This window comes from Peromyscus maniculatus, chromosome 21, assembly GCF_049852395.1.
Source record: "Peromyscus maniculatus bairdii isolate BWxNUB_F1_BW_parent chromosome 21, HU_Pman_BW_mat_3.1, whole genome shotgun sequence".
NCBI classification, from domain to species: domain Eukaryota; kingdom Metazoa; phylum Chordata; class Mammalia; order Rodentia; family Cricetidae; genus Peromyscus; species Peromyscus maniculatus.
This window is the reverse complement of record NC_134872.1, coordinates 37,532,402-37,604,490: the sequence shown is the minus strand read 5'-3', so window position 1 is coordinate 37,604,490 and position 72,089 is coordinate 37,532,402. Positions and strand designations below refer to the sequence as shown.

At 42.3% G+C, this 72,089-nt stretch overlaps 1 protein-coding gene across 1 annotated transcript; it reads left to right on the top strand.

Annotated features, from left to right (window-relative positions):
- The first annotated feature begins 19,537 nt into the window (after window positions 1-19,537).
- Nms (neuromedin S) lies at window positions 19,538-29,292 on the top strand. The gene is made up of 7 exons (XM_042266085.2): window positions 19,538-21,163; window positions 23,470-23,525; window positions 23,834-23,884; window positions 26,076-26,099; window positions 26,189-26,242; window positions 27,670-27,744; window positions 29,158-29,292. Exons 1-7 carry the CDS (start codon window positions 20,983-20,985, stop codon window positions 29,290-29,292), a joined length of 576 nt encoding a protein of 191 aa, XP_042122019.1. The 5' UTR covers window positions 19,538-20,982.
- Window positions 29,293-72,089: the final 42,797 nt, after the last annotated feature.

The following is a 72,089-nucleotide window of genomic DNA, read 5'->3' as shown; positions in this document are numbered from 1 at the left end:
AAACATTAGGTGGATCTTAGGAATCCCTCAGAACGGGGGATGGGGAGAAAGGGTTGTAAGAGCTGAAAGAGTCAAGGACACCACAGAAAACTCACAGGATCAACTAAGCAGGGCTCACCGGGGCTCACAGAGACTGAAGTGACCACCAACATGAATCCTGTACGGATCTGAGCGAAGTCTTCATGGTGTAGCTTGGTGTTCATATGGGTGGAGCCTTGCAGGTGGAGCCTCCTGAATATCGTAGATGCCAGTGATGTGGGACTGTCAGCAGTGGCATGGAGAGGCAGCTTGAGGAATGCTGTCCCCCAATATGTATTAGGGGATCTCCATTTAAGATGCCTGCTCAGGAAATCTGTAAGCGCTGAGTAAAGCTGGCCCAAGATAGAAGTCAAATGTGCTTTGTGTAAGAGTTAGAGGGACAGACTCCCCATTTCCAGGGAACTAAGCAGATCCTGGTAAAATACACTGATTTCCTCCTTCCTGTGGACTCCCTCAGCCCCCCTTCTAGCTCATCCCCATTCCTAAGTATCAGCTCCCAATACCTAGAACACTGTACCTGGAATCCCCAGAGGTCTCACCTGGCAGGATCTCAGAAGCATTCCCTACCAGGCAACATACAGTCACCACAGCCTCCTAAGAACCAGAGAAGACAGCAGTAAGCAAAGAACAAAACATCCTCTCAACAAAGACAAGGCCAGGTATCAGCACCTATGTTGTTATTTGTTTTTACTCCTTGGCTCTTTTCTCTTTTGGGGGGCCCATCTCCCAAATAAGTCACACACAGAGGCTTATTATAACTTATAAATGCTCGGCCTTAGCTTGGTTTATTTCTAGCGAGCTTTTCTTAACTTAAATTATCCCATCTACTTTTTGCCTCTGGTATCTTATCTTTCTCTGTTTCTGTACATCTTTTCTTTCCTTCTTATTCTGTGTCTGGCTGTGTGGCTGGCCTCTTCTTTTCTTGCTCCTCCATCCTCTCTTCCCCGATTTCTCCTTCTATTTATTCTCTCCACCTGCCAGCCCCACTGATCCTTTTTCTTGCCTTGCTATTGGCCATTCAGCTCTTTATTAGACCAATCAGGTGTTTCAGACAGGCAAAATAACACAGCTTCACAGAGTTAAACAAATGCAATATAAAAGAATGCAGCACATCTTTGCAGCATAAACAAATGTAACCCATCTTAACATAATATTTAACAGCACACCTAGAATTACAATTTTCCCAAACCCAGATGCCTGGACATCAGCTAAAAATACAATCAAAACAGCCAGAACAATACGTCCTCACTAGAGGCCAGCAACCCTGTTACAGTAGATTGCGAGAAATGAAATATGATTAAAGACAAAACAAGAAACTTAAAATAACCTTTATGAATATGATATAGGTCTTTAAAGAGAAAATGAGTAAATTAAAGAAATATATGCAAAAAACCAGTGGAGAGAAATTAATAAAACAGTTCAAGACCTGAAAAGTGGAAATAGAATCAATTAAAAAAAAAACCCAAACTGCAGTAAATCTGGAAATGAAAAATTTAGGAACTCAAGCAAGAACCTCAGAGGCAAGCCTCATCAACAAAATACAAAAGATGGGAGACAGAATCTCAGGTGTTGAAAATAATATAGAACAAACTGTACATCAGTCAAAGAAAATGTTAAATCTAAAAAAAACTTCAGGCACAAAACATCTAGGAAATCAGGAACACTATGAAAAGATCAAGTCTAAGAATAATGGGAAGAGAGCAAGGAGAAGAAACCCAGGTCAAAGGCACAGAAAATATTTTCAGCAAAATCATAGAAGAAATTTTCACTAACCTAAAGAAGGAGATGCCTATCAAGGTACAAGAAGCATACAGAACACCAAATAGATTGGATCAGAAAAGACAGTCCTGCTGGCACAAAATAATCAATATGATTATTGTACAGAACAAACACAAAGTATTAAAAGCTGCAAGGGGAAAAAGATCAAGTAACATATAAAGGTAGATCTATTATTCTAATATCTGACTTCTCAATGGTAACTGAAAAGGCCAGAAAGCCTGGACAGATATTCCAGAAATTCTAAGAGACAGCAGATACCAGCCTAAGCTACTATACATAGCAAAACTTTTGATCAGAATAGATGGAGAAAGAAAGACATTTCAAGATAAAACCAAATTTAAGCAGTCTTTGTTTACAAATTCAGCCCCACAGAAGACACCAGGAGAAAATTTCAACCTGGAGAGGTTAACCACACCCAAGAAAACACAATAATCCCAGGCTAACCAATGAAAAGAAGGGGCCAAAAACTCCCAAACACCACAAGAAAAAAATAACAGGGTTCAACAAACACTGCTCATTGATATCTCTCAACATCAATGGTCTCAATTCCTCAATAAAAAGACATGGACTAACAGAATGGATGAGAAACCAAAACCATTCTTCCTCCGAATCCAAGAAACACACCTTAACATAAAAGACAGACACCAGCTCCAGGTAAAAGGATGGAAAAGGGTATTTCAAGCAAATGAACCCAAGAAGTAAGCTGGCAGAGCCATTTTAATACCTGACAAAATAGACTTCAAACAAAAAGCTGATCAGAAGAAACAGGGAAGGATACTACATAGTCATCAAAGGAAAAATGCACCAAAAAGACATTGTAATTCTTAACATCTATGACTCAAACACAAGGGAACCTAAGTTCATAAAAGAAATATTCCTATAACTTAAAACACATATTGACCCTCACGCACCAATAATGGGTGACTTCAATACCCCACGCTCATCAATAGACAGGTCATCTAGATACAAACTAAACAGAGAAATGCTGAAGCTAACTGATGTCATAAACCAAATGGACCTAACAGATATTTATGGAACATTTCACCCAAACACAAAAGAATGTGCCTTCTTCTTGACACCTCGTGGAACTTTCTCCAAAACTGACCATATACTCAGACACAAAAAACAAGTCTTAACAGATACAAGAAAATTGAAAAAATATCCTGCATCCTATCAGACTATCACAGATTAAAGCTAGATATCAACAACAATGGAGACAACAGAAAGCTTACAAATCCTTGGAAACTGAACAACTCCACTGAATAAATGGATCAAGACAAAAATTGAGAAAGAAATTTAAAACTTTCTAGAATTGAATGAAAATGAAAATGCAACATACCAAAAATTATGGGACATAATGAAGGGAATTCTAAGGGGCAAGTTCATAGCAATAAGTACCTACATAAAGAAATTAGAGAGATTTCATACTAGTAACTTACCAGCACACCGGAAAACTCTACAACAACAACAAAAAAAAAAAAAAAGAAAGAAAGAAAGAAAGAAAAAAGAAAAAGAAAAAAATCACACCCAAAGGGAGTATATAGCAAGAAAAAAATCAATCTTGGGGCTGAAATCAATAAAATAGAAACAAAAACAATATATAGAATCAATGAAACAAAGAGTTAGTTCTTTGAGAAAATTAGTAAGATTGATAAACTCATATTCAAATTAACTAAAAAACAGAGAGAAAAGATCCAAATTCACAAAACTAAGGATGAAAATGGGGACATAACAGACATAAAGGAAATCCTAAGGACTTACTTTAAAAACTTATACTCCCCTAAATTGGAAAATGTAGAAGAAATAGGTAAGTTTCTTAGCACATACTAACTACCAAAGTTAAAACAAGATCAGATAAGCAATTTAAACAGACCTATAACCCCTACTGAAATAGAAACAATTATTAAACGTCTCCCCCACCCTCCAAAAAAGCCCAGGGCCGGATGGTTTTAGCACAGAATTCTACTAGACATTTAAAAGAAACTGAATGCCAACACTCCTAAAATTATTTAAAAAAAAAGAAGTAATATTGCCCAATTTGTTTTATGAGACTATAGTTACCTGACACTTTAGCCACATTAAGTTACAACAAAGAAAGAAAGTTACATGTGAACATAGATGCAAAAATTCTCAATAAAATACTTGCAAACCGAATCCAAGAATGCACCGGGAAAAAAAATTATCGATAATCAAGCAGGCTTCATTTCAGAAATGTAGGCATGGTTCAATATGTAAATTGATAAATGTAAGCCACCATATAAACAAACTGAAAGACAAAGATCACATGATCATCTCTTTGGATGCAGAAAAGGCCTTTGACAAAATCACCCACTCATGATAGAAGTCCTGGAGAGATTGGGAATACGAGGAACATATGTCAACATGATAAGGACAGTTTACAGCAAGCCTATAGCCAATATCAGTTTATGCGGAAAGCAACTCAAAGCAATTCCACTAAATCTGGACAAGACAAGGTTGCCCACTGTCTCCAAGCCTAGTCAATATAGTATGTAAGTCTTAGCTAGAGTCACAAGACAACCGAGGGAGATCAAGGAGATGCAAATTGGAAGAAATCAAAGCACCTTTATCTGCAAATGATTTGATAGTATACATAAGTGTAGTAAAATTTATAGTTGACTTTTTTTTTTTTTAACTATTTACTCTTTTGGCTCTTTGTGGGGGGGGGCAGCCACCAAACCACACAGCCAGACATGGAGTAAGAAGTAAAAAAAAAAAAAAAAAAAAAAAAAAATACAGAAATAGAAAAAATAAAATAAAATAAAAGGCCAGAGACAAAAGATAGACAGGATAATTTAAGTTAAGAAAAGCTGGCTAGAAATAAGCCAAGCTAAGGTTGGGCATTTGTAAGTAAGAATAAGACTGTGTGATTATTTGGGAGCTCGGTCCCTGAAAGAGCAAAGAGTGAAAAAAAAAACAAAAACCAACAACATTTTGGCATACCAATGTGAGGCTTGAATATCCCTAGGGCCTAAGAAAGCTGAAAAAAATGCAAAAAAGCTAAAAACAAATTTTTAAAAACTGGGTATGGCTCCTTTAAGAAACTCTGCATTACAGCAGAGCACTTAAACAGCCTTTTTCACACTAAATAGAAACAAAATCTAGGTAAAAAACCAAAACCAAAACAAAACAAAAACACACCTGCTACAGTGCAGGGCACTGGCATTCCAGAGTTGGGGGGGGGGGGTTGAATGCAGTTCCTAGTCAAACATACCTCCAACCAGGCTGCGATCTTTAGGCTTGACTTTCACTAGTGGAGAAGCAGACAGAGACAGCCACCAAAGCTGTGCACAGAGGTCCTGGCCATGTTGCCTAGCAATTTTTGCTCCTGCAGACAAAAAAAAAAAAAAAAAGAAAAAAAAAAAGACTAGAGATATGCAGTAAAGACAGATCCAGATGGAAAAAATCCTCCAAATGGATTCCAGTGTGTTTTACAATGTGCTAGGCTTAAGAAAGAAAGAAAAAAGAGTATAGACAGTCACAGAAAAAAATAGTTTAAAAGTAATAAAATCTTTAAAGAGAGAAATATAATAGAAAAATTTCATGAAGAGATGGGAAGTACACAGGGAGTCTGGATCCTATATGTTTTTGTATTGATTTTGAATTTTTTGATTGCTGATAAGCAAAGGACAGCTGCTAAGAGACCTGGAACTGAAAGAGGGACTATTGAAATAAGCCAGCCTATATACTTTGGGAGTGCCTAAACTTTAAAATGGAAGAAAAAATGCATTGCTTTCGAGAAAAGGTTTTACTTTTATTTCCACAGGAGAAGAGAGACTGTGGATTCCTTCAGGATTGATACAGATCAGGTTTGATTGGGGAAGACCTCCTAAATCTTGACAAGTGATATATATATATCAACAAAGGTTACAGCTGGTCTTCCCAGGACTTGGTCATTATCTCAGTTTTATTAGGGACCCCCAGAAATACCTTCACCCACAGACAACAGGAAGCAGTCTGGAGAACATCACACCCACATTGCCAAGAGATGGGGTGGGTGGTCTTTGGTTATTTGGTGGGTTGTGGATGTTTGTTGTCATTTAGGGGAATGTAAGAATATAAGATAAAAAAGACAACTATTAATCTCAGATATTTTGCATTGGCATGGATTTTGGTATATTGATACAAATTTAAAGCTATTTTTGTTACGCTGTTTCTACTCTTGTTTGGGGGTATTGTGTTTATGCAGTTCATTTAAAAATGTACTGTATAATTAAGAAATGAGGTTAGTAATTAATCTGATAAACTTGTAGTCACATTAGGTATGTTTTCAAGGTTAAACAGGTATATTTTAGACAGATGGTTTTCAAACACTCCAAAGACCTACAGAATATGGCATTTAAGGTGTTTAAAAACCTAAGGTTTTTCATGGCAGTGAGACACAGCTGTTCCTGGCAGCACCAATTTACTTCATAAAAGGATGATAGAGTTGAAGAAACTCCATATGGCAAGGACACAGGAAAAAGACTGTTGAACTTTGCCAAGACAAGGCAGGACAGTCCTTCAAGATTCCTGCTTCACTGAAAAGTCTGTCAGATAGTCTATCTAGGCCTTTAGGCTGAAGATGGATGCCCCAATGTTGCAGAGGAACTTTGAGTGACTGTCCAGGCAGCCAGATGTCTCTGTTGTTAGGTAATACTATATCCTTCTGTGGTCTCTGATGGAGTTAAAGGCTAAATAATTGGAGTTATAGTTTTCCTTAGTTATAATGAAAAGTAAACTGGGTATAAAACTCAAAATCACCAAGATAAGATAGATAATAGAGTTTTTCCTCTAAATTTGCTCAGTATAAATAGACTGAATATTGTAAATGTATTTCTTACTTGGTTACTGTTTTTGTTGTATAGAGTTTTACTATGTTAAAGTTAAAACCTTTCATTTTTACTTAGACAAAAAGGGGGAAATTTTGTGGAATTAAATTAGTTGAAGATGTGTTACATTTGCTTATGCTGTGGAATATTTGTTTACTGATGCAAAGATGTGTTGCAGTCTTTTATGTTGCATGTGTTTAACTCAGGGAAGCTGTGTTACTTTGCCTATCTAAAACACCTGATTGGTCTAAAAAAGAGATGAATGGTCAATAGCTAGGCAGGAGAAAGGATGGGTGGGGCTGCCAGGCAGAGAAAATAAATAGGAGGAGAAATCTGGGGTGAAGGATCTAGAAGCATGAAAAGGAGGAGAGGAAGACATCAGGGGCCAGCCATCCAGCCACCCAGCCACCCAGCCACCCAGCAACCCAGCCACCCAGCCACCCAGCCACCCAGCTACACAGCAAGCCATAGGGTAAGAAGTAAAGAAAGGTATGTAGAACAGAGAAAGATAAAAGCTCAGAGTCAAAAGGTAGATGGGATAATTTAAGAAAAGTTGGCAAGAAACAAGCCAACCTAAGGCCAGGCATTCATAAATGAGAATAAGACTTTTTGTAATTATTTGGGAGATAGGTGGTGGGCCCATCAAAGAGTAAAGAGTTAAGAACAACAACAACAACAACAAAAATTCCATTGGGAAACTCCTACACCTGATAACAATTTCAGCAAAGTAACTGGATATATAATTAATTCACAAAATCATTAGCTTCCTATATGCAAACGACAAACAGACTGAGAAAGAAACTCAGGAAATAACACCCTTCACAATAGCTCTAAAAAATTAAAAAATATCTTGGGTTAACTCCAATTAAGGAAATGAAATATTTGTGTAATTAAAAACTTTAAGATATTGAAGAAATAAATTGGAGAAGATATCAAAAGATGGGAAGATCTCCCATGCTCATGGTTCAGTAGAATTAGTTAGTAAAAACAGCTATCCTGCCAAAAACAGTCTACAGATTCAAAGCAATCCCCATCAAAATTCCAACACAATTCTTCACAAATCTTGAAAAGACAGATTTCAGCTTCATATGGAAACAAACAAAAATTCAGGACAACTAAAATAATTCTGAATAATAAAAGAACTATTGTAGGGATCACCATCCCTGACCTCAAATTGTACTACAGAGTTATAGTAATGAAGACCACATAGCATTAGTATAAAAACAGACACATCAATCAACTCAATCCAATTGAGACCCAGACACAAATTCACACACCTATAGACACCTGACTTTTTTATGACGAAGCCAGAAATACACATTGGAAAAAAGACATTATCTTCAACAAATGGTGCTTATGAAACTGGACATCTGCTAGTAGAAGAATCCAAACAGATTCATATCTCCCTGCACAAAACTTAACTCCAAATGGATCAAGACATCAATATAAAATCAGATACACTGAACCTGATAGAAGAGAAATTGGGGAACAGTCTTGAACTCATTGGCACAGAAAAGACTTTCTCAACAGAACACCATTAGTACAGGAACTCAGATCAATAATCAATAAATGGACCCTCATGAAACTGAGAAGCTTCTTCATGACAAAGGACACTGTCATTTGGACAAAGTGGCAGCCTACAGAATGGGAAAATATTTTTTAACAACTCCTAATCTGATAGAGAGCTAATCTCCAAAATAAATAAAGAACTAAAAAACCTGGATATCAAGAAAACAAATAACCCAATTAAAAACTGAGGTACAGATTTAAATAGAGAATTCTCAAAAGATGAAATTCAAATGCCTGAGAAGCACTTTAAGAAATGTTCATTATCAACATCCTTAGTCATCAGGGAAATGCAAATCAAAACTACTTTGAGAGTCCATCTTACACCTGTCAGATGGCCAAGATCAATAAAATAAATGGCAGCTCATGCTGGCAAGTATGTAGAGTAAGGGGAACACTCCTCCATTACTGGGGGAGTGCAAACTTGTACAGCCACTATGGAAATCAGATGGTCTACCTCAAGATCTAGCTATACCACTCTTGGGCATATACCTAAGGGATGCTTCATCCTACCACAAGAACACTTGCTCAACCATGTTCATTGCTGTTCTATTCATAATAGCCAGAAATTGAAAACCTAAATGTCTGACATCAGAAAGATGAATAAAGAAAATTTAGTACATTTATACAATGGAATATTACTCTTTCATTTAAAAAATGAAATGAAATTTGCAGATAAATGGACGGAACTAGAAAAAAAATCATCCTGAGTGATGTAACTCAGACCCTGAAAGACAAATATGGTATGTATTTGATAATATGTGGATGTTAGCTGTAAGGTAAGCAGTCTACAATGCATAAAATCACAGAGATTAGGTATAGAGTAAGGGACTAGGGAAAAGGGACAAATCTCTTGAAGAAGGATAAGGGAGGGGACTGGAACATAAAGGTCAAACAGGGAGGGGGAAGGGAGGAGAGAGTGAGGGAGGAGATATGGGGAGGGACAGCTAAATTTAAGGGTCATTTGAGGGAGTGTATAGAAACCTAATACAGGAGAAACTTCCTAGATTATATACATATATGAAAGTGATCTAAGTGAAATCACCAAATAATGGGAGATGTAGCCTCAACTGGGCATCTCTCATCACCAAATGAAGCTTCAGCACCAAGAATGGCTTACATCTAGTTGAGTTGCAATAAAATGTAGCAATAAAATGACTCCCGGTGACAGTCTGCTACACTCATAGATCAGTGCCTTGCTCAGCCATCATCAGAGGAGCTTCCTCCTGCAGCAGATGGGAACAAACACAGAGACCCACAGCCAGACAAAACACAGAAGTGAGACCTTGGAACACTCAGCCTAAATGGGATGTCTTCATCAAATTCCTCCCCTCAGGGCTCGGGGAACCCTGTGGAAGAGGATGTAGAAAGAGACTAAGAGTCACAGGGGATGGAAGACACCAAGGAAAAAAGGCTTTCTAAACACAGCAGGACTGTCACATATATGAACTCACAGAGACAGAGGCAGCATGCACAGGGCCTGCACAGGTCTGCACCAGATGGTGCCCTACAGCTGAAAGAAGTAGACACATGCCCTCATCACTAACCCAGAACCACTGGCTGTAGCTAGAGTTTTCCTGCCTTGCCCAGAGTCAGGACAAATCTCTGTCACCTGCCAGTCCCACAGCCGCTCAGACCCAACCAAGTAAACACAGAGACTTATATTGCTTACAAACTGTATGGCTGTGGCAGGCTTTTTGCTTACTGTTCTTATAACTTAAATTAATCCATTTCCATAAATCTATACCTTGCCACTTGGCTCGTGGTTTGCCAGCATCTTCACATGCTGCTTGTCATGGTGGCGGCTGGCAGTGACTCCTTCTGCCTTCCTGTTCTTTCTTTTCTCCTCTCTGTTAGTCCCGCCTATACTTCCTGCCTAGCCACTGGCCAATCAGTGTTTTATTTATTGACCAATCAGAGTAATTTGACATACAAACCATGCCACAGCAACTGGCAAATGAAAAATTAGTTTTCTCCAAGGAAGTCCCACTGGGGAAACAAACTACTCTTCAGTGTAGGCTGCATGCCCAGCATGTGGCCAACAGAAAATGAACACAATAACATCTTTGGAGGTTCCTTGTCTCATAATGTCATGTCAGAAATTTAAAATTTTTATATTATTATTATTATTATTATTATTATTATTATTATTATTATTATTATTACTATTATTATTTTTAACCCTACAGGCTTATGGCTTCCAGTTTTGTGTTTTTATGAGATTCCTGAATATGTGAATGAGTGGGTCTCTGTGTCTATAGGTTTCTGTGCCTTTTCTTGGGCTCTTTTCCTTCTGTTCGTTTGTTTCACCCTACAGTGGTTTATTTGTTTTTATTATCTTATTTTAATTATTATCTCTCAGAAGCCTATTTGTTTTCTAATGAGAGACAGAAGGGGGTGTGGGGGAGGGGAGGGTCTGGGTGGAGTAGAGTGAGGAGAAACTATAACCAGAATATATTGTGTGAAAAAGTATTTTCAATGAAAGGAAAAAAATCAAAGGAACAAATACATTTTGAGATCTTTTAACACGGTTAGTATAAAATTTTTAAAAGTGGATAAGCAAAGATCCATCCATACCGACCTGTTTGTTTTGAGGAGATTGGGACAGAAATTAGCCTGTGTGATCCAGAGCTGTTAGGCTTACAGGCAGATCGCCTACCTTTTTAACATCCCCAGCATGGGAATTTCCAAGTATGAAGTTTCAGGTGAACACTATATAGACAAGATGGGGTTTTTCGTCTGCATATTTTCCATTTTTAGGGGCAAAAACAGAAGCCCTAAGCCCTAGTGTTTAGGGCTGGTGTTTTTTATTTACATGAAACTAAATATCTGTTTATTAAAAATATTTGAGATATTTCAACCTCTTTCTAATGTTACCTGTGTACAAACTATTTCACACAGCCTGACGAATTTAGAGTAGGCATGAGTACTAGACATGTTTTATTAAACAATAAATAAAAATCAGTTTGACTTGGGGATAGCTCATAGTTTTGAGTTCCTTTTGTTTTTATGTCATGGGAAGCAGGCAGTGAAATGTGAAGAGAAAACACATTCTCCTCCACAGTGAACTAGATCAGAAAAGGGGAAACATCACCTGGCTTGAGACAATGGCTGATTGTTAAAGCAGGATCTCTTCACAACATGGAAATTATTTGGGGGCAGTAAACAACAGGTTGTCACGCTGTTAACTGCGGCTAAGGACACAAAGCAGTATAATCATTTGATGGCTTTCTTGTGTTTTGGAATATGACAGCCTTTTTTACATCCCAATAAATATGAAATTACCTAGGGGGAAACGTCCCAGAAAAAAAAGCAGATGAAGAGGTTGAAAGAAGGTCAAGGCTGCACCATCAGGAGGTGAGAAGGGAAGAGAGAGCATTTAGGTGGACAGAGTGTCAGTCAATGGGAGAGGCTGGCTGCTTCTGCCACTAACAGCTTTGTTGGATTTCATGGTCAGATTCTGAAATAAATCTTTCTGAGAATGCCTGCTCTTCAGATAGACGGGAAGTTGCCACCCCGAAACATATGACTGCAGGAGATTACAATATGCTGCTCCAAAATAAGCCTCTTTTGCGTAAAGAATATTTCGAGCTAATTATTCTGGGAAACAGCAATCACAACGGATGTTCTTAAAAGAGAAGTTATCTCTGTGTAAGAGAAAATCACATTTAAAAAGGAAATATCCATGTATAAGACAGTCTCTCTGTCTGCAGCCAGGAGAAAGAATGAGTAAAATAACCAGCCGGAAACTCTTAGCAACTGAAGCCCAACAAGATTTACTACGTTTCTTGGACTGCTCCCCATAACCAAGCCCTCACCATAACCAGCCTTCTTGGAATTTAAACTCTCTGTTTGAGATTTATTCATTTTCCCTGGTACCTCCCTTGTACACAAGAGGTATACGTATTAGTGTGTTTGTGGTAGTATAACAAAATGCTCGGGAAAAGGCAATTAATAAAGAATAGAAATGTATTTCATACAGTTATGGAAGCTGAGAAGTCTAATATCAACATGCTGGCACTGTATGGTGAGGCCGCTCTCTGCATCCAAGATGGTGCCTTTATTCTGGAGGGGAGGACCACTGCATGGTTGAACGGTCAGGAAAGGGCTCCCCATCACCCAGGAGCCCTTTAGTCAAGATGCTAATCCCACTTATAAGGACTCAACTCTCATAATTTAATCATCGCCCAAGTCCATCCTTGGATAGTTTTGTCACATGCGTTTTGTTTCAACATGAACTAAAGCTGTTTCAATCCAAATCTGAGAAGGAACACTGCCATTAGTAGCATAATGCCATTTCATGAAACTTCAACTTGCTTTTCATTTGTTAATTTATCTTTCTTCACAGGGGTCTGCCCCACCTAGGAAAGCATATTTTTCCTTTCCCTGTTTTAATTTACATTGTACAAAAGGTGTTCCTGAAGGCTGTCAGGTGCTGCTAGGGAACTTAGCAAGTTATGCTTTGAACACACAAACTTATCATTGATTTACAAGTTAAACATTTTACATCCTGCAGACTAAAGTTCAATTCCTTAATAGCCTGCTGAGTTTTAATATTACAAACATTTACAAAGGGAATCTAGTTTAACGTGAGGAGAAAGTATTTTTAGTTTGGTTCTCTGGCATATGTATGATTCAGACAGTTGATACTCTGTGTGATAAGGTCATTTATTTAGAAAAGTTACATCTTAGCCAGATGGTGATGGCACACACCTTTAATCCCAGTACTTGGGAGGCAGAGGCAGGCAAATCTCTGTGAGTTTGGGGCCAGCCTGGTCTACAAACTGAGTTCCGGGACAACCAGGACTGTTATACAGAGAAACCCTGTCTCAAAAAACAAAATGAAACAAAAAAAAAAAAAAGAAAGAAAGAAAAGTTACATCTTAGTAATACCTAATGAATGAAATATCAGGGAAAAACAAATGAAATAGAGGAGTTGATCTTTTCTGTAGGTAAGTTCAGCTCTTTGAATATTAACCCCTATACTTGGAGTGTGTTTAGAGTTAATTACATTAAAATTTTACATTTACACATGTATATATAGGCAACTCATAAATTTTATCAGTGTAAAAATTTAAAAGCATAATTAATAGAAGAGATTGTAATGACCTCTCACAATAGTACCTTAGCTTGAGAATCACTGCTATTTGTGTGTGTGTGTGTGTGGCATTGCCCACTTGTCTAATATATGTATTATTATTTTTTTTGTTTTGTTTTTCAGGACAGGGTTTCTCCGTATAGTGTAGTTGTATATTAATTAAAAATACTTGGCCATTAGCTCAGGCCTACCACTGACTAGCTCTTACATTTAAACTAACCCATAATTCTTATTTATGTTTAGCCATGTGGCTTGGTACTTTTCTCAGTTCTGCCTTCACATCTTGCTTCCTCTGTGTCTGGCTGGCGACTCCTGATTCAGCCTTTCTGTTCCCAGAATTCTTTTCTCTGCTTGTCCTGCCTATACTTCCTGCCTGGCTACTGGCCAGTCAGCATTTTATTTATTAACCAATCAGAGCAACACATTCACAGTATACAGAGTGATATCCACCGCACTTCCCCTTTTTAGTGCCTGTCCTGGATCTCGCTCTGTAGACCAGGCTGGCCTAGAACTCACAGAGATCCTCCTGGCTCTGCCTCCCAAGTGCTGGGACTAAAGACATGCTCCACTGCTGCCTGGCTTAATATATGTATTTTTAATTTATGCTTGTCTAGTATATGTATACATGGCATTACTTGTTCTGTTCTTGAATAAACTCTTATCTGTAAGTGGGGTTTCATGGATTGCAAAATTGGTCCTCACCTGTGGTGATATATTGTATACCCTAATAAACCTGCCTGGGGATCAGAGGACAGAGCCAGCCCCTAGATTAGACATAGAGGTCAGCAGGGGTGGCACACATCCTTAATCCTATCACTCGGGAGGAAGAGATCTGTCTGGATCTCTGTGAGTTCAAGGCCACACTTGAAACAGAGCCAGGCAGTGGTGGCACACACACACCTTTAATTCCAGTACTGGGAAGCACACACACCTTTAATCCCATGAAATGATGTTGGGGCAGAGAAAGGTATATAAGGCGTGAGGAAATAGGAACTCACTCTCTTTAGGCTGAGGATTTCCTAGAGGTAAGAACTAGTGGCTGGTTGTTCTGCTTCTCTGATCTTTCAGCTTTCACCCTGATATCTGGCTCTGTTTTTATTATTATTATTATTATTATTATTATTATTATTAAAAGACCATCTAAGATTCGAACAACACTGACACTTTTGTTCAGTCCATCACACTGACAGACAAAATTTTTTTCCCACCACTGGAATCTGGGCTAGCCCTGTGGCTGGTTTTGACTAATGTGTTAGGTAATTTTGATTGTCAACTTGATTAGATGAAGAAACATCTAGATGGTTAGTGAAGCATGCTGTCTGTGAGTCATCTCTAGAGATGACTAGAACATGGGAGCTCTGGCCGAACGTATGAATGGCTTGATCCCTTGATGGATCTATAATATGACGTCATTATTAGGAGGTGGGGTCTAATACAGGAAGCAGGTCACAGGGGCCGTGTCCCGAAGGGCAATATTTACCTTGGCTCCTTCCCATATTCTCTTCCTCTGCTTGCTGCCTCCGCCCCATGCTTTCACCACTGTGCACAGAACTGAAGTGAGCAGAGCCAAGTGACCAAAATGAATCTTTCTTCCTTTGTTTACATCAGGTATTCTGTCATAGAACCGAGAGAGATGCTAACACAACTAGTGGTGTGCAGTTGGTGAAATTGGGACTCAAGAGGCCTGGTGGCTTCAATCTCATTGTATTAAAATGGCAAACCAAACATGGGATCAAGCCTGGATTAGCGACCTGAAGAATGAGAGACTACGAAGAAAAGGAGCACAGGTACTCTGTGTGTTCAGTAGATGAATACAAATACAGGAACGAGTCCAACTGATGGCAGCCATGCTGTCATGAGTCCATGAGTTAAGACCATGTTGTAAGAACTGCCCCCTGGAGCCCCCGCCCATGCTGTAAGAACTGCCCCCTGGAGCCCCGCCCACGCTGTAAGAACTGCCCCCTGGAGCCCCGCCCACGCTGTAAGAACTGCCCCCTGGAGCCCCGCCCACGCTGTAAGAACTGCCCCCTGGAGCCCCGCCCACGCTGTAAGAACTGCCCCTGGAGCCCCGCCCATGCTGTAAGAACTGGCCCCTGGAGCCCCGTCCACGCTGTAAGAACTGCCCCCGGAGCCCCGCCCATGCTGTAAGAACTGCCCCTGGAGCCCCGCCCAAATTGCTGACCTGATTAGATGACTGTGCTTCAGTTTGTTTCCAGAAACTGACACCAGAGCATGTGGAATGCAGCTTTTCTATATATGATTTTTCTTTATTAATTGTGCTATAAAAATCAATGCATACAGAACCTACTTAATCCTTTAAAGAGCTGCATATGTTTACACGTTAATAGTCAAGTTCATCCACAATTTCGTCTGTGATGTACAGCTTACTCCTCCATCTGATTATAAGCATCTTTATGGAGTTCTAATATATATCTTTTGCCTGTTCATACTGGTTACGGCGCCTTGACAAAATATAGAACTTTTCAAAATGTAATGACGTTTGTCAATCTTTTCCTTTATGACTCCCTTGTTTTAAGTTTGGCTTCAGGGCAATTTTCCGGAGGCAGCACTGGTTTTGCAGAGGACTCAAACTGGGTTCCCAGCAACCATGCCGGGCAGCTCAAACCTGCTTGGAAATCCAAGGGATCCGAAGCCCTCCTCTGGCCTCCTCAGACAACTGCACTTCTGGACACTCTCCCACACGCACGCGAAGAAGTCAAGAGACAATGTCCGGTCATTATTCGCCTTCCACCATGTCTGAGGAAGGGTACCCCCTTTAGTTTGCCGCTGTGTTAAGTGCTCCAGACAGGCTGGAGAATTTTCCAGTCTCCACCTCCCAAACCACTGCAGGAGTGTAGGGATTGCAGGTAGGCATCATGTCTTTTTCTACCTTTCTTTCTTTCTTTCTTTCTTTCTTTCTTTCTTTCTTTCTTTCTTTCTTTCTTTCTTTCTTTCTTTCTTTCTTTCTTTCTTTCTTTCTTTCTTTCTTTCTTTCTTTCTTTCTTCCTTCCTTCCTTCCTTCCTTCCTTCCTTCCTTTCTTTCTTTCTTTCTTTCTCTTTCTCTCTCTTTCTTTTTCTTTCTTCTTTCTTCCTTTCTTCCTTCCTTCTTTCTCTCCCCCCCCGCCCCCCGAAAACAAAAACATGGCTTTGGAATTCAACCCCTCAGCAAGTTCTGTTTACCTGCTAAGCTGTCTCCCTGGCCCCGCTGCCATTTTTCCAACGTAAGACTTTATATATAAATGTCCATACATCTCTGTATTTTATAATTTTCTTATTTTCAGCCCAGGGTTCTGGCATGGTGGGCAAGCGGCCCACCATTGAGACACACTCCCAGCCCTTAGGTTCTTTTAAATGACAGTCAGGCAAGTCTGGCCTCCAGAGGAGACAGGACAAAACGAAGAGTACACCCAGTTTTGGGGGGCAGCAAGATGACTCAGTGGTTGAAGGGGCTTGTGGCCAAGCTTGATAACTTGAGTTTGATCCCTGGGAGCACACAGTTGAAGGACAGAATTCACTTCTGCAAGCTGTCCTTTGATTCTAGACATGCGCATAACACCAGTATCCTCACACACCTAGTTACACATAGACACAGAATCTGTCTCTCTTTCTCTGTCTGTCTCTCTGTCTTTCTTTCTTTCATCTGTCTGTCTGTCTGTCTCTCTCTCTCACATACACACATACACACACAAAGAGGAAAAAGCCAATTTAAACAAAGTTTATTTTTTTGACAATAGCAGATTATGACTTATTTGGTTTATGACCATACGAAAGCAATCCCTACCCAACAGAAACGTATTCATCATTTTAATTGTGATCCTTTCCTGAGCTAGCAGTATGCAGCACAATCCCTGCTTGCAATGCTAGGAAGCACTAGTGAGACGCGACTCCCTGTCAACCTCATAATCACCAGGGGAAAGGGTATGTATGCAGTTGCCAAGCCAGGATGGCTGGAAGGTTGGGTGTACTAAATACATTTTCAACTTAGGCATCTTTTAACTCCACCCTAAGCCAAGGCACATCCGTACTTACATGTCCTAGACACAAGAGACATGCTCTTCCACAAAGGACCATATGGAAAGACACCAGGATGGTCAGGAAGCAGAATGCAGAGGTGAAGCTAAGTCTGAAGATTAAAGCCTTCGTGAGGGCTTCTAAAAAGAGGCAGAACAGGTGTGCAGCTCAGGACTGCCTGTTTGTAATCATTCTCCAGACTTCAGGAAATAGCGGTGCTTCCCACTTGCTTTTCCCATGGCTCTTGGATGGATAAGGCAGATACATTCAATCTGGGTCATTGAGACCAGATAGAGTGAATATAGGCTCTAAACTGTTAGTTTGCATATGAAAGGCTCTGTTAGTCCATTTCCCATACCATGACAAGATAGCTGAGATCAACACCAACAATGAGCGAAGTTGACTTGTACTCCTAAGAAAATGACACCTGAAAATAGCTTTCTCTAAATCTGATCATTTTGGTAAGTGCTCAGTAATTTTCCAATTGATTTTTTTTTCTTGCAGATAGGCATCATTTGAAAGCAGTGTGAGAGTTTCTAACCTTAACTTCTTGATTTTACTTTTTTATTTATTTGACTAGAGAAATCCTTTTGTGTCTGTATCATTCTGTTTGAATTACTGCAATAAAATACCATAGATTGGGGCCTTTGACAGCAGAGATCCACATTTTCACAGCAGCATATGGCTGGTTCCCTTAGTAGCTTTGAAAGAGTCGGTGCCTGAGGGAACAAAATCCCCTCAGGCTGCGGCCCTTGCTGACAAAGCCATTGCTTAAGGGGCAGCCACTGTAGATAATAAAAAACAGTTAACAACAGCTGACTATAGATGGAAGGTCCAAGAATCAAGCAGTTGTTCAGTCCATGAAGTCTGAGGTCTCAGCTGGTCTCCAGTTCTGGATTAGAAGTGGGTCTTCCCCCTTGGCATGATTTAATTTAAAAAAAAGATCCCTCAAAGGTGGGCCCAATCTGTAATGAGATCTGGCGCCCTCTTCTGGCCTGCTGTCATATATGCTGTATACATAATAAATCTTAAAAAAAAAAAAAAAAAGAATAGCCATCACACATCCCTACCTTCTTACCACCCAAACTTTGTGTTTGGATTATTTTTTTTCTTTTTTTATTAAAAATTTTTCTATTTATTTTACATACCAACCACAGATCCCCTCTCCTCCCTTCTCCCACCCCTCAGCCTTCCTCCCCCATCCCAACCCTCATTCCCACCCCCTCCAAGGCAAGGCCTCCCATGGGGAGTCAGCAGAGCCTGGTACACTCAGTTGAGGCAGGTCCAAGCCCCTCCCCCTGGACCAAGGCTGTGTAAGGTGTTCCACCATAGGTAGGGGGCTCCAAAAGGCCCGCTCATGCCCTAGAGATGGATCCTGATCCCACTAACAGGGGGCCCCGGATTCTTTTAAAATAACCTACCCACTCTAATTTGTGCTTTTCACACACTCCAGGGTGTGGGGCCATCCCGGAGCTTGGTCAATCCATCAGGAGCTGAGTCCTTAAAAAATATTGACTGCTCCTCCTCCGGAAGCTGTCAACTCTCCCTGGCTCCTCCCTTCGAGGTGGGGCTTATGAGGTCGAATGCTGATTGGCTTGATCCTCCGCAGGCCCTATGCAGGCCACTACAGCTGGGGTGAGTTCATGAGAGAGGTGGTCCCACCATTCCAGAGGACACTTTTCAGTAGGCTCCTCCCAACCTCTGGCTCTTACCATCTTTCTCCCCTTTCTCTATGATTCCTCAACCTTGTGGGGAGAGTATGATATGGATGTCCCGTTTGTGCCCGAGAACTCCACAGATACTTATTCTCTGCACGTTGACCAGTTGTGAGTCTCTGCATTCACAGCTCTGTGAGCTGCGCTGATCAACATTGTCCCGAAAGAGTTCATTCATTTAAAATTTACTTGACTCGGGGAAATGATGTCCATGTTTAGAGCAATTTTTAAAATTTAGAAAATACATCCAAGAAAAACAAGTTAGCATATTTGAGATACACTGTAAGGCTTCGTTGACTATTAGTTATCTTGTGATCTTTAAAAGGGTAAAATTAATGATATACATAATGAAAAACCTCTAAATATGTATTGCCATGTTGTTATCCTTTTGACAAGGAATAGAAAACTTCATTCATTTACTTTCTGTCTCATAGAAGCCCCAAAGGGCTCCTTTTAGAAAAAGTAACTGGTCAATCCAAATCTCATTGTCTGTAGACACACAGACAGGCTCAGCTGCCCTTGGGGTCAGTTTCTCGCTTTGGCCCTCGGCAACTGAGTAACCTGTGGTGAATTCCTTAATGATTGCCAGATCTAGCTTCTTCATTCATAAAATTAGAATAGCATCAGTGTACTGTGTTTTCCCCCCCGATAATTATAAGCTAACCTACTTGAGATAATGAGAACAGATTCTAGCATGTAGAAGCTTAGCGCATGAAACCAATTCATTTTTGTTATTAATAAACAACCACAGTACCACATTTTTGAAGTTACTGACTTAATTTGAAATATTTAACTAGTCTGTGGAAATGAATCTGAGAAAGTCTTAAAGAGGTAAATTTCCAAACATGATTATTTATGTGCTTATTTAGTTTTGAGACAAGGTTTCACTGTGGCCCTGGCTGGTCTGGAATTCACAAGAGATCCACCTGTCTCTTTTCTCCCAAGTGCTGATATTAAAGGGGTGCTCCATCACACCTGCCTGAGTCTGTAGAAAATGATATTTTGGTTGATGAGTTACTTTTTAAGAAATTATTTTCTTTTTTGAAATCATAATACAATTGCACCATTTCCCTTTTACATTTCCTCCCTCCAAGCTTTCCCACTCACCCCTCCAAGCCCTCTTTCAAATTTTCAAATTCATGGTCTCTTCCTTCATTAATCATTTATACATACATACACATAAGGAAAACCTTCTCAGTCCATATGTTCTTTGTGCGTATGTTTTCAGGGCTAAGCATTTAATACTGAATAACCAGTTGGAGTACTCTTTCCTGGGTAAGACTATTTCTCCCACTCTTGGCCTTCCTTAGTTGCCAATAAGATCCCTGTGTAGGGCTGAGGACTCTGTGAGCTTTCCCCATACATCTTAGCGTATCTATCGGCATCATCTTTGTTCGGTTCATGTTTAGGCAGACATATTGGTTAATTACTTTTTTCTGTAAAAGAGCTCCCTATGGATTAGACATGGAATAGAAAAGAAGGTGAAATAATGAAATCTTCTAATTGAACGTTGGCTTCCTGTAATGTTTATCCAGTCCAGGACTTCAGGATCTGTTCTTAGATGCACCAAAGACTACTAGACAACCTTTGTTATTAAGAGAAGAGAAATGGTTTCTTAGGAAGCACGGCTTCATCATGCAGGAGTTTATGATTTGTGTCCAGCTCGATGATTTAGAAAGGAAGAGGACCAGGCCTTTCCTGAGTCAGAAGTTTTCCTCAAACCATTACAAAATAACAATTATGACTCCCCACTTCTTATTTTTATTGCTGGCTTGAAAAAGATGACTCTACAATGCTTACACCAGGAGGAGATTATTCTACAAATAAGGGCCCAGCATGACATTTATGAGAAAGCCAGGGTCCTCCTGCGCGAAGCTGATTGGTGCTCAGCCAATGGGCTCTAGGATGTTCCAATAAAAGCTGCTTACTGCCCTGGGCTGGACAGATGCAGGGCAGGGGGTCAGCTCTGCCTCTGGACCCTGGGGAAATGCCCACCGCCTCTCTGAACAGCACACATCTGTGGCCTGCAAAGAGAAGTCAGACCTTGAAGATGAAACATCTGCTTCCCCAGTTCCCTTCCATCCTGGCTATCTACTGCTTCTGCATGCTGCAGATTCCCTCCCCAGGTAAGGAGATTGCCATCACATCTGCCTGCCCTGAGTTCTATGGAAGACTGAGAGATCTTTACCCCTCAGGGTCATTCTCAACAGAGTTGAGCTTCCTCCCGTCACCTACCCTCACATCCACCCTCTCGTTTTCAGGTGTGGCGCTTGTGTCTAACCAGAATGATGGACACAGTGAGACGCCACAGCCTTTTGCACAGAGACTTTCTCCAGAGATACTGGGATTAAACAGCCCTTGCCCCAGGGAGTGTCTTGACTTTGTGGTGGTGAAATCGAAGGGTATGGTGTGAGTTGGGGGAAAACCCTGCTTAGTGGTCTGTTTCAGAGAGGCTGGAGATGAGAACACAGGGAGGAAAGCAAGGCTTACAGTCCCCCCAAACTGAAAGCTGATGAGCAGCTGAAAAGAGCAGAGAGCAACTATGTAGACGAACGAAATTGTATGGAGTGAGGGGTAGGGGATGGGAGTAGGTTCTCAGAGAGTTCTGGGGAACCTGAAGGTCCTCCAGTCCAGCATCCTCCAGTCCCTCAGGCGCTGTCCGCGGTGCTGACCGGGTGCTGTATCTCTTCAATTTCTGAGACGCAGTTTGTAAGGGAGCTAGAAGTGGGAAGGGGGTCTGAAGTCCTCAGCCACGATCAGATCACCATCTCCAGGCAGTTTGTCATAGAGTGCAGGAAAGTGGGCCACTGATGAAAATCTGTGATTTGAAACAAGGACTATTACAAAAATGTGGACTTTTCCATTAGAATTAAATTTGATTTACAGGCATAGAGAACCTTGGGAAAATATAGTGCGCTTGTTTTGTCCTCAACAGTAATGGCAACATCTGGGCATTGTGAGGAAGGATATCAGCTTAACATCTCCAGAGTGCCGGGTCTCCTCTGTGGCTTCCCAGTGGGATTCTAGATTCTGCTCGGCAGCTCTGTCTAACCCCAGCACACAGCCAGCCCCGGACAGCTCACAGCCAGCCCCGGACAAGCAGCTGTTGTCCCTCTGGCCTCCAATAGAATCTTGTTCATAGCTTACTTTGGAAAATTTGGCTTGTAATTTGATTGTTTGCCCATTTATATATACCCCTCTATTTTTCCTGTTTGATTTTGTTTGCCGAAGGTAGAGTCCTATGGTCTTCATTTTTGTATTCACACAGACCTCTCAATAAGACCTGGTAGGATTGTTTTGCAGAACTGCATTGTTAAATGATCACAATTATCAAAAATATCTTTACATTAACCTGCGACCTGATCCCGTCTGACTTCCAATCATGGATTTTTGTTAGGGTCTGTGGGGGTATTCAGGTTTAGATGAAGATTTCTTGCTTGTGACAGTTCTCAAAATAATTGAAGGGACTTATAACATCTTAATTTTAGTCTTTCTAGAGAAAACCATACGTACCTTTAACTCTACATTACCTTCTATCATTTCAAGTCAGGTTATTACTCTTCAAGGCTTGAACACCATTGTTTGAATATACAGAAGTATTACCTTAGCTTTCTGTTGTCTCAGACTTCAGGGAACAAATAATCCACACTATATATACACATGTATGTATACACAAGTATGTGGGTACATATGTGTGTGCATGTATGAATACATGTATGTATATTTGTTGTCGCTAGAATAAACTTCTCTTGAGCCATATACCCCCTGTCCCACATCGTAAAATATCCAAATTCAGGACATTCTATGTACTTATTTAATCTTATTTTGTTAGTGCTGACCTACCCTCATGACTCCTACCTGCTGTATAAACCTCTGAGTGTAATATCACGTGTAAATGAGAAGATGTGTTCATCAAAGTCAAAGGGGGGCTAGGAGGATCCAGTTATATGCTAGTAGCAACTCTCCCCAGAAATCTACCCGTGGAGGGGTTGATGGAGTGGAGACAGGTACCTGCATGTCTTCAAAGTCCCGATTAGATGCACATACTTTGTTAATATTACTTTCTGATATTTGATCCTCACATATTCCACAAAAATATAAACTTATTTGCTCCCAAGTATTTTCTCTGTCTTTCTTGATTTGCTAACAGATGGACTAGAAACTCCCATTATGTTGAACACATGCGGTTTTAAAATTATGTTGGTACACATCTTGGATTTGATAGTTTTAGGTAGAAGTGTCTTATCTTTTCAAGTCTTCTTAATTGTGCCTTCTGTTACTTTTCTTAACCGCTACCTTCTCAATGACTTCTTTTGCTCATCTCTATGATGGATTCTATTAAGACCTCTGTATGTTTTTTTATGGCATGGGTGCAGAAGCAAATGATATGACGTCTTTCTGGAATTGATGTTTTGATTATCTTTTGTTATAGGAGTTTCTCAACCCTTAGCTGATTCTCCAGATGGCTTAGATGTTGTGGAGCTTGAGGTATGCTATTATGCAGCCTTGTGAGATTTGTATTTAGTCCCAGCCCTGAAAATATCATGTGGTTAATGTTCACTTTTAAAACTATTTTAAGATCAGATATTTGGCTGCAGCAGAAACTCACTGTGATTGCTGCATGGCCTCATTTAAGACATCCTGAGAGTTGGATTGAAATTCACTGCATTGTGTAAGGAGATAATTCGAGGTTCATAAATGGAACAATTTTAGAATTTTAAACATGCTCTAAGAGAGTCTACTGGCTAAAGAATTTATTCTTGTGTTTTATTTCTTTCCCTCATTTTGTCTTTTAGCGACTGGTATACTGTCTGAACCAGTGGGAAACACTTTCTAGCCAACCTAAGGTAAAAATGCATATACTAGCTCTTGTAGTTATATCAGTATATATGTTTACATAACTGATGCTGAATAAATGGTTCTTTTGATGTCTACTAGAGAATGGTGTATATATGTGTATGTGTGTGTATAAAAATACAGTTCTGGGAAAAATCAAGTTTCTCTCTTTGATATGAATTACCACAAAACAGTACTTCTGTGTATTCTTAAGATTATATTATCTATATAATAAAATTAGTTATATGCCATGACATATATTATATGTTATACACTGATACATTATGGTGTTAACAGCTCTCAACACAGTAGATCTCATGTAAAGGACCATACCAGCAGTAACTATAGTAACTACAACAAAAGTGATTCAGTGGATACAAAGTCAATGCTGATTAATTGAAAATTGAAAGTGTGATCTTAGGATAGTTCACGATTCTCAGCACAGCCTATCAGTTTTCACCTTGAGTAACATTTCTTCTTCTCCACTCACTTCCCCCACCCACAGCATCATGCAGACCAGCCACATCCAACATCTCACCATTGCCCAAATACAGCAGACCCTTGAAATCTTTATACAGCCTTCTCTTTAGCCAGAAATGTCTCTGCTTTCCTCAGAGCCTATCGTGACAGCCCAGGATCTCAACTGGAGCTGTCTCTGTGCCTTAGTTGGCTTGTCTGTTCCATGTGTGGAGTTGCTGTAACGGCTCCAGTCTTCCTGAGGAATGGATGCTCTAACTTCCATAAAGTGCTCTCAACAGCACCCACCGCACAGCAAACGGCAGCCCCTAGCTGCGTCTTGTTGCAGCTACGTTTCATTCACAATCCGAGTACCACCTTCTCTCTCAAACTTCATGAAGATACAGTAGTACTTGCATCTTGTTTTCAGTTTACCACTATGCGCATGTCTGGAGATGATCGTTAAACCATCTTTATAGTCTTAGTGCCTGGATGAAGCCTCAAAACAAGAGCTTGGAGCCTCAAAACGAGAACCTGGAGTCCCCCAACTCTTTTCCACTGCATCCTTACCTTGCACCACAGTGGCTTCCCTGCTTTTCACATGAAGGCTGTGGTGTCTCCCACATGAGCAGAGACAGGAGAAGTGTGGCTGTCCCACTACCTGCTGCAGTATTCAATTGGATTGTGGGGTGTCCAGGCGCAAGGATCCAGCTGGAATGAATTTCCATTTACCCTTTTCATATCCCCAGAGCCTATCACACCCATTATTTTTGGTTGCAAACAAACAAAAGAGTTGTTCAATGCACAAAAATGCCAACACTTTGAAATTATGAATAGAGAGCTAGCGCCTTTTCCCGGCTTCCTTGTTGACCCCCCACTGTCCAGTGTTGGGATGATGTCCAGTGGAGCTCCCAATGCACTGCTTCCCTGTTCCCCACAAACCCAGTCTTTGTCTGCAGGAGACTTCTGTGTTCAAACAACTCAGGAAGTGGTGGTATTCGACAACCAATGTCCTCTGCAGAAACTCTTCAAGCACCGATTTTCTCTTTACCCCATGAGGTCAGAAGGAAGTCAGACAGGAAAAAGTTAACAGGTTCTGTGGATAGAGACCCATTAATTCCTTAGTTCAGGAGAGATGCTTGAGAACATGTCACTGCTAGGTACCAGGGATGGAGTAATGATGCACGCAAAACTATCTGCCCTCATAATGTGTGTAGTATAGTTTGGGAAAATGAATGAAATGTTACATGAGTAAAACTTGATACATGTTTTTCTATGAAAAGAGGAAGGTAAGAAGGATATGTATGAAATCTGGAGACGTTTGATTGGCAGCTGGAAAAGATTGAATAAACAACTGATTTTTATGAAACAGGGAAAGGTTTTCCTCCCTAAGATTGAAAGATAAGAGATAAGTTGTAAAAGGCAACTTTATCTTAAAAGCCTATGTCAACTGCAATCTTTTTTTTTTTTTTTTTTGAGACAGGGTTTTTCTCTGTAGCCCTGGTTGTTTCAGAACTCACTCTGTAGACTAGGCTGACCTAGAACCCACAAAGATCTGCCTCTGCTCCCTGAGTGCTGGGATTAAAGTCATACACTGCCATTTCCCATCTGTCAACTCCAATCTTGACTGTTTCATAATATTTGAGTAAATCCAGCCAGGTTCACAGTGTGACTTACACTGAAAACTTCATCAGATACCTGCTCCAGGAAAACTCCATGTAACTTTCTTCTCAATTCTCTTTCCAGAAAAACCAGGATATATACAAAAGGGTAAGTGCCTTGCAGTGCCTAATACAGACTCTGTACCATGTTTGGAGCAAGTGACACTTGGTGCTAATATCCCTTTCTTATTTATCTAGTTCTTATTTCACTACTCCAGAACACAGAAGCCAAGGCATCCAGTTAACCCTGAGGTCAGTATTTTATTATACCTTCTGTATAAATGATGCTCTTCTGCATACCTTTTATGCCTTCTGAATTTACATACACACACACAGCCAAGTATTAGGCAGGGAACTCTCAGATACCCATGAGTGACAGGTCCCTACACACATTCCCTCTCCCAGGATGGCAAGAATTGTCTTTCTCATCAGGGATGGGAGTGGCGGGTGACTGACAGATCTGAAATATTAGAGAATAAACTGCAGGAAAGAGAAATTAAGTAAGAAACCTGTTCTTGTTATCATGTACTTAAACAGAAGTGCAAGGAGAGCCTGTAAGCACTACACCCATTCCCACGGCTCCTTATTGCTTTCTACCTTTATATTTTGAAAAGTGCTGTGTGGTCCACACAGTGCTGTCTCCCCCAAGGTGACCCACGCATGTCATCTTCTGTGGCTGTCAGGGTGTAGATACACAGTGGGAATAACAACGATCACCTCTAACTTGTGTTTACAGCTCTGGGGCGCGAATTCCAGGCCTTGTGGAATTCTCTATCACTCTATCACTGAGCAACATCCTGACCCCCACTTTTTTTCCTTTTACATAAGTTCTTACTTTGTAGTCCGGGCTGGGCTTCCTCCTGCTTCTGCCGCTAAGATTACAGGTGGGTGCCATCACGCCCAGCTGACTTTCTTAAAACTCTTAGCGACCCTCGGGAGCAGCTTGGGTAGGTTAAATTCTGTAAGGTGGCCTTTGAGAAACACTGGGAAGGTCATAACATCTAGATTTTAGTTTGGGTGCACTGTCACAGCTACTGAAATTCTACTTCGGGAGAGCCACTTATTTATATACGCAGGGCTCCCCAAGTCTTCTTAAAGAATGTCAAATACGTCTAGGAATGGGATGAGATAAGGAGGGGCCAGCTACTGCCGAGCAAAAAGAAGCAAAGGAAAGGGAGAGACCTTGGTTGCTTCAAAAGAAAAGCACCAGGGGAACCATGGAGGCTAGGAAAGGACAGATGCCCTTGCCTGCAGCATGCAGCCAGGCGAAGCCCAGCGGTGTGGGCTCTGACGCTCACCACCCTGGTACCTCCTCCCCAGCACAGCACATCTGAAGAGAGAGGAAGGATCCGGGGCAGCAGCTGCTTTGAGGCCAGGACAGAGTGCGTAGGGTTAACGTCAGTAAGCGACCGATTTATCCTGAGGGAAGATTTCTAAGTGGTGTGTTGGAATTGAAACCTGTATCCAGGCAAGCAAGCTCTTTATTGGAAACATAAATGTTTTGAGCGTAGGCTCCGGAATTGATTTTACTCTGAAAATTAAACCCATTTGTAAGAAAGGCCAGTCAAAAAAGCATGCGCATAGATAGCCCTGGGCTCTCAAATATTCGGCTGGAGTCAACAAGGTTATACAGCTCCTCTCTGAGATGCCCCCGGCCTCACAGCGTTTCTCTATTACAGTTTGCACCCGTGCATCCCTTGATGCGCCTGGCTGCCAAGCTGGCCAGCAGAAGGATGAAAAGATGGCCGCCTCCAGTATGTGTTTGTTTCTTCCCGCCGTAGTACTATGGCTTAATGTGTACACGATGGAAAACGTGTTATATCACCTCGTGTGACTCATTTTTGTCCACTCTTTGAATCCCAGTCTCCAGTTTGGTGTGTGTGTGTTTCGAGGGGGTGGGGGGAGTTGTGGGCAGAAACACTGGTCCCTTACCCTTGACCTTCCGGTCTGTAACCCCGTGTTGTTGTGACTGGAAGGGCCAAGGGAGGGACCCCGTGGCCCCGTCCCATCCCATCCCATCCCTCTCTTCCTTTGCTTGGTTCACTCTAAGTTTTGTTTTGTTTTGTGTTGTTTTTCAATTCCGTCCTTTTGTCACATCGTGAAATTTGCTCTGGTGATAGTTCTCTGCTTCCTGTAGCTTTACCTGCCTGTTTTTAAGGATTTCCCCCCCTTAAGTTCAGTAAAGACAGTTTCCATAATAGCTGATCCCTTTCAAACTATTAATCAAAAAACTATTAATCACAAAGATCCGCCTGGCTCTGCCTCCCGAGTGCTGGGATTAAAGGCGTGAGCCACCACCGCCCGAGGCCAGCCTGGTCTACAGAGTGAGTTCCAGGAAAGGCATAAAGCTACACAGAGAAACCCTGTCTCGAAAAACAAATCAAAGAAAGAAACAAACAAAAAACCAAAAAAACTATTAATCAAGGTTTTGTGTGACAGCAAAAATAATTAATAAAGAAAAATTTCTTTTGGCTATCTTGAGCCCAGGTACAGTGGCCAGCATGTCCTGTTTTGTCTAGAACCTTCCTAGCTTTAGACCCAGGACTTCAGGGTCTTCAGGAAATTGCTCAGCCTCTAGAACACTGCCTGATCTCCCTGCTGTCTGAACACAGGCTTCCAGGTCCATTCTAACTCCATTCTTTTTTGGGGGGAGGGGGTCTCAAGACAGGGTTTCTCTGTGTAGCTTTGGAGCCTGTCCTGGATCTCGCTCTATAGACCAGGCTGGCCTCGAACTCACAGAGATCTGTCTGGCTTTGCCTCCTAAGTGCTGGGATTAAAGGCGTGTGCCACTGCCGCCCAGCTCTAACTCCATTCTCAAACCAAGTTATAGCTGAAAATGAGTGGAGGATGCTAAGATCTCCTGACATTGAAAGTTTGTTTGAATCAGAAGTACATTTCGCAGCTGGGTTTATTCAGAGTTGGACACAAATTAAACATATTTGGACCCCAAACTGCAACACTGATTGAGCGAGCACTGACTGAGTGAGCAAGCTTTCCTTCCAGAACTTGCAACTGGCCCCACTGTCAGATTCTCCTCAACTGCTTTTTTGCATCTGTCTTCTGATGAGCTTAGAATGGAACCAGGAAGGGACACCATCACACGAGAGCAGCTGTGAGGTCATGGGTGCAGTTCCTGTTGAATTAATTTATACTCTGTTCCTTTCCAGGACTCCAGGACTGCTGCTGTGGACTTTCCTAAGAAGGCATGTGAACCTTGTGAGAATACTGATTTCCAGAAAGCTCTAGAAAGAAGGACAGGGAAGTGCCTGGAACCTGCAACTTTCCCAGTCTTATTTGGATAGGATAGATCTTCCCCCCAGGGGATCCTGAATATCTTCTCTAAGCATTGAAGTTGGGGATCCCTGGGCTTATCCTGAGGTAGAAAGTGATTATGGAAAGATGGCGTTAATGTTTCACATGGTTAATATTTCATTTCTAGTCTCTCAGATGGGTCACTTCGGCCATCTGTGACTAGGGACTTGTCCTCTCTGGTTCAGGGACCCACATGCCATTACGCAAACTTGAGAGAGGAAAAATATTTCTGGCAGTGCCAACCCATAAACCAGGGAATCACAGACTAGAGCATGCCTTAGAATCTGGTTAAAATTGGGATAGCTGGGCTCTACCCTGAGATTTAATAGGTCTGAGGTGGACTTTGAGAATTTTCATTAATAACAAGTTCTCCAGATATCTTTATGCTGCTGGTCTGGGACCGTTCTTTTTGAAACCTTCTCCGAGGATGTTTCTTTGACTTAGAATGTGATTGCATAACAGTTTGTGTTTTTGTGTTACAGGATCCCACTACCACCTTGGGGAGGCCATTTTTCCTTTTCAGGGTATAACAGATTTCCTTGTTTCTGTTTCTAATTGTATTCCCTGTTGTTATCCCAACTGCCAGGACCAGATGGGCACTGTTCTCTCCTCCATTTAGGGTGTGACTCAGTCAAAAATTCTTACAGACTTGCAAGGGAACCAGAGCAACAAGACATAGCCTGAGCATGTCCATATTCTAGGAGCTTGGAGAGCAAGGGGGAGGGACTTCTGTTGATGGACAGATACTGGGTAAACCAGAGTCCACAATCCCAAGCACTACCTTCCAGGGTATGTGACCTAAAAACCACACTGACATGAGGAGTCCAAGTGCCATCTTCTTTCCCAGGTGACAGAAAGGTCCTTGCTAAGGTCATGCAGTTTCTAATTTTGTTCTATTCACTAACTGCACACAAGGCCTTAGCTTCTCAATATTTGCATAAAAAACCAGTGAGTCTGACTTAATCCATGACTACTACTCCAAGCTGTATTCTGTGGATTACTGGTGCTAGTATCCTGCAAAAGATAACACACGATTAGAAGATTTATCACTTAGTCTTCCTGAAATTCACAGCACGATCTGGCCCCCTGAGGGCTCTGGGAAATGTCATGGAAAATCCCACCTATGTCCTTGGTTTCCCTAACGTCTTTGACTATGGAAATCCTTATCACCTGCCCCAGTTTCTACATTTTTCATTTTCCTGACCTACAAAAAAGTGTTGTTTTCTGGAAAGAACTCTGAGAATCAGTAGATCACTCTTCTGTCTCCAGGCTGAGAAGTCTGGAAAGTAGAAGATCTCACCATGAGCTAAGTCTAAGGGAGAAGGTGGGATGGAGAATAGGTGTCATGTTCCTGGGAGTGGTAAGGGCCTAGATTATTGCCCAAGAGGACAGATGAACTTGCCATGTAGGTCTCTGAGGATGGGAATGAGGACTCAGAAAAACAAGGCCTTTGTGTCCAGTAGAGAAAAAAGTCCAAGTGGTTGTATCGCAATATTTGTAAGACTTTCTCCCTCGCCTTTCTTGTTTTTCAGCCAAGGAATGGAAGACACATTGACAATAAGGTCCAGTAGACAAAGCAAGGTTAGCTTCATTGCAGATTTTCTCTTCCAAGCAAATGTGCTATGTCTGACCTGAAGTTATTAGAGGCAGAAGGTAGGGTGCTATTGTTCAAACAAAAGACTCCCCCCTCCACAGCACCGTAGACCCCCAATCCAATCTGGCAGAAGCTAGCTGTTCCAGCAATGTTACATCCTTTGCTTTCACATATGGTTTTGAGAAGTTTCTCATTTCTGAACAGAGTTGTGATAGACATTAAACCTCCTATGGCCTGAGTTGCCCCTCCCCACTTGACCCTTCCAGTGAAGAGAATACTACCCCGATATGTTGAGGTGGTACTCCAAGGAGGCCCTCAGACAAGAAAGTCCATGCAGAGGGGCAACTCTAGCCTGCTCCATCTCTCCTGAGGATCTGGGAGGTATAAACATTATCTATTGCCAGCATCAGAGCCCTAGCAGTCCAAGGTGCCTAAGGAAACTGCCATCATCCTGGGAGATGGAACTATCCAGCAAAAACAGGAGAAAAGTGTTGCTCAAGGCCAAACAATTTATATAAATCCAATAGCCTAATTAGACACCAAAAATAAATACCATGAGGACCAACCGAAAGGAAAACAATGTAGGCATTTGTGACATGTCATATCACTGTGTAACTGTAAAATGTGTCTATCATAACTTGCATGTGGCCCTCAACTTGATCCTGAGGATGGCTGCAGTTACACTGAACACATTTTTTGTTTTGCAGGATCCAATTGAACAGGAGAGTTTGGATCTGTGGAGGAAATGCCAAGTTGCTTTATGTGTATATTTAACAATATTTCTGTTGTTCGATGCTCTCCAAAATACATTGTATAAAAAAAATAAAGCCTCACTATACAACATCTTTATTTTTTGTTGGAAGGCTGTGGGAATAGGTACATTGCATGAATGATAAATTTCTAAGGAATTACTGACTTGGGGGTGAAGCAAGCTAACTTGATAACTTAGGATAACTAAGATCCTGGCGTCAGATCCTAACTCTGTTTGCTTTCTAGCTGGGTGACTCTGATATGCTAGTCAGATTTCCACTTCTGTAATAAACACCTGATGTATATTACTTCAAAGGAGAGAAGATTTGTTTGGGGTCATGGCTTCCTTCCACGTGGCCTTCTTGGCCCGTTGCCTTGGTTCTGTGGCTTCAAAGTACGTCATGGTGAAATACGTGACAGAGAAGGGTTATTTGCCTGCCTCGTGGCAGATGGGAATCAAGAAGAGGGCGGGGACGGGGTCCCAATGACTCCTTAGAGGGCAGGGCTTCAATGATCTAAGTTCCTCCCACTAGGTTCCACTTCTAAAGCTCCCACTATTTCCTTGGGGTTCCACAGACTAGTGACCAAGTCTTTAACTCAGAAATCTTTGGATGGGAATATTCCAGAGACAAACTGTAGCACTTGGGTCACTCACTTTCATTCCTGTGCCTTGGTTTCCTGCTTGGTAAAGTAGGATTTGTAAAATACCGTCTTCTTGAGATGATTTTGTGAGAGCTTAAGAGATGATCCATAGAAGGTCGTGGAATTGTCATTGTGTATGTGTTGGCTCTATTTTTCCTTGATAGATGATCTTCATTCCATGGTATATACAAGGCACTTGTCCCATACACAGCCACTTCCCTGTTGTTGACATCAAGATGTTAAGGAACAACAACTCCAGATTGCTCGAGAACTATGGGACTTAGGCCTTTATTTCTCAGGCTCCTTCTCTGTGAACATCCCAGAGACCATCAAGCATAGCGTAGGATGGTGCAGGAGAGGTGTGGGCAGCATGAAGGGCCTCTGTGATACTGACCACCTTCTTTTAGCTTCTCCTGCTCCTCTTCAAACATTAAAGTCTTCCTTTGGAATGTCTTAGAATTATGACTTTATTCTTAGCATGTCTAGGCCTTTGTTCTAAGTCTGAGGTCTACTTTCTGAAATAGGGTATTTGAAGACTCTGCCTAGTAGATCTCAAGACATGAAATGGCATGATAGGAAGAGATGAGCATATCAACCTTCACTTGATATCTGCCAGTGAGGGTGCAAAGCCATGTTCATGAGGTGTACCATTTGAGCTGAAATTTCTCTCGCCAAGCCCTCTCCGGTGATGCAAAGTAAGAATGGACTTTGCCTCCTTTTGTCCACAGCAGCCCAGAAAGGATCCACCAGTTTCTGACCACCACCAAAAAAAACAACAAACAACAAACAAACAAACAAAACAGGATTGAAACTAGACCAATCAGCAGTTTCTGTACCATGGAACTGCTTCTCTCCAAAGAGAGACCTTTGACCTCTGCACGTGCCCCTTCTAACTAGTTTGAGTGCTACACCCAGATCAAGTCGCGCATTGAGAATGTCCATCTACTCAGCACTGACATCCATCATACCTCAGCTCATTGCGTGGGGCCACTGTAGCCCTCCACTAATGGGAGTGTGTCCAGCCAGGGGAGGATGATAAATAGGTTCTTAGAACCTTGCAGCAGGCAGAGGATTCATTGCTCATCCAACTCTGCCTTCTCACAGGCTGCTAAAGGAGAGTCGAGAAAGGCCAAATGATTGGTCAAGGCCTCAACAGTGGATGGCAGCATGTCTAGAGCAGAAGTCTTGGTATCAAGCTGAATTGATTATTCTGATGTTCTTACCTTCAGTTAGATTCTTGGGACTTTTGTAATGAGTCCACAAAACTTGGAGGCTCCAAACAGTATTTATTCTTGTTTGTAAAAAGTTTATTTTATGTGTATGTGCATTACATGCATGCCTGGTGCCTGTGGAGGTCAAAAGAAGCTATCGAATCTCATAAGACTGGAGTTACAGATGCTCCTTAGCTGCCATGTGAGTATTGGGAAGCAAACCTCCCAGAGCAGTAAGCACTCTTAACTACTGATGCATTTCACTAGCTGCTAGATTTGTTCTTTTATTATAACAGGTACTTAGAAGTTGCTTTGCTAAAAGCACTGACTCCCCTCTTGGGCCCACAAGATAACTGAAAGCACCCCTGCTTTCATTTTGCATCTATCTCTTTGAGCACAGATATGATGGTTATTCAAGGAAGACTACAGGGGCTGCAGATGTATATACGCCCCGCACCTGAGAAGCAAGAGTCAGAGGATCAGGGATTCAAAGTCATCCTTGGTTATAAAGTGAGCTCAAGACTGGACTGCGTGAGATCCTGTTTCAAAAACAACACAAACTTGTGAGGCAGAGGCAGATAGATCTCTGGAAGTTAGAGGACAGCTTTGTGTAGCTAGCAAGTTCCAGGACAACCAGAGCTACATAATCAAGAGACCCTGTCTCAAAAAACAAAACAAATCAAAACAGCAACAGCAAAACCCCAAACAATCAAAAATCATTTAAGAAGTGTCTATCTAAAAAACTATACTGACACCTTACCTATCTCATTCCTCTTCAAACCTCAAGGCTGAAAGCCCAAACATAAGTGTAGCAGCATCTACAATGTCTTGTTTCAGAATCCCCAGAAGGTATCCAAGGTTACCAGTTGTCTTAGTTACCTTTATGTTGCGGTGACCAAACACCACAATGAAAGAAAGTTACAAAAGAAAGCATTTCATCGGGGCTCACAGTTTCAGAGGATTGGAGTCCGTGACTATCTTGGCAGGGAGGATGGCAACAGGTAGGCAGGTAGGCATGGTGCTGGAGCCTTAGCTGAGAGTTCACATCTTGATCCACAAGCATGAGACAGAGAGACCTAACTGAGAATTATGGAATCTCAAAGCCCACCTCCAGTAACACACCTCCTCTAATAAGGGTACACCTCCTAATCCTTCTTAAATAGTTCAACCAACTTGGGATCACACATTCAAAACACATGAGCCTGTAGGGACCATTCTCATTCAAACAATCATACCAGTAATTGCCCTAAACCTGCAAGTCACCTTGGGTTCCAGAAATTTCAGAACTTCTTGATGGGTTATCTCTATAATGGTATCACCCAAGCAGGGGTAATCATCTCATGGGAATCAACTTGTCACCTCTAGCAACAATGACTTATTCAAGCCACCTTGCAGACCCAGAACTGAGATAATGATTAACCAAGCCACACCATAAAAAGTGCCTCTTGTCCACTGCCCAAATTCTTCTATTTAAACCTAAATATTATATCAATGCCCTAAATATGAACTTAGGGTCACTTCACCCTTTTATCTGTGGTGGTTAATTTCAATTGTCAATTTGGCAGGGTCTAGAATCAACTGGGAGATGAGCCTCTGGGCATGTCTGTGTCAGATTATCTTATGTTAAGTGAGGTGGAAAGATCCACCCACTTTGGGAGGCAGCATTCCCCAGGCAGGGCAGCCTGAGTCTGTAAGAGTAGGGAAAACACGCTGAGCACTAGGATGCATGTGCTTCTTGCTCTCTTCTTCTGGCTGAGGATGTAACATAACGGGCCAGCAGCTTCCAGCTCCTGTTGCCTTGGTGCAAGTGTTTATAGTGAAAGGGTTAAGACCACTGGCTCCGGAGTCAGAACGGCTGTTTGAATTCTGACTTGAGATCTCACTCAAGTTACTTAACTTCCATCTTTGCTCGGTCCCCAGCTTAATCTCCTCACCTTGGGAATGGGGACACGGGGCAGTAATACCAACACTCATTTAGTGCCTTCTTTCTGTAATTCAAATAAGGTGATGTATACAAAAGGCTTAGCATAATAATAGCATATAATAACAAATAAATATTAGCTACAGATAGTAAGAATAACAATAATGTCTAAAACAGTGATTCTCAACCGTGGGTCATGGCCCCTTTGGGGGTTAACAACTCTTTCACAGGAGTCACATATCAGAGATCCTATATATCAGATAGTTACATTAACATTCCTAACAGTAACAAAATTACATTTATGAAGTAGCAATGAAAATAATTTTATGGTTGGGGGTCACCACAATACAAAGAACTGCATTAAAGGATTGCAGCATTAGGAAGGTTGAAAACCACTGGTCTAAAGCTTCCCTTCTTAATAAAACTTCTGTGGTTATATAAATATTTGGTTATCTGTACTGCCCAACATGATAGCTGCTAATGTGGTTGAGGAATGGGAATTTTAATTTATTTTAAATTTTTAACATTTTGTGCATATGGATGTTTTTCCTGCATGTATGTCTCTGCATCATGTGTGTGTGTTGCTCACAGAGGCCAGGAGAAGGCATCAGATCCCTCAGAACCGGAATTACAGATGGTTTTGAGCTACCATGTGGGTGCTGGGAATTGAACCAGGGTCCTATGGAAGAATAGTGCTCCATAACCATTGAGCCACCTCTCCAGCTCCAGTAGAGAGAATAACACAAGAAAGACAGGAAAGTGGGACTATGCAGGGAAAGAGTTCCAGTAACAAAAAGTTTGGAGTGACCATAGAATAGAGGGCATGGCATTGGTTCTCTCCCTCCCTCTCTCCCTCCCTCCCTCCCTCCTTCTCTCTCTCCCTCTCTCTGTCTCTCTCTCTGTCTCTGTCTCTCTGTCTCTCTCTCTGTCTCTCTCTATTTCTCTCTCTGTCTCTCTCTCTCTCTTCTCTCTCTCTCTCACACACACATACACACATACACACACACAGAGAAGAAACCAACCTGTGCCCAAAGTCCACCTTTACATCTCACTACTTGCTTCTTGTTGAAAAGCAAATCATTTTGTGCTTCCGTTTCCTTACCATTTCTATGAGCCCAGCAGTGGAAACTACCTTATTGGATTGTTCTGAGAATTAAATTCTTTATTATTTATATGTGCATGTTATCCGGGGGTGGGTGGGGGGTTGCATGTATGCACCTGTGCATGTGCTCAAACTCAGGTCCTGACGCTTACACAGGAAGTACTTTCCTATCTCCTCATCACTCAATGCATTGATTTTTGAGAAGAATCTGAACACTGCTGACACCTCATGTGCACTCAATGTTTGCTGATTATCTTCGCTGTTGTTATGGTTTGAGTCCACTGGCTCACAGAGAGTCTGAGGCCATGATGATGGAGCCCCATGACTGGGGTTGAAATAGCTTCTTCTCTGATACCAAATTAGTAAGCAGCCCTTGGGCACACTATAGTTTATGAACTTTTTTTTTTTTTTTTTTTTTTTTTGGTTTTGTCGAGACAGGGTTTCTCTGCGTAGCTTTGCGCCTTTCCTGGAACTCACTTGGTAGCCCAGGCTGGCCTCGAACTCACAGAGATCCGCCTGGCTCTGCCTCCCAAGTGCTGGGATTAAAGGCGTGCGCCACCACTGCCCGGCTAGTTTATGAACTTTTTAATATAGGGGTTAAGAGCCAGGCCAGGGCCTCAGCTCTGTCATCAGCTATTGCCTGGGAGACTTTTTTGCAAAACTTAACTTCTCTGAGCCTGATTTCTTCATGTGTGAGCCTAGAAGACGATAACTGTCATATAATAGAAACCGTCGGTAAGTGTTCTGCACACACAATTACAAACAGACATCTACACAAGCTGCTGTTCTATTACAGAAAACTTGCTATGAGTTTCCATGTCTGGAGGCCTGTAGTTCTAAGTACACACTCCAGGCACCATAGTAAGTACATTGTAATAAACCCTGCAGTTCTGGAAGCAGCATGTTAGGATCATGCTAATTTCTGTAGCAGATAAATCATAGACTGTCAAGGACTTGACTTAGGAGAATTTTCAGCTCTTGCCATATACTCCATGGCAATGGCTCTAGTTCCTTCTGCCTTGCAGGTTCTTCCCAAGATAGGCTAATCAGCCTTCTGTCCTCCCACTGGTGGGAAAGGAAGATGGGAGGGAGAGCTGTGGGGATCCAGTCATTTCACGGGATGAGGACTCAATCCCATTGTCAAGCCTGCTGCAAAGGAGCCTAGAAATGGAAACCAGCCATGTGGCCTGGAGGAAGACATGGTGGACTTTGTGGGCAGATGGCTGCTATCTGCTGTGTTGGGAATATTATCCCCGTGGGAATGAGGAAACAGATACTGAAGTTAGGCCCTTTCCCAATATCCTTCACTATATGGCAGAGTTAGAATTTAAATGCAGGTCCCACTGGCTCCAACGTCTTTAATTCTTACAGCTAAGACTGTTGACCAAGGACATGGTATTGTCCTTGGACTGAGTATAGCAGTGACATAATATGAGAGCACAGGGTTGATTTGGATATGAATTCATATCATCATATCCCATGATTCATTATATGTATAGAATATATCCTGTGTGAGCATGAGGCAGGAGTTGCCTAGGCCAAGTAGTAGTGCTGGGGCTGTGTCTGATGTGGGACTGAGGAAGAATCTGGGTGGCCGGAATAATGGGGACAGTTGAGCTGGCATTTCATATTCTTTTTCTACCCGACATGTTAAATAACTCTGGCTTCCTTAGTCTTTATAAAGGCATTTATCTTGAGTAAGATATAAGAAGCATATATACGTGGTACAAACTCACTCCTTTGGAGAGTTGAAAATTTTCATTTCTGGACAATTTTATTTTTATTTAATTCTATGATGTCTTTGCCAACTCTTGGTATTGCAGCTTAATATTAAACTCATCCTTTTGCTTCAAGAAATGAAGCCATGATCAATAGAACCCTTGAAGGAAGACACAGTGGGGCTTCTTGATATTGTTAATATTGGTCTTCTGGTAGCTGGCAAAAAGGAATGCAGGGAAATAATCTAACAAAACAAAGTCTAGGAGAAGAAACAACTGGGGCATGTCAGCTACAAGAATTTTGGGGGTGCTGGGTGGTACTGTGGTAGACCACGAGACTGTAGAACTGGAAGAGGAGATGTCCACGGTATGTTTTACTTTCGGTGACCTTGACCTCAGACAGATGACAAAGGGTGAGGGACATTTGTGGGAAGGAAGATCACGAGAGAGTGATTTTTATGCTTTGTTGACACTTGCGTGGTAGACAGGATTGTAAAATGTGGCTTTCATAAAAATCAGAGTGTAGGGTCCCCACTCAGCTAGAATATGGGGATATTTTGGTATGAGATTCATGTTTCATAGACCTAAAGACTCGACACTATTGTGGTTTAAGAACACATAGGTTTGTCTCTGTAGCTCACAGTGTGAGTGTGGACGACCCAGGTCAGTGGAGTGACTCTATTCTTTGTTTCCCTCACTGCTCCATTCTGTCCCGTACTGTCCAATCTCATTGACAGTGACTTGCTCTACCTTGGTGACATGTTTACCCTAGACCCAGGGCTTGGGAATGGCAAATATCACTTCCCTACTTTGGAGAAGAATGGTAAATCGATTGATAAATGGTAAAATACAGTCTACAGATGAGTGTTCATGTTCAACACTCTTGGATTTAGAAGCAGAGAAAGGGTCTTGGTGAGCAGTCTTCCGATTCACTGGACTGCAGTTTGGGAAGGGGAAAAGATTCTTTTATCCCCATTAATGGTGCTGTGATATGAGAGGAGCTCCAGCTCTCATGTGGACAGTGCAAACACCTGTCAAGAATTTAACAGATGATCTGCCAGCAAGAGCCAGAATCCTTTCTCATTGCACCCAAGAAGAATGTGGTGACTGTCCATTGAAACCTGTGGGCATGGAGAAGAGACTTCATCCTCCGAACCAGACATTCATCAGAGGAACAAGAGAAGGGCTGACGGGAAGGGCCCATTGTCCAATGATTGGAAAGAGTGGTTGGAAAATTGGAGCTGTCTTGGGAAGCCAGGATGAAGGACCTGTGCCTATGGAAGAGATCCTGGGTGAGAGAGGGTCAGTTGAATAGTCAAGAGCCTTCTGGATCTCTCTGTGACTATTCCCTGAAGGAACAGGAAGTAAAGACTCCAGGCCCCAAACAATGAACTGTTTTGAAATGATTTAGTATCTTCAATGTATGGGTGACTTTTGAAAGAATGAGCTGGTTTGTCTCCTACTCTTGTGATGAATGGAATGGGGACATGGAACTGTGTTACACATCTTGGCTCTGGCTTAGTTTTTTTTTTTTTTTTTTTTTTTGGTGTGTGTATGTGTTTTGTTTTGTTTTTTGGAGCTGAGGATCAAATCCAGGGCCTTGCATCTGCTAGGCAAGCGCTCTACCACTGAGCTATATCCCCAACCCCTCAGCTCTGGCATAGTAAGGAGGAGGTTCTCTGGGCAGTGGGGATGCTGTGGACCTAGGTGAGGTAGTTTCTCTTGGCATGTTCCCTCTAGCAGCCCTCACCCCCTGGACTCTGTCATTGTTCTTTTAATTCCTGATCTGTCTTCTGTCTCACATATACGATCAGGACAGGAATCCCCACTAGGTAACTCAGTGCTGTGTATAAGGTTCTCAACACATGCTCGACACACAGTATGTGGTCAGTGTCATTCACTGAATTGAATTCTTTTTTTTTTTTTTATTTATTTTATACTTTCCACTAGGTTTCTCCCTAATCCCGAAATGGGCCCCCCATCAAGACATCTCTTTTGTTACTCTCCCTCTTTATCCCACCCCCAACCCACCTCCCTCAAGTTCCAATTTCCCCATCCCCCCCACTCCTGCCCCCAGTTTACCCAAGATCTTGTGTGTTGTTTTATAAGGCCCTATGGTTGGTGCCAAACAGGATGGTCTGAGATGACTCTCAAGAAGAGGTTGACATCCTGGCCAGAGCAGCCAGAATGCTCCAGTCAAGAGGGGACTCTCTCTGTTGAATCTAAGGGTTTTAAGCAAGGCCTGGCTACCAAGACTTTGCATATCCAGCAACATGTCAGCCAATCAATCATGACTGAGTGCTCAGACTGACAACCTAGCTTAGTGCCCTAGCCATTGTGACTCTTCAAAACAGACCAACTTTGTAGACTGGATCTACTCACATCTTACATTCATGGTAATCACACATCTTCCTAGCAGCTCTAGCCTCTAGAGGAGAGGGGAACCACACCTTTTTATTCCATTCTTATCCTCACTGTTTGCTCTTCAATATCATTTCTTCCTTGTCTTCCTGGTCCATTAGAGCAGGATAAAATCCCCCCCTTCTCTACTTTCTTGTCTCCAAACACGACATATCACTTTCCCTTCCCTGAGAAGGGGTGGTGAAGTGGGAGGCTATTGAGGGTGTAGTATACCAGGTTTCTGGAGATACTTGAATAGAAGCCATCTACCCCAAATATTTCCAGGCCAATTACCATCCAGCCACCCCTGGAACACCACATTTCCTTGGAAGCTTATTTCTTCTGCTGAGCTATCCTTTACCTCATGGGTTCCATTATCTATCTACACACATCCAGGCTGCTCATAGTTGCTCCTTGGGAAATGTGGCAATGCATTCTGTCTTCCTGTACCCTCTGTGTTGGTCTCAGCGTGCCTGAGGACATCTATGTCACTCTTCGGCCTTGGAGATAGATCTCGATCTTAGTGACAGGGTTTTCCATCACTTTATTTCAGCTGCCCACAAGTTTTCTCCTTGGACTCAGGTGAACTTTTTTGAACGTATCTAATAGTTCTAAGTACTGAGTCCCTCGGCTAGCATTTGCCTTACACAAGGCTCTCAACAAACATTTGAGTGGATAACTGACCCAGGGAGCTTAGGGAAGAAACGAGGGCTTAGTCTATGTTTATGGTCTGAGGTAATAACCTGGCTTAATCATTTGGACAAACTCTATTGACCGAGTAAGGAAGCTTTGAACTCTGTTTTCCTGCAGTTGCCTACGTTGGTTTGATGGGTGGCGAACTCTAGCATTGTTAGTAACTTTAGAGATGGTCATTTGATTCAATGAGGACTCGCTGTGCTTGGTCCCTGGCTGACAGACACTATTGGGTCACTGGGCCTTATAAAGAAATGCATAATGAAATGGGAACCCGGAGGAAGGGCCTGAACTGAGATTTAATAAGAATCAAGCATGGACCAGTTTATCCATAGAAAAGAGCCTAAAATTGCCTTCATATCCAAAAGTGTCAGGAGAGGTTACCATAATTCACAGATGATTGCTTCAAGAATAATGGCCTCTGGGTTCCTTTTTTGTGACATATCTAAAATAGGTTTTTAAAAATTAAATGTATTACAAAGAAGCAAAATCATTACCTTATCCAAGCCCTCCAAATACGGGACCAAGGGACCATTTTCTGTCTGTTAAAGACTGGATTAGAAGGGCAAAGGCCACCATGTATGAGCATACAGTCCACGGAATATTACTTATGCACTTGCTAAGATGAAGACAGGCTTCTGAAGGAGCTGTGAAGCATTTTTCCACAAGAGGGACATTTTTAAAGCCTGGACTCCTCTGAAGATTCTGGGTGAGAAGCTGAGTGAGTCTCTGGATACCGTTTCTGAGACAGGATTAGGTAAAGATTGGATACTGTCCTGAGTCAGGATGGCTCAGCATTTGGATGTCCATAGTATAAACGAGTGTAGCAGAGAAAGTTCTGGTGCATGATGGGTAAGAAAGCAGTGGTCACACAAAGATGATTATGGCTGCAATTGAAAATCGAAGTTGAATTTATCCAGCTGGAACCACAAGGCCTTCTCAATACAAGCTAATTTTTGCTCTTTCAATCTGGATCATTTTTAATTGATTCACTAATTGGGTTTAACACATGTTAAACATCTCAGTGTCAATCACGCTAAAGCCCCACCTTCCCATCTCCCACCACCCCTGTGATTATGAACTACACAGGATCGATGGCCTGCAAAGCCTGCAAAGGCCATGCACTGAGAAACTACAGGATGGTTCCTTAAAGCAATCACAACCAAGTTAAATTCAGGATAAAGCTGGAGGTGACTTATCTTGAGCAAAAGCAGAATTCACGTGTGCCTCAGCATGAGTGGTTCCTCACAGCCAGTGTCAGGAAACTGCTCTCTCTAGCACAACCCTAGCCTTCACTGAAAGAAAGTATTTATTTGGTTTGCTTCTTGCCTCTCGTTTATTAAGAAAGAAACCAATGGATATCACTTCGCATTTGAGCACACCGGAGCCTCACTGTGACTGATGAAATCAATTCTCCTGCCACAGTGGCTTTCAAACTTTAATGTAAACCTGAAGCACTTGCTGAGACTCTGCTAGCTGCTCCATCCCAGACATGTTGAGCCCTTGTTTTATTTTTTAAATTAATTTTCTAATGCAGTGGGTTCGTGTGTGTGTGTGTGTGTGTGTGTGTGTGTGTGTGTGTGTGTGTGTGTATTGCATGTGATACAGATGCCCACCACAAAGGCCAGAGAAACAGAAGGCTGTAAGTGTTAGTTTAGACACCATGGCAATGATATACTTATCTGGTTTGGACCAACATGGCTAATGATGGACACAGGGTTGTGGGCAGGACTATGAATCAGGAAAAAAAAGAAAGAAAGAAAAAGAAAAGAAAAGAAAAGAAAAGAAACCTGGCTGACTCCTAATGTCTGGGGGACTCAAAAGTAGACAGTGGTAAAATCTGTTATATAACTGTTTGTAGGAAAATGCCACTTTTGGTGTGATCCTTAAGGTCATAGACTTGGGACTTTGCCAGCTTGCTTGTATGTATTGAAAGGGAAAAATCAGTAATCATCTTGAGAGATGCCCCCCACTGCCCCTCCTCTAAAGGTATTTTCTGATAAGCAGTTTTTGAACTGACCAGAAGTTGAACTCATGGGAAGATAAGGCTGAAACAATAAATCTATGTATCCTGGACTTGGCAAAACAAGATATGGGTAGTAATGGACTCGACTGACCAGAAGTTGAACTCAGGGGAGAGTAGGACTGGAACAATAAATCTGAATGTATATATCCTGGGTTCAGAACAGCAGGACATGGGGAGTAAAACAATTATGTCTTTGTAGATACCCTGAATCCTGTTAGCCATCAGTAACCTCATGCTTATAGTTCAGCCAGTAACTTCAAAGGGCTACCTCACCCCTAGCTCCCTGGTCCAATCCCAAGCTGCATGTAAACCTTTCCTATATAAACCCCTAAAGTGAGTGCTCGGGGTGGTTCTTCTCCACCTGCTGTGTCGGATGTTGGACTCATGGACCAAGTCCCGGGCTTGCTTGTTTTGTTATTAAAAAAACAAACAAACAAACAAACAAACAAACAAAAACCCTCTGTGTGCTTGCATCGGATATCGGCTCTGTGGAGGTCTTGCTTGGCAGTCTTGTGACCTGGGCACAACAGTGTCTCTGCCTGTAGACCTGTGTACCTACTTTCATGCAGCCTGTGTGCCAGTTTGTGTGTGTGCCTGTGCCAGCCTGTATTTGGCCCTTGCGTTATGGTGTGTGCCTTGGTGCCTGCCAGAGGCTGCCTGCCTAGTTGCCTGTGTGCTAGTAAATAAACTATGCCTTACCTTACTTCAATTGCTCATATTGTCTTCAACTGTCCAGCCTCCTGAGACCCTTTGCTATTCTTTTTTTTTTTTTTTTTTTTTTTGGTTTTTGAGACAGGGTTTCTCTGTGTAGCTTTGCGCCTTTCCTGGAGCTCACTTGGTAGCCCAGGCTGGCCTCGAACTCACAGAGATCCGCCTGGCTCTGCCTCCCGAGTGCTGGGATTAAAGGCGTGCGCCACCACCGCCCGGCCCCTTTGCTATTCTTGACATCAGAGATCAGACCTCACAGAGCGTGCCTGCTATTCTCTTCTATCACGTTCCACATGATTTTTTTTTTTTTTGAGGCAGAGTCTCTCCTTGGAGCTGGAGCTCATGTTTTTGTTTGCTTGGGTTTTCTAAGCTGGCGTCACTGGGCCGCAATGGTCCTACTGTTTCTGCTGTCTCCCCTTTACAGGTACCTGTGAGACCATGCCAGGCTTGTTATGTGGATGTTGGAAACCAAACTCAGGATCTTATGATACTACGGGCAAGTGCCCTTATCCATCGAGCCATCTTTCCAACTCCAGCCTTTGGTTTCTTAAGACAGATTTCACTCTGTGACTCAAGGTGACTTCAAACTCAAGATAAACTCAAGAAACTGTGATGTTCTAATTCAACAAAATTTATAGAAACTCAATTCAGTAGGAGCAGTGGAAAGCTATGGTAGTTAATCCAGTGGTGGTGTCTCTTGTTCTGCAGCTGTCTCATGGAAGAACTTCCAGTGACCTTGGCAATCCAGAAGTAGCTCACATCTGGCACAGGTCTCCGGGGTAGGGGGGCTATTTGAGGTTTTGACAGTCACCCCTTTAGATCTTGTAAGTCTATATCGCCACGCGGCAGTGACACTTGTTTCCTTACTTCCAACTCCCACTGTGCACAAAGGGCCCTAACAAAGCAGTTGGTAAGGGTGGAGTCATCACAGATCGATGGAAGTTGTTCCAGAAGTTCAGGAGATGAAAGGCAGGCAACCATTAACCTCAGCCTCCTAGACCTGAAAACGATACTGGGTAGGCGTGTCAATCAGTGCCTTCCAATGGCTCGTGTCATTCATGGCTCAGAAAGTCCACCCCAAGGAACAGTAACCCCAAGAACTCCAGTTCTCAGCATCCTCCCCCAATCGCCAACATACATCTCTTGCTTTAGAAGAGACAGACAATTATTCCTCCGCCTTCTCCTTAGCTCCAGATTGACGGCTTCCACGCCCCAAAGGGAGGTCTGAGAGAGCCTTGCCTTTGCCTGGGGGCCTGAATTCATTTCCAATGACAGAGCAATTTATGTTCCAAGGCACCAGCACAAACAATGGAAAAGCCTGAAGCAAATAGAAACAATCAACAAGGTCAATGGGGAGAGTCAAGGGAGGAGGGCATAAAAGACAGGCTATTAACCAGTCACACCCCGGGGCCACAAAGACTGCATGTCCCGAGGCTCACTGGCAGCTGAGCAATGGCATCAGACACCGCACACTGTGGAAAAACAGATTTCAATGGAGCAGCCCAGATAAGTCACTGAGCAAACAGATGAGCAAACAATTGCAGGACATCAATATCTGGACTGGCTGTAACATTTCTCTGCAGTCCAGTTTTAAAACAGTTACGAGAGAAGTATAGGAATAAGAAAGTGTGGTTCATACACACACACACACACACACACACACACAAGAAATTAGGCAACAGAAACCACCTTTGCAAAGGCTGAGATGATGATAAAACAGACAAGCAAAGATTCCAAAATAACTATTATCAATATTTTTCGGAGATACTCAGTGGGGCTGCAGAGATGGCTTAGCAAATTTGAGCACTTGCTGCACAAGCATGAGGACCTGAGTTCGAATCCTCAGAACTCACATAAAAATCTGGGCATGGCTGTGTACCTATGACCCCAGCACTGTGGGGCAGGCAGAACCCTAGGCTTTCTAGCCACTGCCCTAGCTCCAGGTTCGGCAAGACAGCCTGTCTCAGAAGAATAAGACGCAGTCATAGAGTAGATTACTTGACTCTTCCAGCCTCCGTGCAGACATAGGCATATGTGTCCCCCATTATGTACATTACACACACACACACACACACACACAGAGAGAGAGAGAGAGAGAGAGAGAGAGAGAGAGAGAGAGAGAGAGAGAGAGAGAATTAAAAATAAGAGAGCTACAAAGAAAACTGTGCTTCAAGATTAAAGAGAGGTAAGATGAAAAATGCCTCATTAAATAAAGAATGTCAATAAGGAGACAGAAGTCATTTTATTAAATCACAAATTTCAGTGCTGTGGTTGAAAGATATACATGAAATGAGAAACTTGGGATGGGCTCATAGTATGTTGAACTGACAATAGAATATACTTTAAGACTGGGAGAAATTTAGTAATTCTGATCGATTAAAAACAGTAGGGAGAAAGTATGATGAAAACCAACAGAGACCCAGAAAAAGTTGAGGCCCTATTAAACTCATCAGCATACACAAAATGAGAGCACCCAGAGATAGAAATAAAAAAGGAACAGGAAAAAAAATGTGCACAGAAATAATGGCCACAAAACCCCCAAATTGGATTTAATCTATACATAAGAAGCTCCGTGAACTTCGAGGAAGACGAAGAAAACAAGGAACCATATTCAATCAGTAAGTCGAACTATTAAACATCAAAGAAGGAAACCGTGGAGTCAGGAAAAAAAACTGAATCGTCATCAGGTGCAGTGAATCCAGAAACCATCATTCATTAATTCTCCTCAGAAACAACAGAGTCGAGAGAGCGGTGGGATGCTGCCGTCAAAATGATGAAGGAGAAACACCTCCAGCCGGTAATCACAACCAGAAAGGGCATCACTCAAAAACAGAGCAGAAGCTGGCAGTACACAGGCCACGGAGGTTTTCAAGGGTATGGTCGCCTCTGCAAGATCCTCCAGCAGTGGGAACGCGACAGCACGTGATCATCAGAGCCATCGGAGGCACCGCATGGGCATGGAATGGCCACATAAAGTGAACTTCGGATAATAATGATGTTCCAGTGCAGAGTCCCCAACTGTGACTATTGTGGAGCCATGGTGGAGGACACAGCCTTGTGGGAGGTTGTGTGTCTGTGGGGACAAGGGCTTGACAGGAAATCTCTCTGTGTGTTTTCCCCTCCACTTTGCCGTGAACCTAAAGCTGCCCTAAGAATCAGTTTTCGAAAATGTAAAAAACAAAGCGAGACAAAAACCCCCAAGCTTGAAATGATTAGAGGAAAACATTTCAAAACAGCCCTAGGCAAGAATTTCTGAAAATCTCTCCAGTGGGTAAGGAAATAATAACAAGATCTGGAAAATGGAATTGTATAAAATTTAAATACTTCTGCTGACCAGCTTGACCACATGAGTTTGAGCCATGAAAGTCATGTGATAGAAGGAGAGAGTTGACTCCTTCAAGTTGTCCTCTGATCCCCACCCACTCACTATCGGCACATGGGTACACACATGTGCATGCACACACACAAATAAAATCTAATTAAATTAAAATTTTAAAGCTTAAGAATTATTAGGGATAACAAAACAAACCAGTAGACAATAGAGTGGAGAGACAGCAAACACAAGAATGGAAATTCCAGCTATTTATCCAATAGGTATTAATATACACAATACATAAGGAACTCAAGAAAATCAATCCCAAATAATTCAGTCAATCCATACGCAAATGAATTGTGAACCCTTTTCAAAAGAAGTTAAAGTGACTGATAAATACATGTTCAATATCCTTAGCCATGGGTGTTGTTTGTTTTTTTGGGGGGATGGGACACAGGTGGGAGAGATTCATCCTGTCCATGGAGTGGGGCAGGACCGGAGAAAAGCTTCCTGCTACAATGGGGGAAATGCATATTAAAACTACACTGAGACCTCCCATGCCCTCCCCGAACCCTAGTCAGAATGGCTACCATCAAGAGGCAAAACAACAAGTACTGGTGAAGATTGAGGCAAGATAGGAAGTCTTCTATATTGTTGTGAGAAAGCAAATTAATCCAGATGCTGTGGAGATGAATATAGAGGCCCCAGAATATGAACTCAAAGGTACTAAAGTCAACATGCCAGGGATACCAGCCACATGCTCATGCTTGTCATGGTGCTGTTCAAGTCAACATGCTAGGTATCTAACTTAGGGTTTCTATTGCTGTGAAGAGCCACCATGACCACACCAACTCTTATAAAGGAAAATATTTCATTGGGTCTGGCTTGCAGTTCAGAAGTTTAGTCCATTATTGCTATGGTGGGAAGCCATGTGGTGGTGTGTAGGCAGACATGGTGCTGGAGAGGTAGCTGAGAGTTCTATATCTGGATCAGCAGGCAGCAGGAAGAGAAACACTGGAGCTGGCTTGAGCATCTGAAACCTCAAAGTCCACCCCCCTACCGTGACACACTTTCTCCAACAAGGCCACACCTACTCCAAAAAGGCCACACCTCCTAATAAGTGCCACTCCCTATAGGCCTATGGGGGCCATTTTTATTCAAACCATCACACTAGGAATACCACATGACCATATTTGTCATGGTGCTGTTCACAATAGCCAACCTGTAGAATGAGAAGATGAGTGGATAAAGAAATATGGTCTGTACACGTAGTGGGGTTTTATTTAGCCATAAAGAACAGAAATCATGTTGGTTGGAGGAAAATGGATGGGACTGGCAATCACTTAAGCAAAATAAGCCAGACTCAGAAAGACCAATGTCACATGTTTCTACTCGTATGTGGGACCTAGAAAAAAATAAAGGACATAAGAGTAGATTGGAAGTGTTCAGGAAGAATAGGGGGGTTAGGGTGATGTTCAAGAGGGCAGTGGGGCTAAATATAATAAAAGTGCATTCATTGTATTCATGTATGAGATTATCATAATGAGACATGTTACTTTCTACAACTAATATACATCAATAGTAAAACAGCAAGTTAATATAAAACTTTGGTGCACTTGTTGCTGCTGTTGTTTTGATCTCACTATGTAGACCAGGCTGGCCTCAAACTTGCAGAGATCCACCTGCCTCTGCCTCCCAAGCGCTGGGATTAAAGGCGTGCACCACCAGGCCTGGCAAACATTTTTAACATTTATCTCTTTGGGATGCTGTGTATCTGTATGTGGAGACCGGGGGACGATTTGTGGGAATTGCTTCTCTCCTTCTTCCACATGGGTCCAGGGACTTGTCAGCAAAGACCTTTACCTACAGAGCCATCTTGCCAGCCCCAAACACTCTTTTTTACACTTTACAGTGAAAATGGTATTGCTTTGGTTCCATACAACTTAATAAAGCAAATTTCCTTATGTAAATAAAGAAAAAATCATATAAATATTTTGGGTCTCTCAGTGTATGCAGTAGTTGTGTCTACATTAATCAATGAACAATAGCAGTATGTCTAAAATGATCTACATGGCCAGGCAGCAGTGGCGCACACCTTTAATCCCAGCACTCTGGAGGCAGAACTAGGCGGATCTCTGTGAGTTCGAGGTCAGCCTGGTCTACAGAGTGAGATCCAGGAAAGGCACCAAAACTACACAGAGAAACCCTGTCTTGAAAAACAAATAAACAGACAAACCACACACACACACACACACACACACACACACACACACACACACACACACACACATACAATGCTACATACCTTATTTTAAAAATAGTTTGTCAAGGTCTGGAATTAGAGAGTACAGTAGCTGGAATCCCAAATACTCAGGAGATTGAGGCAAGAGAATTCCAAGTCCAATCCTGTCTAAAATGAAAATTTATCTGGAAATGTAGGTCAGTGGCAGTGTGTTTGCCAAGCATGTATAAGGTCCTAGATTCAACTGCAAACAAACAAACTTTGATGTTAAAAACTTAATGCAGGAGCTGTGTTATGGACACATCATTTGGTAGAGGCTCTATAACTCTGCATTTTGATTACTTGTGGTTTTCTGTAATGGCCTCCATCTGTCGCAAAGAGAGGTTTCCCTGATGAGGGGTGCCTGAGGATAAATACTTATATTTATTTAGAAATTAATAAATATTTATTAATTTAGGAATTATGTCAATTTAGTGAAGTGATGGTTACCAAGATCCATGACTTCACTAGCCCTGGGTTTTAAGAGCAAAAATTGAGTAGAGGCCTGGGAGATGGCTCTGTGGATAACGTTCTTGCTGTGTGAGTGTGACACTGGTGTTTTGAACCCCAGCACACCAAAAAAGCTGGGAGGGTGAGTGGCCTATGTGTCAGCCAGCTGCCAGGGTACAGAGACAAGATGTCTCTAGGGTAAGTTGGCCATCTAGACGAGTGAAATCAGTGAGCTCTGGGTTCAGTGAGAGACCCTGGCTTGCTCAACAAAGTGGAGAATAATCCAGGTCGATTCCTGACATCAGCCACTAGGCTTCACATTCTTGTGTTCACATGTGCAAGCACACCCATACATACATATGCTCACATACACGTGAACACAGGTGCACACTCATCACACATGCATGTGCCAAAAAAAAATCAGAGAGATTTATCTACTAGATGTCTGGGGGAGGAGGAGATGAAAAATGAACATCATAAAACAAACAACAAAAACAGAGAATGAAAACTTGGAAACAACATTCAAACCAACCACTAACCAAACAACCAACCAACATAACCAAATACAGAACGATTGGTGTTTGGTTTTGATTTTCAACTGTGAAGGGATCCCAGATCCATACTTGTGTGAAGTTTAGCCATGGCTGATGCTGATTTGTGGGTGGGGTGGCTGAGGTGATCTTGGTTTGGTGAGGTGGAAGGGGGCTGAATCTTGGAGAGGGTGCTGATCTCACCCAGCAATGTGCCATCGGGACTCAAGCCTTGGTGTGTGTGTGTGTGTTGATCTACACATACCTCCATGTTGAAAAAATAGTTAGTCTAGTTACCATACTCTTGCGATGATGAAATGTGCTGAACAAAAGCAGTTTAAGGGAAGGAAGTACTTAGTCGGCTTACAGTTCTAGACCACAGCCCACCATTTGGGGGAGGTCAAGGCAGGACCTCAAACGGCTGGTCACATCCCATCCTGTACTCAAGAGCACTCATTGTTGCCTGCTTGTAAGCTCATCTAGTTTTCTCTCGTCCTATACAGTTCAGGACCCTCTGCTCAGGGACCGGCATTATTCACTATGGACTGGGTCTGTTTACATTAATTAATAATCAAGACAACCACCTACGGCATGCTCTCCAGTTTAACCTGATCTAAATTCCTCAGCTGAAACTCTCTCCCCAGGTAATTCTAGGATGTAGCAAGGTGACCTTTAAAACTAACCCACAAGTGTGAAACCAGAGAGGGGGATCCCCAACATCCACACTTCTGTTGCCCCTGTTTCTTCTCTGGGTCTCTACAGTTGAGGATCCCCAGTTAACCTTGCAGATTTCTCAGTTCTCTCCGTGGGTTTTTCTGACCCTCCCACTCATATTACAAAGGCGAATCCAGGCATTTCTGTGGTTAAATTTGGGGAGACAGTTTCACTTCAGTAATGTTCAAAAGTGACAGACTCATTTTTCAAGACCTTTGCTTAGCTCAAATCAAGTCTAATACTAAAGCAGGTGCAACTACAGAGATGAGATATGGTGACATGTGCTTGCCAAATCAAAAACATGGTAATGTGTTGCAAAAAAAAAAAAAAACAAAACAAAACAGTGTTTTTAATGAAGGAAAAAGCTTCCCACCAAAGGTCAAGTTCTTTCTGCAAAACTGATTTTTTTTTTCCCTACAAGACTAATAGGGTTTGTACTGAGACTCCAAGAAAGTATTTGACACAGCAAAAACCTGAGTTATGATAGAAGAAGACAGAAATAAAACAAAACATGCTGAAGAACAGTGACGGAAGCCCTGAATGTTTAACATAAATTAGTGTATTTCTCAGATCCTTGCACCATGAAGTCCTAAAGGGAAGGCAGGGTTCACAGTATTAAGAGCCCATATGTAGTCTCAGGCTTAGAGCGAAACACAGGCCTGCTTCATCGTGACATGGCTTCCGGTGTGTGATTTGACATTTTGCGTCTTTGTCCCTTCACAGGTCAAGGAGGGGGTGCCGTCATCTCTTTGCGTAGACTAACTGCAATGCATGAGACAGTTGTAAAATATGGAGACTAATACTCGCTAGGAGCCCATTGCTCCATGAGGACAGCATGTTTCTCAGGACTGCATCTCTACATATTTAATGTGTACAGACAGCGACCTTGGAAAGAGCCACCCCACCCGCACCCCAGCTCTGAGCTGTTCTCTTACCTGTAGCCGCACCTTGTTCTTCTGTTGTCTTTGTCAATGGATAGGCTACTTTGTACTGATTCCAAGAAGGCTTTCATCCAGGTCTTCTGTACTCGAAGACAAACATGATTTATCACCATCTCATTTAATTTAGAAAATAGAGTGATCTCATTGCCTGTGGGAAGGCATGAAGACAAGGAGCGCATTCGCCCTGTCCCTCAGCAACTTGTCCAAGCTGTTTCCCTCAGGGCAGGTGCTACGCAACCCCTAAAGGGCCACCATTCCCCATTGGGAAGGAGCTTTGTTTCCTTGGAGAGGAGGCAGAGGGGGCTCAATAATCCCCCCTTTAACATGCCTTTCTGTTCTAGTACACGTATCCCAGAGATACCCCAGCAGGCATGTGAACTCGCCACATAAAACTCTTCACTGGGGAAGAGCTCCAGGATGTATCTCTTGGAGATGAATAACATCAGTACCATTCCCAGGCTTGCTGGGGAGGAAAATTCCCTGGGATTCAAGCTTAGCTCTTAACAATATGAATGCCCCTGTACATTAATTAACCTTATCACACATATGCTTGGGAAAAGGGGCTTTTTATTTATGTTCGGGTACAACCCTAAGAATATAAAGAACCAGGGAGAAATGTCACCAGGAAGGGACCAGAGACTCCAAACGATTTGAGCTTTGGCTTACTGTCATCTTCCTGGGGCTTGGGAAGTAGCACAGATGACTACTGTCTCACTTACCTTGTGACCACAAAGTGGGGTCCAGTTAAACACGCTAAAAGACACCTTGCCTTGCTGAGCTTGTTCTTTGGGATTTGGAAATGCAGACTTGGAAGTAAAATGGGATGAAAAAAATACAAGAGATTTGTGATTTGAATGATAGATGTCGCTTTGTTGTCTCGAGCATGTGAATACGTGGTCCCTTGCTGGTGGCCTTGTCTGGGGAGGCTTAGGAGGTTTGGCCTTGCTTGAATAAGTGCATCACTGGCGGGGGGGTGGGGGGTGTGGTGCTTTGAGCTTTCAAAAGCCATATATTATTCTCTGTAAGCATTCTGCATGTGGTTTGAGATGTAAGCCCTCAACTCCCAGCTTCTGGCTCCAGCTACCATGTCTATGCCCGCTGTCCCTGACACTGTGGGTCCAAGCTCTCTAGAACCATAAACCCAAAATAAAGTCTTTCTTCTATAAATTGCCTTGGTCACGATGCTTTATCACAGCAATAGAAACCCTAAGAGAAGGCTTTAAGATAGTAAAAAGAAAAAAGTTACAAATTTTGCTATATACTGTATAGTTGATCACGATATAATTTTTTAAACAGAGAAATAAAAGAAGGAAAGGAAAGGAGATAAAGAACACAGGCAATGGTGGCAATGCAGTATTATGAAACTGTTGGTACACTGCTTTTGTACACTGGTTTGATAAAACGCTGATTGGCCAGTAGCCAGATAGGAAGTATAGGTGGTTTAAGCAGACAAGAAGAATTCTGGGAAGAGGAAGGCTGAGTCAGAAGATGCCAGCCTGCCGTCCAGAGAGCAGCATGTCATGGCACACAGGTAAAGCCACAGAACACACAACAACATATAGATAAATAAAAATGGGCTGAGTTTAAGTATAAGAGCTAGTCAATAGTAAGCCTGAGCTAATGCCTATAGTTTAAAAACAATATAAGCATATATGTGTTTATTTGGGTCTTAGTGGCTGTGGGACACAAAAAACTTTCAGCTGCAGTACATTCTAAGGGATTGGAACTTTTGCTGTAGCTCAGAACCAGAGTTAATAATACACCTTGAGGTTCCTTAAGACTGCAATTCCACTATGCACTCAGCCTCTTTGCCAAACCTGCCTTAAAGAGAAAAATGTAACTATCAACTTACTTGCTTTGAATTTTCCATGTAATGAACTTTGACAACCTAAGCTAACTGACAGCTGTAATCTTAAATCATGTACTCTGCCATGCTCCTGTCCTAGAGTGAAGTGTATGTGTATCACTTAGTGAAAGTAGCAAAAAAAAAAAGTATTTAAAAGCCATATTATAAAAGGAATATCCACCATAAATAATGAATGCAACATATGGACATTACTTGGTAAACAATGATGTTTGTAATATTGTCTGTTTTTCCATGAGCTGGAGTTATTGGGACTCTTGTAAAAGTCATTTGGGACTTAATCCCTTGTAAAACTCTGTTAAGAATTTCCATAAAATATCCCTGATTCCTTCCTCATGTGATGATTTCTGTGTTGTTCAATAGATATAGAGCGAAGCCCTTTGCCAGGGACAGGGACAGATTCATAGATACCCTTCAATCAGGCACAGACTCAGACTTGCACAACCATCAGATGACAGAAGACACAGGGAGCATGTAACAGAGAATTCAAATATGAGCTCACTCTTGTTCACTGATGTCAAGGGGAAGGCCTTTAATTTCTTTCCTTAATGCAACACTGGCATATTATCGATGACTTGAGTATATTATTAATGAGTTAAAATCTAGTGGGATTTGGCAATGACTAGAAACTAATCTTGAACACAGTAGATATTTATCTGACTGTGCTAATAATCATGTAAGTGTGAATCATATAGATGACAATTAAAAGACAGATTATCATATAGAATAAAAAGCGAGACCAAACTATATGTTCCCTATATGGATTCAAGTAGCTGAAAAGTAAAGGAATAGAGAAATGTATACCAGGCTAACACCAATCACATAAAAGACAATATGTTCTGTTAACTTTAAACAAAGCAGATGTCACAGGAAGTCAAAATATCAACGATAAAGGTGGGCACCACCTAATGGTTTCCCCATGGTAGGCATTCTAATAAGACACCACCACCAACAAGGCATCACCAACATAATGCATGTCAAAATATGGGAGGTAAAAATCAACAGAACTGAAGGAGATCAGTCCACTCTTACAGTTGAAGATTCTAACACCGATGTTAAATAATTGGCCAGTGCTGGGGCTGGGGAATGAACTCACATGGCAAAGTCCCTGCTGTGGAGGCATGACCACCTGTTTGACCTCCACAACCTGTGTGCAAACACTGGTTGCACTGGTGTGTGCTTGTATTGAAAATGCTGAGACAAAAGCCTCTCTGGGTAGCATCGTAAGTTCCAGGTAAAAGAAGAAGCTGGGGGCAACTGAGGAAGACACCTGATGCTGTCCTCTGACCTCCACACATGCACATGTGCACACTCCCACCAAAAGTAAATAAATAAGTATAAATTTACAGATGAAGTAAGAAAAAAAAACTGTAAAGATATAGCTGAATCAAAGAATTAATTGCAAAAATGTGTATCATACAGCTAAAGCAGTGCTCAGAAGATACATTAGTCAGCTTCCCCTCACTGTGGCAAAGTACGGGAGATAAACAACTCAGTGGGAGGAAAGTGTTTATGCTGACTCATGCTTACTCCATTGTAGCGCAAATTCTAATTGGTTTTAATAATAAAAACCCTGAGTCAGATATCGGGGTAAATGCTGAAAGATCAGGGAGACAAAGGAGCAAGCCATCTCTTACCTCACCAACTCCTCAGCTGAAAAGGGACTGAGCTCCTGTCTCTGCCCACTGTATATTCATTTCTCTCTCTGGCCAGCCATATCCCTTCCTGTTTCCTTCTAATCTGGGATTAAAGGCATGAAATTAAATTCTAAATGCTGGGATTAAAGGTGCGTGCCACCACTGCCTGGTCTCTATGGTTAACTAGAGGCTGGCTCTGCACTCTGGTCTCCAGGTAAGCATTGTTAGAGCACAAGCCAAACGTCACCACACTCCATTCTGTTGCTCTGAGCTTGTGGAAGCACAGCACATCACTATGGGAGCACACCGTGTGAAGGCAATACAGACCCCATCTTAGGGTAGGGCCACCATCTTAGACCACCTGCTGTACTCAGTTCCAGGAAGGACCTCAGGAATGTGCCATGGCAGCTTGAACAGATACAGGGCAGTATGCTCCTGCAGACATTCTGTCTGTAGTTTATAGCCCTTGAAGATATCTAGATAATCCTGCTGAGCAGCCCAGATAATTCTGCTCAGTAAATTGTGCTTCCCCACCAAAAACTATAATCCAATGGTTTCAAATGTGGTTTCAAGCACAAAGTCTAGACCAATAGTTTCAAAAAAGTATCTTGCCCCATATCCCTTCTACCCAATCCCAAATTGTTAAAGTATGTAATTCTTGGCTTGCAGTTTTTCCCCTATAAAAACTCTCTACACCTGGACTCTCAGCTGCTGCCACATTTCCCTCCATCTGCATGGTGGCGGCCCAGGTTGAACCTGACAATAAAAGGACCCTTATGTGCTTGCATTGGAAACCAGCTCCTTGGTGGTCTCTGGGGATTTTGAGAAACGGGTACAACAGGGGCAGAACAAACAACTCCTCACCTTATGCGAAGCAAAGAGAGGGGTACTCGGAGTCCCAGCATGCCCTTGAAGAGTGTGCCTCTCACTAGGCCCACCTTTTAAGACTCCTCCCACAAGCACTGGGGGGGCTGAGGACAATGTCTTTTACATGTGGTCCATTGGGGGATAAAAATCATAGCAGAGGAAAGCCTAGATCCTTAGATTTCTTACATTTTAAGTGACATCTGCGACCAATAACCCAAACATTTGCTTTAAAAAGTGAAGAAAAGAAGAGCAGTATAAGCCTAAGCTGATGAGAGGAGGAGGAGGAGGAATTTAAAAACAAAAATCAGACTAGAAATCAATAACATTCAAGAGGACATTGGAAAGAACCAACAAACTCCAAAACTAGCCCTGTTAGGAGGATAAAAGCTTGTTAAACTTTTAGTCACACTATCCAAGGGAAGAGAGAGAGAAGATAGATTGACAATATTAGGGATGGATAGTGAGCTACCATTATTGTTGCCTTTGATCCCTGAAAGATAACAGGGGGCTATTATAAAGAATTCTACTCTTTTTTTTTTAATTATTTAAAAAAAGGTTTTTATGTTTTCATTTTACATACCAATTCCAGTTTCCCCTCCTTCCCCTTTTCCCCCCACCTCCCCCAATCCCATCCCCCATCCACCCCTCAGAGAGGGTAAGGCCTCCCTCCCTTGGGGAGTCAGCAAAGTCTGGGTACTAAGTTGAGGCAGGACCAAGCCCCTCCCCACTGTGTCAAGGCTGAGCAAGGTGTCCCATCCTAGGGAATGTAGAACTCTACTCTTACACAGTTGCTAATTCTGATGAAATGAGTCACTTTCTTCAATGATAAGAACAGTCAGAATTCACAAGGGGGCATAAAGAAACTGGTAAGGTTTTTTTTTTTTTTTAATTAAATTTTTTTCATTTATTTTAATACCAACCACAGTTTCCCTTCCCTTCTCTCCTCCCATTTCCCCACCTCCCTTCTATCCCCTACATCCACTCCTCCTCCATCTCCATTTAGAAAGGGGCAGACCTCCCATGGGAGTCAACAAAGCATGGCACATCAAGTTGAGGCAGGACTAAGTTCCTTCCCCTGCATCAAGGTTGGGCAAGGCACCCCAGCATGGGAACAGGTTCCCAAAAAGCCAGCTCAGGAGCCAGGGACAGGTCCTGATCCCACTGTTAGGGGCCCCACAAATAGATCAAGCTGTACAACTGTCACACACATGCAGAGGGCCTAGGTTGGTCCCATATAGGCTCCCTAGCTTTCAGTCCTATGAGCTCAGGTCAGCTGTCTCTATGGGTTCCCCTGTCATGACCTTGACCTCTCTGGCTCATATAATCCTTCTTCCCTCTCTTCAACAGGACTCTCAAAGCTGAGCCCAGTGCTTGGCTGTGGATCTCTGCATCTGCTTCCATCAGTTACTGGATAAAGGCTCTCTGATGACAATTAGGGTAGTCACCAATCTGATTACAGGAGAAGGCCAGTTCAGGTATCCTCTCCACTATTGCTAGGGGTCTCTGCTGGGGTCATCCTTGTGGATTCCTGGGAGTTTCCCCAGCATCAAGTTTCTCCCTAACCCCAAAATGCCCTGCCCCACCATCCACACACCTATGAACACCTGATTTTTGACAAAGAAGCCAAAATTATACAATGGAAAAAAGAAAGCATCTTTGACAAATGATGCTGGCATAATTGGATGTCTGCATGTAGAAAAATGCAAATAGATCTTTATGTATCACCTGGTACAAAACTCAAGTCCAAGTGGATCAAAGACCTCAACATAAATTCATATATATCTATATCTATATCTATATCTATATCTATATCTATATCTATATCTATATCTATATCTATATCTATATATATCCTTGATGAGGTATTAGCAAATGTAATTTAATAACATATAAAAATAATAGTATACCACAAGAACTGTGATTTGTTCTACAGAAGCAATGACTGTTCCAACATTGGATAATCAATGTAATCCATCACATCAATCCTGGTTAGTTTTTTTTTGTCAACTTAACACAAGCTAGAGTCACTTGAGAAGAGGAAACCTCAACTGAGTATGCACCCCTAGCAGATTGGCCTGTGGGCAAGACAATAGGGCATCTCCTTGATTAATGACTAATGTGGGAGGGCTGAGCTCACTGTGGGCACTGTCTCCCCTGGAGAGATGGCCTCCAACTGTGTAAGAAAGCATGGAGAAAACCATGAGGGGCAAGCCAGTAAGCAGTGTTCCTCCATGGCTTTTGCTTCTGTTCCTGCCTCTAGGTTCCTGCCTTGACTTCCTGCTCTGATTTCCTTCGATGAAGGACCGTGATGTGGCAGTGTAAGCTAAATAAACCCTTTCTTCTCCAAGTTACTTTTGGTCAGTGTTTTATCACAGCAATGCAAACCCTATGACAACATGTATAGGGTAAAGAAGAAAAAAACAGAGACCCTATCAATGAACACACACACACACACACACACACACACACACACACACACACACACACACGCACACACGCACACACGCGCGCGTTAAGAAAACCCAATACTCATTCTTGAAAAAGACTCCACAAACTAAGACTAGAGGCCGACCTCTTCAACTTGATAAAGAGCCCCTGCAATTAATGTTATGTTTAGTGGTGAGAAGCTGTGTGTATTCTGTGGGGTTTGAATGAGAATGTTCCCCCATGACTCACCTATTTGAATACTTGGTCAGAGTTACTCGAGCTGTTTGGGAAGGGATAGGAGCGGTGGCCTTGTTGGAGGAGGTGTGTCACAAGGGTGGGCTTTGACGTTTCAGAAGCCCATGCCATTCCCAGTTCTCTCTCCTTCTCTCTCTCTGCCTGGTGCTTGTGGATCAGATGTAAGCTCTCACCTATTGCTCCAATGTCAAGCCTGTCTGCCACCACCACGCTCCCTGCCATGATGGTTATGGGCTATAACATTTTGGAAACATGAGCCCCCAAATAAAACATTCTCGTCTTTGTTTTGTTTTTCCAGACAGAGTTTCTCTGTGTAGTTTTGGAGCCTGTCCTGGATCTCGCTCTGTAGACCAGGCTAGATTCAAACTCACAGAGATCTGCCTGGCTCTGCCTCCCGAGTGCTGGGATTAAATGTGTGCACCATCACCGCCCAACTGAAACATTCTCTTTAATAAGTTATCTTGGTCATGGTGTTTTGTCACCGGACAGAAAAGTAACTGAGACACATTTCACTCCTGACAAACAGCAAGGATGAGTGACGCCCTCTTCTTTTGCCTTCATTAGATGGCACACTGGAGAGAGCAGTTATTGCAATCAGAACAAAACAAATTAGAAAAGAGACAAAACCATGTGTAGTCTGTCTTTGTAAAAACTGTAATTCCCCCATATTGACACAAATGTAACTATACATGAGCATGCAAGGCTGCAGGGTAAATGGATAAGGTAGTTTGTTTTCTGACTATCACCAGTAAATCATCAGGATGTTTTACATTGTTAAAGTAACTCACTTGAAACACAGAAACAAAAGCCTGCACAGATCTAAAAAAACGCACAGAATCTATATTCAAAAAAACCAGAAAACGAACGAAACACATGGAAACAAAGCTCTGGGCCTGTCTGTGAGGGATAATCAAGGTTAGGTCAACTGAGGTTGGAAGACCTGCCTTAATTGTGGAGGGCACTGCTCCATGGGCTAGGTCTGGGACAGAATAGAAAGGAGAAAGTGGCTGGGTACGGGTATTTTTGGCTCTCTGCTTTCTGACCGTGGACTTAAATTTCATCTCTAACTTTTAGACCTTGTGAACAAAACCCTAGTCAACAGGAGAAGGCTGAGTCCTTCCCATGACCTTCAGATGATCGCAGCTCCACAGAGCCTGCAGTCTATAGTGCTACTTGCTCTTAATGTGAGAACAGGGGTCCTGTGGAGGCTGGGGAGGTGTTGGGCATGCGCAGTTGAATATTGTCAGATCTCACTGTACATCAAAACCAGAAGGTGAGATTGATTTACAGTAGCAATGTCAGATTCTCTCCTCCCTTTCAGCCTTCCCTGAGTCATCTTGATACTTCAAGGAACCACACAGCCTCCTCGTTCACTTCCTAGAACTCAATAATGGATTGGGAAGCATTTCAGTGGCCCTTAGAGTCATTTGATGTGACAAAGGTACCTGTGCTCATTGCTATAAAAATAGATTTGAGATTCTCAAAAAGGCCTGTTTCTGAAGCCCCATTTCAGATAGCCTTGTGATGGCAGCATCCTCTAGAGGGGCTGTGTGAGTAAGCAGCTTGAGTAACCAGCATGAATCATTGGTACTTAATAGGCCAAGGTGTGTCTATTTTCCTGGGTCTTCCTGTATATTGTGAGTGGCCTTTATACTCTGAAAGGAACACACATTCATAAGAGAAAACCTCGTATTTGGTGTCTCACAGGCATCTTCTAAGTACTGCCTTAGATTCAAATCCAAAAATACCAGCAATTCAAATACATTCTAAAATCCAGTCATGCTCAGTAATTGCATAATATATAATCTATATCGAGACAGTGCCTATGAAGCCCTGAACCTGAGCACTCTCCAAATAGATCTTGGTCAGAGCCGTAGGTTTCACCTCCATTATGTTGGACATGCGCTTTAGGGATGTTAAATGTTGGCTCTTATGTATCTTCTAAACTTATGGTAAAGACTTGCTCCCAAGGTGGTGGGTGGTGTTCTTTAGCATGGTAGGACCATTAAGAGGTGGGAACAAATGGGAAGTCTCTAGGTTATTGAAGTCTTGTTCTCAAAGAGAATTATGGGACTCTGGTCATCTTCTCTTTCTTTCTCCTTTGCTTTCCAGTTGCGAGACAAACAGTTTTAATCTTTTTTTTTAATTTAATTTATTTTATTTTACAATACCATTCAGTTCTACATATCAGCCACGGGTTCCCCTATTCTTCCCCCTCCCACACCCTCCCCTTACCCCCAGCCCTCCCCCCATTCCCACCTCCTCCAGGGCAAATCCTCCCCCGAGGACTGTGATCAACCTGGTAGACTCACAGTTTTAATCTTCTACACACTCTCCACCATTGCCATCTGGCATACTCAACCAGAAGCTGAAAAGCAATGGATTCACTTGATCATAGACAAGAATTTCTAAAACTATAACCTAAAGTATAAGTCTTTACATGTTGATCCCAGGTAGCTATTCTAATCTTGGGAAGCTGAATGGACCTAGAAGAATGTTTGAGATGACTATTGGTAAGTATAGCCTGTTGAGGACCCCATTGGTGTGCATGGCCAACATGATGGGATTGGACTTAATCTTGGTGTGCTGGATGATTTTATGTCAACTTGACAAATGTCTCCATAAGATCAGGCTGTAGGCAAGCCTATAGGGCATTTTTAAAATTAGTGATTGATGGGAGAGGGTGGTGTTATACCTGGGCTGGTTGTCCTGTGTTCTATAAGAAAGCAGGGCTCTCTGCTCTCACTACTGTGGCGGACAGAGGGCCCAAGCTCTGAACTTGAAATAATAAAGGCCCTTTGCTTCTACATGAAAAAAGAAAAGAAAAGAAAAAAGCAAGCAAGCAAGCTGAGCAAGCCAGTAAGCAGTACTCCTCCATGGCTTCTGCACCAGCTTCTGCCTCCAAGTCCCTGCCCTTCTTGAGTTCCTGTTTTGACTTCCTTTGGTGATGCACTGTGATGTGGAAGTGTAAGCCAAACAAACCCTTTCCTCTCCAAGTTTCTTTGGTCATCCTTTCTTCCCTAAGTTTCTTTGGTCATATTGTTTCATCTCAGCAATAGCTAATGCTAACTGAGACACTTGGATATGATCACTCTGCTCTTTTTGGCTGGCAGAACCTCATTTCTAACCAGCTCCTGCACTTTGGCCACAAGGCACTAAAGCTCATCAGCTACCTCTAAGTCTGCTTCTTGAGTATAGATGTCCCTCTTTGGATAGCCATGGATATCACAGGGGCAGAAAGAAATGCGAGCATGCACAGAAGGCTTTGTTCCTTTTGACTCCTGGATCCTCTTCGACATAAAAGGACACAGCTTATAGACAGATGACTAGAGCAGAGTGGACTAAGTCAGGCAAGTCTCCTTCAATAAATATTTGACCCTACTGTGGATATAATGGTAAATAATCCTTCTCCAAGGGAGCAACCACAGTAAGAGAGGGAGGCACAAAGAGATAGACATTGCTTAACCCTGCAGCTACAAGGAGAATGTAGGCAAGATCACCTATGGGAGAACCCAGCCGGTTCCTATAAGAAACAGGTGCCAGCACACCCCTGTGCCCCACAGCCTTATCCTTCCATAGGCCCTCCAACCTGGGCTTAGCTGCTTCTCCTCTGGGGGGCTCAAGCCACCACCAAGAGCAGAGCTCTGGGTTTTTTGTTTTGTTTTGTTTTTTGTTGTTGTTGTTGTTTTTAGCTTCATCTCTTGTGTAGTCAGAAGTTTTCCTGTGTCTTGCCCAGTCCCACAACTGCTTGGACTCAAGAAAACACACAGAGGCTGATATTACTTACAAACTGTATGACCTAATGGCTCAAGTGTCTAACTAGTTAGCTCTTACAATTTAGCCTTTTTCTAATAATCTGTGCATTACCACGTGGCTTCGTGGCTTACCGGTACTTTCACAATTTGCTTCTCCTGGCGGTGGCTCACAGCGTCTCCCCACCCTCCTTTCTTCTCCTCTTTCTCTAGTTCGAATGGACCACCTAGCCTTATTCTGCCTCACCATTGGCCACACAGCTTTATTTATTAACCAATCAGAGCAACACATATTCACAGCATACAGAAAGATATCCCACAACACTCCTGAAAAGCTGGATCTGTTCCTCCAGGAGCCACAAAATGTGTAGCAACACCAGCAAAGAGAAAATGGAGTCCTCACTGTCAAGGACTCGCTGATGCTTTAGAGTACATTCCCCTCCTCTGTCTCACACAAAAGTACAAATTGGGGAGATAACTCAAAGGCGCAGCCATCGAGAGCACCACCTCCTCAGAGATCCTCAACTTGAGATGATGCCATTTCTCCTTCCTCTGACTCTCACCATATTCTAGTCATCAGTGGTCTCTTTATTCCAGGGTGAGCAATAAGCTTGAAGCATTATTGGGAGACATGGAGCAGAACTTTCAAGTAACTCTAACTGATAGTGTTTTCATGTTAATGAGCATAGAGTTGCTCCAAGCATTAAGGAGGAGGCCAGCCTAGGGAGAGCTCCACTTTATTAGACACAAGGACAGGGCACAGGAGGCTGGGCGGTGGGATGGTGCTTGTTTTTGAGGCAGAAGGAAGGATGAGGGCTTTAGGAGTTCTGTGTCTTTTGAAGAGTGTACTGTGGAGGTGTCTTGGGCCAGGGAGGATCTGATGAACCTCTTTGACTCCAGAGATCGTATGATTTATTCTCCATACATAGTGTTGGGAGTTGGAGATAGGAAAGGAAGGTCTCAAAGTGTGTGATCTTGACACTCTTTGGAAAGCTTTGGAAGATCCCATCTTGGGATAGAGATTCCCTCTTTCCATAGGGTGCTGTTTTTGGTGCTTGATGCTCCCTCCTGGTGCTCCACTTGTGGTAAGCAGGATGCTATGATCTGTCGGATCCTGAGATAAGTGCATGCTGGGAAATCTGACTGACAGAGAAGGCTGTGAGTGTCAAAGTGTTAGGACCTTCCTCCTGATCTTCCTCTAAGTTGTCAACACATGCCTCCCTTCCCATTCAGGGCTTGTGTAAGTACCTTCCTCCTCCTCCTCCAACTGTAACACAGCCGATGGCCCCATTTAACAACGCGAGGTCTAATTCTGGAACCACCAATTGCATGTAGCTATTCAAATTCAAGTTAAATAAAAGCAAAATGTTTAAATTTTCAGACACACTGGTAGCATTTCAAGTGCTGAATGGCCATTAGTGGCAATAGTTTCTGGAATGGACATTATAGACGCAATGACAGAGTGACAACTTGGTAGAATCTAGAATCATCAAAAAAGGCAAGCCCCTGCGCATGTCAGAGGGTTTCTAGATTAGGTTCATTGAAGTGAGAAGACTTATCCCAAATGTGGGTGATACCGCCTTTCTGTGGGCTGGGGTACCTGACTTCCTAAAAAGGAAAAAGCTAGCTGAACCCTAGAATTCATCTCTTTCTCTGCTTTCAGGTTGTGGATGCAATACGGCCAGCTGCTTCAATCCCACCATGAAGTCCTGCTCAGATGGACTGTACCCTCCTATTGTGAGCCAAAGGAAACTTTTCTCTCATTCCCGAACTTGCATTTGTCACAGCAGCAAGAACAATAACTAATACAGTAAGCATAGACTATCGCCACCATTTAGAAAATACTACTGAATAAAATGACTCTGAATATCCCAAGCAAATGAGGATGTGTACAGGGAACTGCTTCAAAGCATTGGAAGTGAAGGCAGGGCAGCGAAGGCAATGGGGTGTTATCAAGCCAGAAGCTGCTATCACGGAGATGGGGTGCCTGAACAGCATACAGTTCCCCTCTGCTGCTCTCGGGGAAGGGACCAATGCCTCCAACAGAGACAGAAGCAACACCAGAGGCAGAATGGTTTCCCCATTCTCCATAGTTTACACCACTAGAGTATGGTCAGCACCTCCCTGGCAGGGGGAGTTTGGGAAATGTGGTTTTCTATCCTCCAGCCCCAAGGAAGCCAGGTCCTTAGGAGCATAGATCAGTTCTTAGGAGCCTGAGTATGAATGGATAAGCAGCATATTAGTAGTGGTTTATAACTTACTACACTCTGTGTGTGTGTGTGTGTGTGTGTGTGTGTGTGTGTGTGTGTGTATGTGTGTGTGTGTGTGTGTTTAGCCTTGTTTATCTGAACCAGGACCAAATTTGTTTCCAAACTTTGAGTCTCATTTCACCAAATTGTCAGCCTTACGTCTTTGGACATTTTTTCCCCTCCTTTGCAGTGGAGATTATAACTCCACTTTTGGTTCATAGGTTAGCTTCTTTCTTTTAAGCCCCACACCTGAGTTAGCTTGCTTGGAAAGCTGAAGTGCTTCTTCAGAACCCGGATAGCAGCAGAGACTCAAACCTATACCCAGGATCCTTACTACACCACACACTCTCACACACACACACACCCTCATCCAAGTCAGGCGCCCTTTCTTGTTTTCACAAGCCAGTTCTTGGGACCAGCCAGGGGAGTCTGCTGTGCTTTCCCTGGAAGCCCTCATTGTGTGAATCAAAGCTTTGCAGACTAGGCTGGTACAAGTCACAAAACTATTCTGTGCATCTGAACCAAAATCTGGAAAGGGGTCCATTTTGCTTCTGTGAATAATCGTGATGTCCTCTTCCTGTTTTATTCTGAAGTGTGTGTGTGTGTGTGTGTGTGTGTGTGTGTGTGTGTGTGTATGTGTGTGTTCATTCCTCTCACCATGGATCTCTGTTATAAATCTGTGTTCTATTCTTTCTCTATTTTGTGTGTATGTGTGCCTGAGTGTATGTGTGTACCACATGCACGAAGGAGCCTTTGGAAGTTACAAGAAGGCATCAGATCCCCTGGAACTGGAATGGAGTTACAGGTGGTTGTGAGCCACCATGTGGGTGCCAGGAATTGAAACTGGGTCCTCTGCCAGAGAAGTAAATTCCCTTAACCACTGAACCATCTCTTCACCCTCTGTGGACTATTCTTGATCACTTAGCTCTTTTAGTTGCAAATTCTTTGTTTGGGTGGTTCACTTAGTATATTTAATATACTCATGTTTTAAAATGTCAATGATTTTATTCCACTTGAGGAGATTTGATTGGTTGGAGAGATGGCTAAGTCATTGAGAGCACTTGCTGCTCTTCTAGAGGATCCAAACATGGTTTCCAGCCCCCATGTCAGAAGGCTCACAATCACCTGTGACCCGAGCTCCAGGGGACGCTGGCCCTGTTTACAGGTTCACAATACTGTCTTACTTTCGTATGTCTACTATAAGAGTTCACTTACCAGGCAGAGGCTCAGCCCTGGTCCCTTAATGGTCTCTGGTTATCACTTTGAAATGCTGCCTAATGCTAGGAAGTCTGAGCCTGGATCCCCTTCTGCATCCCACACTTGTTATACACTGAATAAAGGGAATGTCTGCAGGTGATGAGTATAGGCACAAATCCCTTTCCTGATGCCTTACTTCTGAGTTAGTTGGAGCCACAGAAGTGGAACCTGACCACATGAAGGGCAGGATTTGATGACTAGTGTTTTCTATAGCAATCCTCTTCATGTTCCATCTATGACTCTGATTCTAAAAAGATTATTTTCACCAAATGAAGTATGCTAATCATTCATTCCTCTGTTCACCAGAAATGTGGTTGATATAATCTGCATAATATTTGACATTCTGCTGAAGTAAAAATCTGTGGCATTCTGGTGAACCTCAGCAGTATTTTCTGCTGGGCTGTTTGAAATATTCATAATGGCTCCTTCTTCTTCCATTCCCACATAAATGTTGATTCCAGCCTGGAGCTAGAATGTAGGTTCTTACAATAGAGAGGGACAACAGGCTGCTCTGAGGAGTGTGTGTGTGTGTGTGTGTGTGTGTGTGTGTGTGTGTGTGTCATGTGTGTGTCATGTTGTGTATGTAGGGCTTAGAGGATAACTTTTCCAACTCAGTTCTCTCTTACATTTATGTGCTTCCAGGGATAGAATTCAGGTGGTCAGGTCAGGCTTGCTCAGCAAGTGATTCACTTGCTGCTGGCCCCTTCAAGTCTTCTTGCTTGTTTTGTTTATTGAAACAAAGTCTCACAAAGCTGGGGTTGTCCTAGAACTCACTATGTAACCAAGGATGGCCCAGAACTTCTGATTCTTCTGTCTTCATCTTCCAAGTGCTGAAGTTTGCATCAGATTCTTAGTGGTCCCCATGCTCTTCTTTTTCCTTTGAAATTTCTCTTTTCTAGAGTTATGTTTGGATGTGGTTTGTGCACCAAGGGCTCAGGAATTGAAGGCTGAGTTCCAAATGGCAATCTGGAGAGGAGTGTGGAACCTTGAAGAGGTTCCTTTAGTGAAATGAGCTATCTTTCCAAGGCTATTGGTCTTGAAAGCCATGAAACAGTTCTCAGGGATCCCAGGAAGTTCCTCTGGAAGTGAGTTGTTATGAAAAAGAAGCCTGCTTTCTCTCTGTGTTTGTCTGTCTGTCTCTCTCTGTCTCTGTCTCTCTGTCTCTCTGTCTCTCTCTCCTCTTGGCTCATCACATGATCCCTCCTTCCTGCATGTTTTAGGGCCACCTGCCATGCTATCGGGCTCTCACTAGAGTTAACCAGAGCTGAAAGCATGTCTTTTGGACTCTCAACCTCCTAAACTGCAAGCCAAATAAACTTCTGTTCTTTATAAAATACCCAGACTCAAGCATTTTCTTATAATAGAATGTGGACTAATATAACCAGGCAAAGTAATATGAGTGAGTCTCTTAGAATGAGACATTAAAGACACCTAAACTATCTAATCTACCTTGGATTTTTTAGTCCTAAGGCAATAGAGGTGGAACCCACCCTCATTGCTTAGAACTGACATGAGTGTTAACATTACACATCCTAACATAATTTTATATAAAAAAAAGTTAGGCATCCAAGCTCAGCCTAAGATCCTCTTCAGATACATGACCCCCACACAGGTTTGTCAGAGAACTGCCATGTAGTATTATAATCCATAGGAAGTAGGTGTGGCTCCTGTCAATCAATGTGAGGCCTACTCAGTCTGGTTTTCATCCTGTCATCTGATCCTAAAACCTTTCTAGGGAGAAAACAAGTTGAAATCCTTTTTATATCTCAAACAAGGGAAAGCTGTGTTTCTCCTGATCAAATAGGTATTTATTCTGAGAGGTGTTGAGACTAATAGATCATACCTCGTCTTCTGGGAAGCTCAGAGCCAAATGTTTCTCTGTTTGGCAACCAGGTAAGACCCTGCAGCCTGAGTTTTGTGTAATTACATTATTGCTAGATCTTTTGTATTTTCCCACTTCTTATATTCCCTTAGCTATTGCATCATGATTATCTACCTGTCTACTATCTATCTATCTATCTGTCTATCTATCTATCTATCATCTATCTATCGATCTATCATCTATCTATCTGTCTGTCTGTCTGTCTATCTATCTATAACTCTATATCTCTATATCTATCTCTTTATATCTATCTATCTGTCTGTCTGTCTATCTATAACTCTATATCTCTATATCTATCTCTTTATATCTATCTATCTGTCTGTCTGTCTATCTATCTATAACTCTATATCTCTATATCTATCTATATCTATCTATCTATCATCTATCTATCTATCTATCTATCTATCTATCTATCTATCTATCTATCTTTAACCTGTCTTCTAAGGTTCAGAGGAAGGTAGAAAAAGATTCAAATTCTAACAGGTAACATTATTGAGTATTCAAGTGAAATGAAATTGAATTAGCTCATTCAGTATGCAGTAGGGCCGCGATGAGGTTAGCTGCTATTATTATCATCCTCATTTTACAGGTGGGAAGCTGAAAAACATAGACACAAAGGGGTTTGTCCAAGATTACACTGCTACTCAATGCTTGATGCAGAATCTGAGCACAGGGGTTCAAGCTCTAGACCTAGAGAGAGATTAGGGAAAGATGGGAACAGAGTGGTCAAGGAAAGCCCAGATTTTTAAGAGAATTTCTGTTATCTAGGATGTTCAGTTATTTAAAGAGAGTTCCAGCCGGGCGGTGGTGGCGCACGCCTTTAATCCCAGCACTCGGGAGGCAGAGCCAGGCGGATCTCTGTGAGTTCGAGGCCAGCCTGGGCTACCAAGTGAGCTCCAGGAAAGGCGCAAAGCTACGCAGAGAAACCCTGTCTCGAAAAACCAAAAAAAAAAAAAAAAAAAAAGAGAGTTCCAGAGCATGTATGTGAGTGTGTAAATATAAATGCATGTTTGAGTACATGATCCCATGCCATCAGTGTTATGTATGATGTATATAAAACAGTAAATATAGCTATGTCTAGGAAAATGGAAAGGAGAATCTTTTTCTAGATTTTTCTATTTAAAATATAATGGTACTTTAAAAGTATGATTGGCATCACTGACACAAATTTTGTCTTTCTTTAAGAAATATATATCATATATCTACACAAATTAGGTTAATGATACCTTTCTAGAATTTTTTGTTTGTTTGGTTTGGTTTTTTGAGACAGAGTTTCTCTGTGTAGTTTTGGTGCCTGTCCTGGAGCTCGCTCTGTAGATCAGGCTGGCCTCAAACTCATCGAGATCCACCTGCCTCTGCCTCCCAAGTGCTGGGATCAAAGGCATGCGCCGCTGTTGCCCGGCCACCCCTCTAGAATTTAATATATAGAACAGAAACTGGTTGAAAAAGATTTCTCACCCCAAGGAATGCAAGGTAATCATAGGGATGCTTTTTATACATTATGAGTTACTTAGCAATTTGAAACATCCATTTTTACTGACAAAAACTATTTAGAGACAGCATCAGACTCTATTTTTTAACAAATTTAAGCAAATTTTCTTTTTCAATTTCTTTCCATGGTGAATGTAAGACCACGTGGCTTACAGATAATTTAAAAGATTTTAAAATTAAGATTTTCATGCAAGTTCTAATGAATTAAGTGAGTTTGATTAATGCTCTTATAAACCTATTACAATTAGTGCCTTCATAGCAGTTCTTACATTTATGAGGCATAGAAGCCTACAAATTAATAAGCATATAGTTTTTATAATACCCAAGTGTAGTAGAATACTAATGCATGAAGAGTTCAAAATCTTGACTGTCATTTTCTCTTTACCACACCAAAGCGCTGAACAAGAGCCTGACTTGAGGGAGTTGAATAATAGAACGAGGAGGTGGGGAACCATAATACTCATATCTGGCTTTGCTGGAAGGGCCTCTGGGAAATGAGTCTGTAAGTGGAGGGAGGGGTGAGTAAGGAGAGCAGCTTTGTGTGTGTGTTGGGGTGGTGGTGGCAGGGTTTCTCTATATAGTCCTGGCTGTCCTGGAACTCACTATGTAGACTGAGCTAGCCTCAAACTCACAAAGACCCTTCTACCTCTGCCTCCTTAGGTGCTGGGATTAAAGGCACGAGTCTCCAAGCTCAGCAGATTTTAAAAAAAATGTTAAATACTAAAGACAAAAATTCAACAGGCTGTTGAGTCTTTTAAAAATTATATTTATTTTATGTGTATGAGTATTTTGCCTGTCTGTATGTATGAGCACCATGTGTGTGCCTGGTGCCTGTGGAGGTCAAAAGAAGGCATTGGCTAATAAAGACTTTTTATTGCCTTAAACCCATGTCCAAGCACTCTTCTCTGGTGGATACCCCACAACATGTGAGCTACCAGGTGGGTTCTTAGTACTGAGCTCAGCTCCTCTGTAAGAGCAGCAAGTTCTATTAACCACTGGCCCATCTCTCCAGCCGCCTGGTTATTGATGCTTAAAGGAGAATAAATTCTGAGAATACATCCTTAGGCAATTCTGTTGTGTTGTTATCATAGAGTGAACCTATACAAAATCTCAGATCCCCTGTAGCTGGAATTACAGGTGATTGTGAGGCACCCCACAAGGGTGCTGGAAACTGAACTCAGGTCCTCTGCAAGAACAGCAAGTGCTCTTAACCACTGAGTCATCTCTCTGGCCCCAGGTGGTGACTAGCCACGGTAGGTCTCTCTACACCAGAATAACCAAACACACGAACCATGTGTGATGCTGTGATAGAATGACAGCTATGATGTCACTAGGCGAGAAGCCTGGAGTGACATCTCAGAATGGAAGAAGTGGCTTTTGGCTGCCATAGCAGCTGGGTTGTGGGGAGGTTCCTGCTGGCATTCATGGGTAAGAGTCAGGGAAGCCGTGTGTTCTAAAACAGCACAGGACTTTCACATAGCTATGAAACCTGCTTGCCTTGAAGGGTGAATTTTCATTCAGTTTCTACTACTTTTTCTAGAAACTTAAATTTTTCAGGAAAACACTTTTTTTTTTTACGTTGTGGAAAAATTATACTTTGGAACTCTACCATTTCCCCTCACTGGCTTAGACAACAAGTCACCAGGCCTGCGATGTTACTGAGGCAAATTACAGTATTAGTCTTTGTTAGTATCAATCACGTTCACAGTGATTCTACTTGTGTTTGGATAAATCTATAATTTAGCTCATCTGTCAGAGGTACATAAATGGAGAAAATGAACACTTTTAAAATTAAGAATTGGTATAATCACTTGACTATTTGATTATGTTTTCTAGTGTAGTTGTGTTGGTATTGAAAACATAATATTCTCTTATATAGCTAAATCATTTTGTAACCATCCCAAGAAGAGCAAAGATATCCTAAAGAGAGGCATTTGTGTCCCACTGGACTATTAAAACAAGGGGCTCTGAGAAACTGAAATCTCCCACTGGGTGGTGGTGGTGCACACTTTTAATCCCAGCACTCAGGATGCAGAGACAGGCTGATCTCTGTGAGTTTTAGGCCAGCCCGGTCTATAGAGCTAGTTCCAGGATGACTAGGGCTGTTACAGA

What these genes read in the sequence shown, in the direction of transcription:
- Nms (XM_042266085.2), top strand. Translation starts at nt 20,983, where the DNA reads ATGCAGGGCAGGGGGTCAGCTCTGCCTCTGGACCCTGGGGAAATGCCC. An exon ending in ACCAGGATATATACAAAAGG is followed by an intron (nt 26,100 to 26,188) that starts GTAAGTGCCTTG and finishes TTATTTATCTAG; the next exon opens with TTCTTATTTCACTACTCCAG. An exon ending in GGCATCCAGTTAACCCTGAG is followed by an intron (nt 26,243 to 27,669) that starts GTCAGTATTTTA and finishes TCTCTATTACAG; the next exon opens with TTTGCACCCGTGCATCCCTT.